Here is a 72089-nt window from a genome sequence, read left to right on the forward strand (position 1 = left end):
CAGTCCTAGAATGTGGTCAGCACGGCGGGCAGCACGGTGACCTAATGAGTCACGGCCGCAAAGATTTCGCTCTCGGAAAACTTGTGTATGGAACATCCTGCATTGGTGGGGGTTAAAATCCTACAGTTGCACGGTTTTTTTAATAATCAAGAAGCGTGCACCCGAGTGGAAACGCAACTACTGGAAGGACCCATTCTACGAAACTGCGTGCTTTGCATGTGATGCATGTCTGTGCTTCCATTTCAAAAAAAAGTTCTCAAGCCAGCAGCTATAGTCCCGCAAGAAACGTTTGAAGCATTAGATGGTTGACTACCTGATTGTTATGCACTAAATTTGCTTTTACACATCCTCTGTGCCCGCCAATGTATTACCCGTAAAAAGTGCATACCAAATAATATAGCTTAAGTTGTTCTTATTAACGCCTGAATAAAAAATGTGCTCGAACCATTTCCTTCAAGAGTGAATTTCAGTTTTAGACTCCAATGGCCATCCTTTTACAAAGATTAGCATATTAAGCGACCAATAGCCCAACATTAAAATTGATCGTAAAAACCATTCTTTCGGCGTAGAAATAAAATAGTAGCCCTTTACGACCCCTAATAAATCATTAATTTAATTTGTTAAAAGACCCAACTTCGCTCTCGGCACGATAAGAACGCTACTAGCTGGCACTGCGCACCCGGAAAGAGGTTCTATTTTGTTAATTCGCGTATTTTCCTTTTTTTATGTGTTACATATGGAAAGAAGTTTCTGTGGATTCAACAAGTGAATACTTCGAAACTTCTATAAAACCGTCGGAACTCGAACCCACACCACAGCCGAGGTACACATGCGAGCAACACGCTTTCTTGTGCAACAAACAGTCTTTACACATGCGAGCAATAGTCTTTCTTGGGGTACTTAAACCCAGAAATATTGGTCTGTCTGTAGTCTGTTTGTCTGTCTGTCTGTCTGTCTGTCTCTCTGTGACCCGATTCAGCCACCCGGCCAAAGTAAAACAAGGCCTGCGCAATAGTCTTTTATAGTCACAGCTAAATCTGCCCGTCTAAGTCCGGTGTAATGTTCATACTTGTCAACATTGTAGAATAAGAACAAGACATTATGCAAATATAAGACAACAAAATAATACAGAAGTGATATTTGCAGTGTTCCTTTATAAAAAAATCAAACATGCTTGAATTTCCGAAATTAAATACTTCATCAACTGCAGAAAAAGAATTCACTCCGCCGTCGCCTGCTGTCGCCCGCGCCACTATAGCTTCTGGGGCCATTTTAAGAAATCAACCGGCAACAGTACGCAAGGTTCCACTAGGTAGGTTCCACGTTCTGCTTGCAACGCACGTGGAGTAGGGAAACGCGGTTCTATAAACGCTGAAGTAGGGCGCCTCGATTAACGCGCGTCTTCGCCGTACGGCAGCGTTCGCATCGAGACACCCGGTTTGGAGAAGTGGAACGTGGGAAATTTAAAATGATTTAAGCAAACCTTTGGCGTCTTTACCTTGGGAGGAGCGCGACGCAAACGGAACAACATGAGACGTGAGCGGGAAAGCGAAGGGAGGCATTTACTTCGCAAAAGCCGATAAAGACTATCGTCTTTTGTCGACATTTGCAACGAAAGGAGCAGATACGCGGCCAATTTTTAATTATAACGCTAGGTATCGTAAAACGGACCATTGCAGTAACGTTAAGTACATGAATAGGGCGGGCCTGTGCTTTGGTTCCGCCAGCGGCAACTTTTGTTTTACTGTGGAGCACGTTTGACTTACCTTCAATTTAATTTTCAGCTATATACGTCGGATGCCAACGCAATTTCTGGCTTTGGATTACGCCAGACGTACTCAAAATATTTGGTTAAAGTAGAGTAGGATGTAGCTTTAATTACAAAAATCACACGCCTCGGTCCGAGTCACCTGAGCAGACCTGGGTACGTTATTTCGGGAAGGTGCTAAATGGGAAAATACGAAACGGGAAGGTCGTCGTTTTGTGCCGGGTTGAAATGTTAGGCTGAAATGAGAATGGGTTAAATGGGAACCGGCGAAATTGGAAAGGACTAAACAGGAGGGTCGTTTTGGTCAGGGTTGAAATGGGAAGGAACAAGCGGGAAGGTTGAAATGGAAACGGGGTCATACGGGAACCGCCAGATGGGCAAGGCGGCCTCGCACTACTTTTTGCAATAAACATTGTGGGTGTCGGGAAGAGGTAATGAACACAGCTCCACGTGATGCGGTTATGTTCAGGTCTGGCAGGGGCATAAATTACGAGCCGAGTAGGGATAAAAAAATGGGCGCAACCGAGGGAACGATGGCCTGGGCCGACGAGTGAAAGAACACGAAAGAAGTACAAACGACATCAAACCACCACGCCGGAACGCACGCCGACCAACGAACGCCCGCGCAGCTCCCCTGCCGTGGTTTGAACCGTGGCGACACCGACCGGAGCGGGCGGAAGCTATAATGGTAAACTGTACGCATCGCGACGTAGTGAAACATCCCCCTCGCGAGGGGCACGATCAAATGCAGAGCATTTTCGGGGGCGCACGACGTTAAGTAGTTTGCGTTACGTTAATCTTGTTGCACTTGTGGCAACTGCTTACGAGAGAGCGCTCGTCAGCAGTAATTTTAATGAGTCAAGGATATAAGGCGCGTTCGTAGCCTCCCATTCTGTGTCGGCTTTGTGGCGCAGTGGGTAGAGCACCATGTACATTGCGTTCCGCCCGCAGGGTCGAGGGATCGAAACCAGGCGCCGGATAGTATTTTTTTATATAGTGTAGGGGGAGGGGTGCGGACTACGACTGCGGACGCCTACGGACGTCAACGCGGGTGACATCGTGGGTTACTGAAATGCTCTGCATTTAAAAGCTGGGTGAATGAGGTAACGACACGTGGTAGTGGGAACCGTGTGAGTATGAAGCTGGCGCGACAAAATCAGGCGCCACCGAGGGGTTTCCAAGTGGGCTTGTGGTTATACAAGGCGACCGAGGTGGTAGCGGTGACATATGTCATATGTCACCGCTACCACCGCTACCACCGCTTCAACCAGTGGGCGGGAGGAGGCACTCCCGCCCACTGAGCGGAGCCACGTGGTCGGAGGCGGAGTCAAAGGTCCGCACCGCGAAAGTGAAACTTTGCGCGGAGCATGCCGCCTCGTTACCAGTTACGCTCGTGTTTAAGGGGGAATTGAAAGAAGGGTGATAGAGTGAGCTGGAAAGTGTTTTACGAGGAGGGAAAGGGTTGGACAGCATATCCTACCCGCGCCTCAACTGCGGATGGCTGATTTTGAGTCACTTTCAATGGGGGGGGGGGGGGGGGGGGTGATCAGAGCAATAGCGCCGGCCGCGTCCTCGGCCTCTTCCGAAAAGATCCCATTTGGAGTGAAGATTTGGTAGGGGCACAGCGGAGTTTTATGGTGGCGGCATGTGCCACAGCCACTTCGGGGTACCACTGATGTGACCATCGGAGCCTGTGGTTACCCAGAGGGAGATATCACCCACGCCAAGTGACAAATTTATTAAAAGGGATAGATCACAGGGAAAAATGAAAGGGAAGCGCAGCCAGATTGAAAAGTAAGCGAGGAAGGACGGAGCCTTGGGGAGTGCCAAAACGTCCCATGATGTATGAGGGGGAATGTTTAGAACCAAAGACGAGGGTATCGTTGCCCAACCAAAGGCTTCTTCAAAGCAATTCGATTCTCCATGGCTTTTCATTTTTTACATTTGATTCGTGGTTAGAAGTTCAACCATTTTCACAATCCGACTCAAGATTCGTGTCATGCACGAATGCATTGACGCCCATACAAAATAGCGAACTAACACAAGTGAACCCCATAGGTCGTTTTCTGTTACCCGTACGAACTGTCTCCACCTGACTGGCGTTGCAAGCTAAACCTTGTACCCTCTTTGAGGTTCATGCTGCAGGTAACAAGGGATCGGAGTCGTGACCGTTCGCACTCCGTGGGTAGCCACTGCGCGACATTCACGCCAAGAATGGAGACAACTCGCAGTGCCGCGACGGCAGTGCCTCGTAAAAAGAAGTAAGGCCAGCATAGCCGGCTGTTTTACGGGGCTGCTTTGTTTTCGTTTCTACGCCATCCTTTTTACCTACTAGACAGCGCAGTCGGCAGTGGCCGTTCCGAAGACAACGAGCGCTACCGCGAGGCAGGTTTGTTTGCAAGACGCGGAGGAGCGTCCATTACGGATCGTAGCTGCGAGTTGGCCGTCCTTCCCGAGTGCTGTGCGTGCTCGAATTGGGGCGACAGAAGGTTGCAGCCTGATTTGCTTTTATTGCCATGGATACAAGGCTCCCCTTGTAGGCGGGAAGTACGGTCTTGCGGGAACGGCGATAAAGAAACACGGCAACAATGAAAAGCGTTGAAGCAGCCTCGCATCCGGAGAGTCCGGTCCGCCGTTAAGAATCTGGGACGAGCGGCGCGATGTTCAGTAAAGTAAAGGGAAAAGGAAAGAGAAGGAATGGGCGTTCCGATTGTGCAGGAAGCACCGTTTGTTGTCAGTGACGTCACCGTTGTCGGTGGGCCACCGACAGCTGCACGGACAAACGGCAGACCTACTGCATGGCTCGCAAACGGTGTGTGACGACACCCCTATAATGCTAGGTTTTATGCCACGCGAAACAAATCCAACGGCTCGCGAGGGGCAAGAGAATTGGGGTGTCTATCTCCTTTTATGGCTCCCTTTGCCATCAAGCCCGTCCCCTCCTCCCTCACTCTTTTTTCCGTAAATTGTTTCTTTCTCGGAGGCTGCTATGCAAATGCGCCTTCCCTTCGAGGTGGCACTTTGCGGTTCTAAGAAATAAATTAGGCCGCGAGGGACGGGGAAACTGTGTGAACAAAGGAAGTAACTGTTTCTTCTGTCTGTTACAGTCGTCGTATTTCACAAGAACTATTTGTCTACTGTTGCGTAAGGTGGTCTCCGTGAACCAACTTTATTGTGCATATTTCTCGATAAAAAGCAAGCCCTGTCCAAGTGGAATAACTTAGAATTCAATGTTGCTTATATAAATGCAATGGCGTCGTAATTTAAACTGTGCCCATATCTCCGGCAGAGGGTACACAAACCCCATCCTAATTTCTGATGCATGCTCCACAACAGATTCCTGATCGTAAAGTTCTGTCCGCAAGAGATCATTTGCACTCAATTGCAATCAGCCCAAATAATGTTTTCCGCACACGTTGCTTCAAAATATATACCACCACGGTGGAAGAATACCGCAGTTAAGCGCGAAATCGGTAGTTCAAAGGAATTTCTTTGAACTACTGATTGAACTTTGAACCACTCTTCCTTTTTGCTTAAGCGCTAAGGGAAAACGCCGTGCTTTTAATTATTCCGCAGCTCCCCACCCCACTGCGCCTACACTTTAAATTAAATTGTAATTCTTGGATAAAGTGGCATAATTGAAGCCATGGCGGAGGAACCACATAATCTCAAATTGTCCAGAGACTCGAACATGAATTGAATGCGGAATGCGCTAAAATTAAGATGATGGAGATAAAAGACGAGTAGCAACAATATTGCCGGTCTTTATTTTGTTCTTTGCGTTTAATCCTTGTTTAATATAGGCAAGTGTGCAAGAAAGTAGACATCTTGACCCGCTTATTTTTAAACCACCAGCTTTTAATGGAAAAGAGTCAGGAGCTTGCCGTGTTTAAGATAGAATATACCTCTTGCTTTCGTATCTTAGGAATAAAAGAGGTGTGGTGGAGTGCCAATCCAAAGTTTCTCTCAAGTATTTTAACCTAGAAAGTGAGCTAACCTAAGTTAACCGTATATCGCTTTGTGTTACACATATTGCCATCACCATTGCGGGCATTGTAAGTTAACTTCGTTTTGCGGCTCAAGCTGCACTTTTAAGAGGGCACTAATCGCGTCCGTTAACACCACACAGGCATTCAACGGTCGCACGTGACAGTCACACGATACGAAAAGCAAAAAGGCTCGTGTGTACGAGATTTCGGCGCACCTCCCCCAGGTGGTCAAAATTAATCCGGAGCCCTCCACTACGGCGCGCCTCATCGTCTGCGCTGCATCGGTGCGTTAAACCCTACAATCAATCAATCAATCAATCAATCAATCAATCAATCAATCAATCAATCAATCAATCAATCAATCAATCAATCAATCAATCAATCAATCAATCAATCAATCAATCAATCAATCAATCAGTCAGTCAGTCACACGTTGAATGGAAAAGGCAAAAAAGTTCATAAAATGAACAAGCTCGGGACGTGCCAAGGTTTGCAACAATGCGATGAGGCTGCGGTTGGATCAAGTGCTTACACACTACAGTGTGAGTACTCGTGCGCGGAGAAAATGTCAAGGAAAACAAAAAATAACGACACAGGAAGAAGAAGGCGCGCTTAATAATCAACCTCAAAATATTAGGGGGATGCCTAAAACTTTCCAAGAATGTGAAGGCGAAGGCCTAGTCTGGTGTTCTATTGATCTGCTGTTGAATTTTCTGCGGAATTTTGCGGCCGCGCCCGTGGCCTCTTCACCAGCCAATGGCGCTAGCGGACAGCACCAGCTCCGAAGCTCGTTCCGCTAGCGCCATCGCCAGGAGCCAACTGGTCGTCCCGTGGGTACCTTTACCTCTGAAGGCAGCTGGTTTTGCGCGTGCGGCGGCGGCCTAGCCTCCTCAGGAGGGCGCTTCGTGGCCCTTTCTCGGAACCCTCCTCCGGCCTTCCTCCGACACCTCTGTTTCTTGACGTGTGATCACCGGCAAGCGCCTTGCGCTCTGATTTTTTTACGGCTCCGTGTACCTTGCAACGATTTCAACCGCGGTGCTATGTACGGACGACCGCATGTGCTTCGACTCTTTCGTCCGCCGTCATGCTCTACGCTGGGATCCAGATTTAAAAACACCGATTCCTTGTATCGAAAAATTTCAAAAAGAATAAAAAAAGGTCTGAGGGTCTTTATATTTTCATATAATACAAGACAGCTTGATATAAGCGAAGGAAATGGGCATGGGCGGGTCTCGTCATGCGCATGGCGGCAACAGATGGACCATCTGCTCAACGGAGCGGCTGCCAGACCGTAAACGCCATTGAGGGGACCAATGACTCGGTGAAGGGATGAGCTGCAATAATTTGCTGGGAAAGCGTGGGCTCAGGCAGCACTCGATAGGCATGGCTGGAGATCTTTGGGAGAGGCCTTAGTCCTGCAGTTGGCACAAACAGGCTTCATGACGATAATACTGTCCATAAAAAATGTCTTCCCAACAATGCATTTGTGTTTTAAGATGAAGCGAACTTTAAGGAGATGGGCGTTAGCTTCGTCTTTGTATGCCGGCTTTTCCACATTGCCTACTGCACAGTGAACCATGGCCATCTAGAGAGAAAGTATGCGAACAGAAAACCGCTGGAACTGCGGTTTTACCTGAACTGTCCGGAAACCAATTATGTGAATATTAGCCGCTAAGACGACTCTCATATTACGCACAACAGACGCTAAACAGAATATTCGAAACAACCAACATTGGCGCTGTTTAGCAGATTTCACACTGGGGGGAACTAAATGTATTGTTTGCATCATCTCTTTCGTTCTATGAAGAAAAAAAAAAAAACCTAAGGCGTTCGCCTGAATACAGCACGAGCATTTGACTAAGCGGTCGTGCTACGGGAAGAAAAACCACCGGTGTCCGACATTTTGGTGCCACGTCTCACCGATCCCCGTCTACGCCAATGGCTAATTTGTTTCCCTTTGAAGTGCTCGAAGTCTTGGCACCCCTGTTGCTCTGGGTAACGAAGCTCGAGTGAGTGTCGGAATCCCGTGCATCAAATGCCTCCCTCACTTCGCACTCGGCATAAGCCGTAAAGTGGCGCTTCGCCAGCCTATAATTACGTGCGCAGCGGACCCCGCCTACACGCGCTAGCTACAGTAAGTACATACCCCGGACAAGCACAGAGTCACTGGCCACCACCGAGCTCAAAGGGTCGGAGTTCCGGCCGTAGTGCTGCAGTCGCTCATCAAAAGATGCTTGGAAAGAGAAAGGGAGAACAATTTTATTAAGTGTATCGATCGGAGGATCACGTGAATTGGCTCCTTGCTCACAGAAATCCACGTGCTTTTCTGTCTTTACCGCGCGGATGAACTGTCGACAATGGCGAGCCGGTCCGAGCAAGAGGAGCTGTACAATCTAGTTTCCCGATGTTCTTCTGGGTTAGAGTTAAGGGGAGGGTAGAGTGTGCAATGATGTTTTAAGTTTGTATTCTCTGAATATGTGCATGAGTGTCTCTGGTTGCTGGAAGAACTTGCGTTTGGCTTAATATTGGCGTGGGAACAAGGTAAAGTCGGACGGTGGGATGGTGGTACTTGATTGAAGATATCGGTGGAGCTCGTCCCAAAACACGGTCGAAGTATTGCATTGAACGGGGGAAGTTCCTGGCGTCTCACATCTACCGGAAGAGAGTCAAACCCCGCCTCCCTGGAGAAAGTATATCCCCATTCGTCTAAAGTTTCTTCCGTGGGCAAAACTCCCGTGTGTAGGCGGAGCAGAATTCTTTGAACCAAGTGGGAGAGGAAATTTTCTGAGGGCTTTAAAACGTCAACTGCTGATTGGAGTTTTCAGACGAAGGGGAGAGAAACTTCACTTGATCGAGGCCTTGTTCATTATTTATAGGAAGCAAGGGAATCACCATGCATGGGGAATAAACCCCACTCCACAGACTCGCATGCGGCCCTGATGCGTGGGTGGTTGGCGTTTATGTAAGCAGCCCGTGAAAATAAAAAAATCTGATGTGGCTGACCACACCGCTTAGGGCCTACTTGAGTAGGCGTGTGACGATTGTGGCAATCTTCGAATAGTTGTCAGAGGTCTATTCTGCCCGTAATAGACGACGTCGGTTGTTTCATCAATAGGTGCTTAGTGGGGATAAGATGGATCGCGTGGGCATGGAAGGCTGTAGGGATTTGTGCTGGCGCATGCTATTAAATACTGTGAAAGATTAGTACTAAGTTCCGTTCTGAAAGTGCAAAAAAAGCATACAACAGGCATTTTTAATTAGATCAGGCTTCGGATATTAATGTGAAAACCCTATATGTCTCACCAAACGCGAAAAGTGACGGTCGTCGTCCATCAGCAGGAATAGCGATAGAGTCTCCGCGCTGTAAAGACAAAATCAACTCAGATCGTGTGGGATTTGAACCCGGGTATCTGAGTGCATAGAGGGAACAAGAATTAGTCAGGTGCGTGCATGGTGACAAGGGAACGTGACGGCGCAGGGGTAGAACAAGTGCCCGAGGAAAGCTCTGACTGTGGGGAAGCTACTATGCGAATTTCCGACTGTCTGCTTGCCGGAGCAATTCACGTAAAAAGACGAAAAAAAAAAAACAAAGCGAAGAGAGGCAAACATGTTGTAGCAGCAAAGAAGTCTGTGATAACTTACTTCAACCAAGTTATCTTCCTCTAACAGCGAACCGTCCCGAGCTTGTTTAGAACACCATTCATTAAATCCTACCTTGCTGTTTAAATTATTATTCTTCAGTGCATTGAAGGCGGAACTGAGTTGTGCTAGCTCTTTTGAGGTACTCCTTAGTTTTCAAACCAAAAAAGAAGACGTGGTGAAGTTTACGTAGTTAGAAGTAAGTCGTCTAAAATTTCTTTCAGAGAACTCCGTAGCGTGTACTCTTTTCTTTCTCCTCGAGAAGCGCAACTCCAGTTACTACAGCGGCCTCCTGCAGTTACCATACAAAATACATTCAGTGTTCTTGAAGCCGCCCGCTTTGTTTCAAGCCTCACAGGCCGATGTTGAGAGTAGGGTCCCGCGAGCAGCGGCTGAACGCGTCTACAGTTAAACGAATTACACCAAACCATCACACTGTCATCTTCAATCATTGCCTCTGCGAAGTGCTTTGTGTTGACAAGTAGCTATGACAAAAAATAAGCCGGTTGGGAACCATGTGTCGAGGGAACGTGATAACGTCTGAAATATTTATTATGAGCCCGTGCGAGGCCTATCCAATCAAGGAAACAGGGACTGCGCAAATTAGTTCGGACAGTAATTGCGAGAATTTCCGGAAAGGCTACATGTAACCTCATAATCACACTTACAACGTATCGTGAGTACATTGTTGTTTTAACGCTGCTCTTACTTCTAGCGCCTGCAGCCTTACGCTGTGCCTACCAGGGGATGATAATTATGCTACGAGGGTAGATATACTGAACTGGTCACCAGACGCTCGAGCTTCATTACTTAATCAGCCAGTCTGCACCCTGGTCGAAGTTTTTATGCGATTTGTCAGAATCTAACCAAACTTGACCAAAATTAAAACTGCAGGGCTAGTGCAAAACTGAAACCTGGTTTTCCGCGGCCCCATTCTATATTGGGATGTGTGTCCTGGCACAACCGGGAGGTCGTGGTCCATGAGATGGCTGTCAAACGACGTGAAGATAAACATACACGCTTCCACTCGGAGATTTTTTTGTTGAAAATGACAAGCCCTCAAGTTTCCCAAACTGAAAATAAGGAGACATTTCCTTTAAGCGAGCAGGACACGAGTGCTAAACCAGTTACCCTAAGTGGATCGGATATGCGTGTGTCAGAGTTGAGGGTGTAAACGTCGTATTTGTGCGTACAAAAGTATCCATATGCAAATGAATAAATGCGTAAATAAAACTGTGAATGCATGTCGAAACATGTTTTCACGTGTGGTCTTCAAATTGGAATTTTTTTCTGTGGGTGGCGACATGCCTCGCCAGCAAATAGGATTTAGGAAAATCTGGAACGATCGTAGTCGCGCACACTAAGCTTTCATTATTAGCATCGGGTGGGCTTTCTCTCTGACATGGTTAATTTCAGATTCGACGAATCGACGGGACAAGTTAAATACGCTGAGAGAGCCATAGGGTTTGGACGGGCAAGCTGGTGGCAAGAAAGTTATATTCGAGGAACAGCTCAAATACGCCATGCCTCGCACGATCATTCATCGCGTCGCAATGACCTTGAGATGCCGGAGCACATGCGCGGAAGGTGTGACGTATTGACACGTGATATAATGCGGAGAGACCTCGCAAGTTTGCTCGTTCGAAGCCTCCCCACTGCGTAGCACGTTACTAGGCTGGGCTTTTAGGGTTGCTTGGCCGGCGCTTGGTCGCTCAGACTCCCAATAGATGGCGCACCTGGGCAAGTGTTGCAGGCGTGGCCTAATTTCATAAAACGCTGTGTGCACATTCTTTACAAAATCAAGCAAAACATCTTTGGCTCGTTATAGCTACGCTTACAAGTGTCGAGTCTCACACATGCTTATAAACAATTCCACCTCAGGCAGTGTTTAAAGTTGGCCATGAAGGAAAACTGGTATTAAGATGTACTCACGTAGCCCTCGTACTTTTATGAAACGAAGAACTACAAGAAGCACATTTCTTTCAAGTGCATCTTTATAAACTCTGGCGTTTCAGAATGGTACAAACCAGATGGCGGCAATGGAGGAACTTTGTCCTCAGATAGAGCCGGCCGCTTCGAGGCTGGTCAACGCTTCCATACAGCAGGAGATGGCGCTGCCTGCTCATTCTGCTAAACTAAGGAAATGGATGTCTAAATGCCTATGAAGAACCCTTTAGAGGGGCCACAAAGACTAAAGTTAAGTTCGGTTCATTCGAAAGACGTCTTTGTCCTGATTACAATGATACTAATTTTGTCGCAAACTTCAAACAAATAATCGAGTCGAATAAGGTTCGATATAGGGATAGTTGGTCGATCATAGTTAAGGGGATGTACAGCGCAACAAAAAAAACGAGGACTGTAAGGACACACAAGGACAAAGCGCTATGTCCAGGTAGTGCTTTTTTCTTGTGAATCCTTACTATCCCTCGTCTTTTGTAGGGCCGTGCATCCCCTTAAATAATCGTGATAATGAGGGAAACACATGCAGCAGTGGCGACTCCCCAGGCACTTACTGGCAACTTTTCTATGACGCCACAGAATCTTGATTTTGGGATTCGCGCCCTGGGACAAAAGCCAGTGGCTAAAAAAAAAAGGACTGGGCGATTGTGGTGGAGCCTCCACTTCCGTTCGATCGTATCACTTAAATGCTAACCTGCAGATGACAATATTACGTCACTTCTGTCCATAATAAGTCACTGTAGCCCGAAATGTGAAGTGAGGCTTTTATTATTTCTTACGTTTTTCTCGTTAAAAAATGAAGGAAACTCACACCAACGTGCAAGACTTGGAGGTGGCGCAGCTGTACGCAACCTTCACGGCCACCACGAAGGTTTAAGTCCACGATTGCAGCCGATTTGCTTATTCTTTGCTGCCGCTACGATGTTTACTCCATCATTGTTGCTACAAGCTGTGGTACCGGGGTTCTTACACCCGGCCGCGGTTCCACAGAAAGACACTGCGCCCCCTGAACCACACCTTTTTTGGGAGTCCCGTTCCGCCCAGGTCTACTCCTCTGCCGATCCGGCTGCGCACACCTCGTCCAGCCCAGTCCCCCATGTTCTAATCTCGGTCATGTCACGCCACATCCTTCTCTTCACCTGGAACATGCCCATCCATTGAAGTTGTCCCCCACCACTGTTGCCCGGTTACCACAAAGTGTGAGCTAGTTTCATTTTTTTGGAAGTGATAATCATTGGACATCACCTTGGAGGGGCGTATGCCGTGATGTGTCTTTCTCGTTCCGAGCAAGTGCTGCCACGCTTACGGCGAACGCTCGAGTTTTTCTTGGCCAATGTTGGCCCATCTCCCTAAGTGGGGCTTGGTTAGACAAACGTGCGCCGGGGACGTTGGGCGGTCGTCGAAAGGCACGCACACACGAGTGCTAGGCAATTTGTTGGTTTTGTTCACTGTCGGGTGGTCGCCACGAGGTCCGCTCTCACGTGCCCGCGCTCGCTAATTTCTTGGTATTTTTAACTGCGGACACAAAAAATTACGATTTCCTACAAGCTTTGCTGTTAAAACTTTTTTATGTGTGTGGATGAAATGGGGCTGAGTTACCACAGCTGGTTCTTTCATATTGAACAGACGTATTTTGTCTTGGTGTCTCCTTTAATATGGAAGAAAGGCAAAACGCTGGAATAACAAAACAGGTTGCTTTGGGGTTACAATAAATTTCAGACAGTACAAGAAAAGGAAAGTCCACCTTCTTGCAGCACTGGGATGCCCTTTGAAGGAAAGCATTAACTGTTGTGCAGTGGATATTCGGACAAGGCAGTGAAAGTATTGGTGTAGGAAAAGCATGGAAAGCACCAATTGAGGGCCGTCATGACGACAGCAAAATTCAGAGCATAACCTGAAAGGAAATATTCATCATAGCCAAAACATGGGTAGCCGTAGGTTTTAAAACATCTCTCCAGGTGAGGTGACATTTCGTATCACCGACACCTTCCGCTGCCACTACCACATTTTTCGGTGTCCACCGTAGAAGAACTTCTGGTGGAAAAGGAGAACCCCGGTCGCGCCACGCGTGTTCTACTTCCACCATGTGGAATTGACTTCCCCACTGAGGTCGCTCGATGGGAGGAGGTCTTCTGTTAGGATGGCCGTATTCCCAGCGGGGACTAACGCTTGCCCTGCCCGCTATTACGCGCCGTTTGCGGACACTTGTCCCTTTTGTACGCTCCCTGCGTCGGAACCTGACGATGACCACCGGTTATGCACCTGATGAGCACTTGGAAACGCACGCATTCAGCATATTCGAGGCACGTGGCACCATACTAGGTGACTCCGACATCTTCAGCGGCAGATATGGGGACCCCAGCACCGGTCTCTTCCGGCGTTTTTCGCACGCAACGCGTGGAATGTTGTACGTTTGAGGAATTTATTTTATGCCGTAGATCAATCTCTCTAAATAAAGGGGAAAACATTGCTCGTCTTGATCATCATAATCATTACGTTCATTACAGGCAGATATGGTCGTCCGCTCCCAAGCGAGGCAGCTTAGTTATTCCTGAAACCGCGCTCCCGGTCTGCTATGTAGTTACACTACAATTTCCCCTAGCGCCACGCCAGTCAGTCAGCTTAGCTAAGACACCGACAAAGTAATCCAAAGTAAACACACTCCCAGCTTTTCGCACCTGAAAATAACTTAGGGTCCTTCCACTGAAGACGGAAGGCCAGCAAGGCTGTATTGGTGAATAACTACACTGAGTTATCTAAGGTGACTTGCCATATTGATACAAGAAAAACATACATACCACTTCATTACAATTATTTCTGAATTAATTGCCATATAATTTGTTTCGGGATAGCGTCTCTGAAATGGTAGTTACAGCTTTGTTCTCACACTCCTTAAGTGGTCGGCCATGCGTTGACAGCAGACGGGAATTCTGTAACGTTGATGACTTCTCTGAGAACTAATTACGGCAAGTAAAGGAAACTCGGCGTAACGATAGAGTAGTCTTAGCGGACAATTTCAATGTGATTATTATCAAGATATCTGTATTAGACTGCGAACTAAAAACTGCATTTCCCTGTATCTCTGGAGCGAGCAGACGTTATTCTTAGTCGATGTGACCCGAAAGACGCACGTAGTTTTGGTCAAAACTAAGCGCAAGACAGCTTTGCTCTAAAAGGGCCGCGAACAGTTCGTTCAACTGTAGCCATCCTATCAAGCTTGCTATGCCAGACCCAAAATGCTTCTGTTGCCATTGTCACGAAAGTCTAGACAGAGGGAGAGAGAGAGAGAGAATTATTTTTAATGCGGGGGCACGACTCACGCGTCACTCGGCTCACTTGGCGAGATCCGTGTAGCCAAACAGCATGGCCGGAAGCTGTCCGCGAAATTTTGCTTTGCGGGAGATTTACCAGATGGCGCTGCGCTCGGCCACTCCCTCGAGGACGATGCACTGCAGGGTTATTCAACAGATGACGCAGACTCGCCTAAGGCGGCCAGTTCCTACCTGAGGTATGGAAACGCCGTAACATTAAAAGAAGCGTCCATATCATAGTCTGCACGTACACCCTCCGCCAAAATTTTCTAGCCCACTCCTAAGCCTACTAGACTACGAAGAACTCAAAGAATCAGCTTTGCCTTTAAATGTGACTAAATTATTTTATGACAGTAAGAAAGAAGGGTGTTTTCTCTAGCTTTCCGGGATAAAACATCTCAGCCTCGCTAGAGACGTGAACTTTTTCCTTGAATTATTTACGGTTTGCGCACTTTCGGCTTGGCCAAGAAAATTTTGAGAAAGACAGTACGTCATCTAGTAACAAATCTATATTAGCCACAGTGTCAACCGTTGCCCGCAGCCGTTTCAAGAGCTTGCTACAAGTTGTCAGCGCACTGGCGCACCAATTTCACTAAATTTCAGTACTACGCTCGTACTACCTCCCGTCTGCTTAATCAGGAGTACGACGGCACTGTAGGAAATTTGTCCACATTGAGCCAACTTCACTTTTTCACAGTCTGACTACCTAATGGCCTCGCTCTATTTTACAGCGAAGCTGTGTAGGACTCTGATAGTAGGATCTCAGGGCATCGCACCGGAGGCGACAATTTACTCCGCTACGTGTGCTCAGCGTATGGAAAACTACAAAAAATCAAAAAACCGATTTTAAGGCCCCATGCTTTGATATGATGTGGCTTATATTGCACCTAAAAATGTCTTCCCTGCAATGCACTTGTGTTTAGAGGTAACGCCGGCTTTACGTGGTTTATAAGTGTAAGTTTGGCCTTTGTAAGCAGGCCTTCCCACACTGCATCTTGCACAGTGAAGCACAGCCATCTACAGCGGTAGCATAGTTACAACCCCACTTTATGCAAATCTTTACCGCCGCCGCATCTTTACCGAGTCGTGCACACTCCTCACCACGCGGCATCTCTCTCTTCCGCTGGCGTCGCGTAATTCTGAGCGCTTTTCGGCGGCCACCTGTGCGGCGCGCTAGAGCCTGCAATGTGATTGGCGTTGCCTCGCCGTCATAGAACGTCATTGTCTCTGCCCACCAATCATGCGCGTCCTTCGTCTGTGACGTAAGGATCGGGTAGCTCCTCTTACAATTCAGTATTGCGAATCGCCAATATACCTAAACCCCAACACAGCAAATCCAACCACGAGGCCAGCTTCGCTGGACTTCTCTCTTCACATGGTGGAAGGGCTCTGACCTTTGTTTTCCCGGGCGTACTATCGGTAGTAGTTAGCGGGGCTTGCAGGTGAGGCCGCTAACCTTGAACGAGGCCATTCAATCCAGTACACGCGACACTGCTGCAGTCTTCAAAATATTTACCATTCTAAACAGTTGTTTACGCGTGCAACTCTGGGTTCATCCAACAGAGTTCTTGTGTAATCGTCCTTTACTTCGTAAGGACGCTCGGAGTCAGCGCCGATGCTGCACCCAAAGCAACATTGCACTCAAGCATGTGACTCTGTTAGGGCGCTGGACGCGAGCACTGTCGGACCTAAAACGTTTCGGTGAGGATAAACAACATCCGACCTGCCGTTAGTGGATAGCTGTTGACGATGACCCGAGTGGTAAACGAAACAGCTGAAAAGCACAAGAGCTAAGACAGACCGCGCAAAGCACATTGGCCCCAACCCCTTTCTTGCTGTAGTTCGCCAGAACACCAATCTAACTGGCATTCGTCCCGTTCTGCTTGTGGGCTTTTAGACGAGAGCTTGATGAAGCTTCGTGTCTTAGTTTACTGCGTGTCACCGAGCTGTCCAACGTGGGTTGACCCCGCACTTCGCTAGCGGATGCTATAAACATATAGTGGTCAGTAAATTTGCTCGGCGACGTTGACGTGGTTGTAGCGGACAGGGATTTGGTACAAGCGCCCGAGTGGGATGCTAGTGCGAGCAGTCTGTAAATGGGACCGCAGTGGGAGACGTCCCCGCACCGCGTGAATTTGTTGGTGGTGCGTGAGCTGAAGGTGCTAAGCCACATGCGTTCGTTAGGCAACAAAATAAGTTGCAAGGCTGCAAAGTAAGAATTCTAGTTAGGCACCGACAGCTGGCGTAAGATGCACTCAATGATTACCTTTAATTTAATCATTTCGCACAAGCATGCAGCGTCATCGATAAGAGCGTACATTCTGCAACGATGTCAGTTTGAAGTAAACTTATGCTAAGTGGCCAGCTATGCTCGCTTATACAGTTAGAAGCCATGCCCGATGCAAGACAGGCAGCAGCGAACTTCGTGTTTTAAGGCTACTGCAATATTGCACTCTTCAAATTACTTGAACCAGTCCGCTGACGAGGCAGCACAGGAGTGTTTGAACTTTACGCCTCCACTTGTTCCCTTTCAGCCTCTTGACCCGTTTTTCCTGTCATCTTACTCCTCAGACTAGTGAAAAGTAAATAACAACGCTACCAACAAGTTTCACCCTCTGCGTATCTTGCCAACATTGTCTCGTGCAGCAGATCCGAGGAAGTCGTCATCAACAAACTATGCGCAGATTCCGCCTACCGTCCTCCCATCACCTATAAATGAGCAACGTCCCAACACACACCCGCGATGCCACTACTGCAACACTGCCGCGTTATCACATCTCCACCACCTAGTTCGGACGTTCCCACACTTGGCCAAACATCACCCAGAGAACCTAACAAACATTAATCCCAGCACTCTACAACATGAAGCACATGGTAGATTAGACGCATCTTTATTACGAACAATTGCCGCTTTTGCGGTTACGAGTGGTCTGGCGCGAGTAGTCAAACTGGGGCCGACCCCGGCAAAGACTTTCAGGCCCCCATAACAAGAATCCCCTCTTTGAATACGGTTAGTAATCCCCTTCCTTCCATCCCTCTCCTTACTGTATGGCACACGTCCTCCTTGCTCCAATAAAAGATTCAATCAATCAATCAATCAATCAATCAATCAATCAATCAATCAATCAATCAATCTATGAAATCACTTGAAGAGTGTCCGTCTGTCTGTCTGTCTGTCTGTCTGTCTGTCTGTCTGTCTGTCCGTCCGTCCGTCTGTCTGTCTGGCTGTCCTCCCCGGCCAAGAAATTGAGTTCGTATATGCTTGCTTCGCTCCAAATGAAGGGCCGCAAGCGCTTATTTAACGATTATTCAGTGCAAAGGAAACCTCAAGCCAATCCGAGGCAACATATCAATGCGTAACTGAGATCAGCACGCTATTTCAATCAAGAAGCCAGCAGTCAAACGCAGGAAACAAGTGAATTAAACAAACAAGAAATCTCCACTGCATTATTCAGGGGAGAAGCGGGAGGGGAGAGGACGAGAGAGAGAGAGAGAGAGAGAGAGAGAGAGAGAGAGAGAGAGAGAGAGAGAGAGAGAGAGAGAGAGAGAGAGAGAGAGAGAGAGAGAGAGAGAGAGAGAGAGAGAGAGAGAGAGAGAGAGAGAGAGAAATAACTTTATTATGTTTGTTGGGGTAGTTGGACGTAGTGAGTGAGCCCTAGTCCAGGGCTCCAGTCTCCAGGGCGCCGGTGGCTGCTCTGGCGATCGTTCGGCAGTGCTCGTCGTATAGTCGGCGCTAGACAGTGCCTCACTCCACTGCTCCTCTGTTAGAGGGTGTTTGTGAATTTTGTGGCACCCTGCTGCCGTATAGTAGAGGGTGGCTACTTGGGGCACAGCTTCGGGTATTGGGCTGGATACAGTTTGTGTAGACGGGAGAGGTGAGGGAAGGTGTTCGTTTGGATTGAGCGGAGTGCTGCTTGATCCGGTCTTTGCAACTTGGGACGAGGGTGTGGGAATTTAATTCGGGTTGCTTTGTAGTAGTTTAGAATTTCGGAATATATGGGCGTAACAGGAACAGGAAACTCTGCTTGGGGGCGCGTGAAGGGTTATACCGGATGTGAGAAGACGGAGTTACGTGAGACGGGCAGGAGGGGACTATCGTCTTTCAATGTCATTTGCACGGAAGCAGGCCCATTCGCGGCATATTATTTCTTAACAATACGACACTGTGCTTTGTTGCGTGTAACCTATCCAGACAGAGCAATATTAGACGTTTTAATTGTGATACGTTTCGTGGACAGGACGCTGCAAAATCCCGTAAATGACCGCATTGTTTTCTTCATTGTGGCGTGGTAGAGCATTCTCTTGCGCGTATTCGCCGTTCCCATCTAATACCTCACGAAATAAGCCACCTCATCACCTAGCATACAAAGGACATATCGTTTGTTGTTTACCATATCAGCTGAACGGGCCCCGGGGAACAATCTTCGGCTGTCGGAAGTAGTCGTTGGGCAATCAATAACGTGCGTGTCATCACTGGGAGCAACACGAGCCAGGGTTCTAATCCCTGCGGAACTGCACGGTAATGCACATCTACCATTTTGTTTATTTTTAGTACCTGGAAATTCCCACTGGCATACCCAACTGTGCTAACGATCGTTTCTACTCTCCGTATTCAAACACCTTTTTCTCTGTCATGTTACTTTGTGGCAAGCTTTGTGCCTGTATTCATTTGCAAACAAATACGTTAAACGGCTCTTGTGATACGAATGTCTTTCCTATACCCAAGACTGCTTAGAAAAGAAACTGCTGCTTCCAGAGTGTTCCACAAAGCCATCGTTACGATAGCGTTCAATATGTAACTGATTCCAAAGGGTCAAATAAATGGGAAAGCAATGTAGTCCACCGGTGAAATGTATTCCAGTAATGCGCATCCCCAGCTTCTTTCTGTAAAGGGCAACCACTCAGGAACCTAGCGAAAGACGTCATTGCAGAAAAGGGATATTCCGCACAGAGCAGGGATTCGGATTAGACCTGAACACCGTACAACCCATTGCAGAACCCTAAACAGTTCTCGCGCAATTCGTTGTCAAATGTTATTGCCTATGCATTTAAAACTGGTCGTTTCCCCGGCGCTGGAACCCGGTAGAACAACGTGCTTACTCCAAACTGCACACAAGACAAACATTCTCCCTAAATATCAAGTCTGGGAAAGTACTTTGCATCACACTGAATAACTTCAGAGCATTCGCTTCTGAAACAATGGCGATAACCAGGAAAGCTTCACCTGTGTACAGTCGAACCTCCGTATAGCGAAGTAGTATTGGGGCAGTAAACAAGTTCGTTACATCCAATATTTGTTGTGACAGTATAGGTAAATATGAGATCTAAGGAATCCGCAGTCTGGCTCGGGCGAAAATCCCAGATACTAAAACGCATTATTCTAGGCTTCGAACCCGCTATAAACCAGGTGATCCTTACCGGTCTTTTTGTGGCATTTCAAACAAAATCGACCGGAACACGGCAACGTGAAGTTTTCACAGAAAAAAGTTTGTTTGACAAAACAGGCCTGTACTCTTATATATTTGAAGAAGGAGAGGATCTTTGCATGGCGGCTTTTCACAGCACTGCAAAATGAAGTTTTACAGAGCGTCTACGCACGAAAGGGCCTTTACTACATTTGTAGTTTTACAACTGTTATCTTCTAACTCTTTTTGTTTTGTTTTTTTCTTTTTAAGCTAGCTTTCGAGTTTCGACCCTCGGGCGAACCAAATATTTCTTCGTTATAGCCCATATCCCGCACGGCTCTGGTGGTTGCGGTTTCGTTACAAAAGAAATAAGTGTAACTGATGGTGGTGGTGGTGGTCGTCATGTTTATTGACGAGTGGACCTAGCCTGGCGTGATATGCCGGCAATTGCTCACCCGATCAGCACCTTTTTACCGCTATGCGCGGGAATTCACCATGACTCGCTGAGGCTTGTGACACGTAAAAATTGCAGGATCAAACGAAAGATGTCCCTCATCGTGGTCCAATGGCCTTCCGGGAAAATTAAATCGTTCAAAGAGGCATGATATTAAGCGTGACCACCCAGAGTTCATATTTCGTTCGCTATAGCCCACATTTCGCTGTATAAGTGTTCGTTAAAACGAGGTTCGACTGTATTACATTTATTCATACCAGTATTGTGGGCATCACACTCTTCTACAGTGCCGAGCGGAACAAAATCGGCCACAGCGCCGGTAGGGTGTGTGCGGTGGTGCGCCCTACAAAGTGCCCTTGCTCGTTTGTGACTGCTGCGCCTTTGGGTGAGGCGGCGGTTTAATTAAAGGGGCCATTAAAAAAATATCCACAAGCTTGGTTCATTCGAAAGACTGCTTTGTCCCGACATCAATGCTGCCAATTTTGCCACAAACATCAAACAAATAATCAGATGTTAGGGAAACAGATGAAGCAGTGGCGATCCCCCTGCCACTTTCCGGCGATTTCTTTATGACGTCACAAGATCTTGCTTGCGTGATCGGCGGCAACCGACCTAAGCCACCGGCAAGAGACACGATTAGGCGACTGCAGCGAGGCCCTAAGTGTCGTTTGATCGTATTGTTTGTACCCTAACGTGCAGTTACCACAGTAATGACAACGATGTGTCTAGTGCTGGCCCATAATACGTTTCTTTTGCCCACACTACGTCACTGTAGCGGGAAATTTAAAAAATTTCTAGTATATGCTGTGTTGGTTCCTCGGTTTGAAAGCTTATTTCGAGGCTGGATTGGAGCTGGGTGAGTTACCAAAGCACGGTTCTTCTAAATTGACAATGTAAGTCGTCCTGATGACACCATTGAGCGAAGCTTGGATGGAGGAGCCGCAGGCCGTGGACGGGCATTCTCTACTGCGCAGGCGCGCAAATCCCGTGCCATTTTAAATGAAGAGCATTTCTTTAACTCACGATGTCACCCGGCGTTGTCGGCGTGCCTCGGCGTCCGCAACAGCCGTTCCAGGCGCACCCTCTCCCCCACTCCTCTTCTCCCGCATCACGCTACCCTCCTCGCTCTTAACAACAGGTCCGCACCCCTCGCCCTACACTATATAAAAAAAACAATACTTACCGGCGCCTGGTTTCGATCCCTCGACCCTGCGGGCGGAACGCAATGTACATGGTGCTCTACCCACTGCGCCATAAAGCCGACACAGAATGGGAGGCTACGAACGCGCCTTATATCCTTGACTCATTCAAACTACGTCAAGAAGCTGCTGATATAACGCATTCACTACCACCAACTCCCCAAACACTAAACGTTAACGCAATACACCCACCCCCTATGCGACGCATTTACTCGAGTCCCCCTCGCGGGGAGATGGGCCCTTTTTTCTTCTCCCCTTTACTACCTCTCGTTCCCCCCGTTCGGCGCTGGCGTGACGTATTTTTATAACCATCTCTCGCTCACGCAGCCACCGACGATTCCGCCATTTCTCGCAATGAGACGTGCAAGGCGTTGACTTAAAAATAAGTAGTGCCACAACTGCTAGGATTTATTAAACCTTGCTTGCAAGCTCTCGGCGAGGATGAATGTCCCGCAAACAAGCAGCCCCAATTATTAACTCTAGGATTTAATAGCCGGCACGTTTTCGATCGTCTGCGGATCCAAGTTTCTCGTAATCGGATATTAAACCCGCGGTAAAGTCCCTACGCCCAAATCCCCGAACATCGGATTCCGAGACGCGAACACCTCGTTTTGCGAGGTACAGAGAGAGAGAGAGAGAGAGAGAGAATAAAACACGCGAATTGATTGCGGGGAAATGCAAGCAATTACCCGTGGCGGAAAAGGCGTTCTGGTAGATGATATCCAACAAACATTTCTCCTTGACCGGCGCCATCCCTGAAGGCAGAGAAAGGCTCTGATGCGCCAGCTTTGGTAATTTATTCCAACATGGAGAAGGTTGGCACTGTTCGCCCCCCATCCCGCGGGAACTGCAGCTCCGGCTTTGTGAGGACGCATCTACTGAACTCACCGCATGCATGCTCCAATCTGCACGCGCGGAATCTAACTCACTTAGCGAGAATATTGTTCTCCGAGTGCAATACAAAGCCTGCTAAACTTCGGGGCCGCCTCCACTTGCATATCAATGCGTGCAGTTTCGCGATGACTGTCGAGAAGTCAGCTCTAACTGTTCCCTTCTTCAGTTCGCCCTTTCGTGTTGAAATGAGCATCCGAACTGTGCGAAAGTACCAGGTCAGCTCCACTACGTTTATTCCAAACGACATTATCTGGATCCTGGGGGGATAAGCGTGTTAGTTGTGAATGCTGTACTTTCCAAGCCGACCTTTTCCGAATAGCAGTCGGCTTTTGAACCCGCTTTCTGACCTTTCTTAATGAGCAATTCCAGTTAACCTAGCTTTTCAGCTAAAAAAAAAAATTTCTCCGAGCAGTTAAGTCTGCGTTTGTGCTTTGAAGAAGATAGGATTATGTCTTCCCCTGGTGATTCTTCTCAAAATCTTTTTTTCTGCTGCGTTATATTTTCGTCTATGCCTGCCCTTTTACTTCTTCGTCGTCTGTAGCGAATCACCGTGACAGATGGACTGAGCACTCCTGACGGCACAGCTTCCCGGAGTCAGAGTTCTGCGTCGCTGGAGGGTGCCTGTTATACTCACGTGCTGTCAAGATTAACTACCACGCTATGTGACGTCAGCACCGCACGCACTGGGTCAACTCTTGCTCCGCCGCTGCTAAAGTGCTGAGGTAGCGCGCTGAAACGCACTCGGCTTCTACCCTGGAGACCTCGGTCCAATTCCAATACACACTAACATGTGTTTCGTACCCTTCGCCGCCATGGCCATTTTATCCAGCGGACAACAGCAAAAAACGCCGGTTTTTCACACAGTTTGTGACTTGGGGCTTTCGCCTTGATAAATTTAATTCTGGTGCTGAATTAGCTAAAATTTTTAAGTAACAATAAGACATTACCGATGACATCAGGGACATAAAACAAAGGTCACTAACTGACATAGGAAAAAATTGGACACCTTGGCAAACCTGGAGAGAAAAATTGTTGCTTGCCAAACTGAAGTACTTCCAATAAGTACCCTGATTAAGCAAGTTGAAATGAAAATTGGTCAACTAGAAAACCATAGTAGGAGATCCAGCCTGACAGTCTGCGGCTTACGCGAAAATTAAAACGAAACCAGTGACGCAATTCAACGTGTCGCCAACAAAAAAGAATACAAGACATACTGGAACTTAGTCTGGTTAAGATTGAGCACATATCCCGAATAGGTAGGCCAGCGCCCAACAAATTTAGACTAGTCATTTTCAAGCCTTAAGACGGAAAGGACAAGATCTCAATTCTTAAAAAGTTTCTAAGCTGACAGATTCGGAGTTTTCTATTGGTGAAGATTTTTCTCGGAAATTACGAGATGTCAGAAGTAATCTAAGGGCAAGTTCGAAAGCAAACCGAGCCAAAATAAAAAACTTCTGTTACAGAAAAACATGAGGCAATATTTCTACGAAAAAACGACGAACGAAAGTCAAAGCTTCCCATGATGATAGAGCAGGCACAGGCACAAAACCAGACATTCTGAACAAAAATATTCCCACAAAGCCAATCAATCAAATAAGGAGGAGTACCCGTAGCAGTAATGCGAACCTAATCAAAGAAAGGCAGCCGCGCCTGCTAAACCTGAACTCTTGTAATCTGAAAAATAAAACTGGCCAGCTTGGAATAATCGTTCTCCAGAATGAGCCGAACATTGCCGTAGTCACTGAAACTTCGCTTCGAAGAGATATAACAGATGATAGCGTCTTCCCTACGTCGTATCCGATAATACGGAAGGACAGGACTTCCAGAGGTGGGGGCGTAACCATTCTTCGGAAGGGCAACATACAGCCCCATTGGTTGCCTGACATTGCCGAGGTAGAATATTTATGCTCAAACGTTTCGTGTCGCTGCAACTCTTGTATTTTTCATGCGCTGTGCGGGCCTCCTGAATCCACGTCTAAATATTAAACCATATTTTAAGAGCACAGGTTGAAGTTTCCAAACATTAAAATTCTATTTGGGAATTTTAAGCTTTCAGGGATTGAATTTAAACGTTTTATGGGTAATTCAGAAATTACAAAACAGATGAATATATTATTTCATATTTTGCTTGCACATAAGTTAATACAAATGGTAGTTCTTGTAGTTCTTTTTGGATGTTGTGTTAATTCCCCGCGATTTTAACCAATATTCTGTTACAATAGAGCCAGTAATTTCTTATCCCCACTTAGCATATGTTACCGTACACCTTTCTAAGTATCCAAACAAGAAAAGTTTACGCCACGGTGCTTTAAATAATACTCTCGAGCTAACGACAAATCTCAACTTAAATATATTTCTAATATTGCCTTGCTAATTTTGAAGCCGAGGACGTTTGTCCCGCAGGAGATTGTTTTAAGGACATGTGCCATTATTTTCTCGACAACTTCATACCAAGCAACCGCAAAAAATGTCACAAGCGAACATCCTGGGTAGCACGCAAAGTCATTCATCTTAAGAGCAAATTCAAAAGAATAAAAAAGAACCATGCACAGCCTGACGTCTTCACAGAGCTGCAAAAACCTTGCAAAAAAACAGTATGCTGCTCAAATGTTTGCTACTTTCAAACGCTCCTGCCAAGTTTCATAAAACGATCCTGAAAATTTTTGGATTTACATTAACGTAATAAAAAGCAACCTCAAAAGACAATGGAAGTCGATGGCGACCTAATTACTGAGCCTGTAATCATTGCTCAACATTTGAATTACTATTTTGACAGTGTGTTCCTCCTGTGAAAACGTATCCACTGATCGTAGCAGATTCTGGTATTTACAATGCTGATTTTGGTTCTTATCATGGGGAACTATCCATGCTGTCGGATTTGAAAACCAAATCTTCATGTGGTGCTGACAATATTCTGAATGTCTATCTACGCATGTTTGCTGAACTACTTGCTAAGTTTTTGGTTATATTAATTCGTGCTCCCCTGTCAACTCGGAAGCTACCGAGTGACTGGAGGGGTACGACTCTGATCCTGTTAAAAAAAAAGTGATCGCCCTAAATTTCTAAATTACAGTCCGATATCTTTAACGTCTCAATGATGCTAGATCATCTAAAAGATTATTTCTAATCAAATTCTTGAGTTCCTAGAGGAGTATGCAATTCAAAAATTGTCGACACAGTTTTAGAAAAGGTTTTTCAACGGTGATTCAATTGGTAACAATAATTAATTATTAATTATATTTCTGCGGGTCTTGATAATAATGTATGAATTGATGCTATATTTTTAGATTTCAGAAAGGTGACCAGTTAATAACAAAACTTAAAAATATTCACATTCCTGACATTTTTGTTTCCCGAATCTATGAAACCTATCAAAACATTTTTGTTTCCGGAGTCTACTACCTATTTAACCACCAACAGCTTGTCGAAATTAACGAAGAACCATCTCTGTGTCCTCCTGTCACCTAGGGAGAGCCCCAAGGTAGTGTTGTGGGTCCATTGCTTTTTTTGTATATTAACAATTGACCATATTGTTCGAATTCGATTGTTTTGAGACGACTATGTATTGTTTCGTGAAGTCACATGTATTATTGATCAGAAGGAACTCAACAAAAATATCGATAACGTGCAAAAGGGATGTTCAGAATTGGGAATGGAACTAATCTTGGAAAAGAGTATTTATCTTTGTGTGACACAAAAGCAAAACCGCTGCGAACACGTGTACAAACTTGGATGGTCTTCACTTTAGGCAGTTTCACAGCTATAAATACTTAGGCGTTACACTCACAAACAACTCATCGTGGAACTTGCACATAGATAATACTTTCTGGTCCGCTTTCTGAAAATTATATTTTTTCATGATGCAAACTCCGAAATTCATCTGGAAACGTTAAGCCTCTTAGTTAAATTTCCCTTCATTAGGCCTAAGTTGTAATGTCCAAGTACCATGTGGGACCACTATGCTAAACAAAACATTAAAAAGTTGAGAGGATTCAACGCAAGGCGATTTGGTTTAACTATTCGAAGTTTTTACGAACATACTCCCCTCCGACCTAATACAAGCTAATAATGTTTCTTCCTTTGAGGAAAACAAACAAGTGCCGCCTTTTTTTACCTGTCTCTCTTATGTGACCGCCGACTTGTCCTTGATCCAACCCCATTTCTCGCCCTCTAATGACAAGAGCCGCCAGACATCACGAACCAAACGCACTAACTGCGTACTTTGCGAGAACAGACACATTCAAATTTTAGATGTGACTCCATCTCATTCACTCGCCTTGTCCCTCCATACGGCGTTGTCCACACCCCTCCCCCTACACTATAAAAAAAATAGTTAGCGGCGCCCGGTTTCGATCCCACGACCCTGTGGGCGGAACGCGAGGTACATGGTGCTCTTCCCACTGCGCCACAAAACCGAGACGCAATCAAATGCTACGAACGCGCCTTATATCCTTGACTCATTCAAACTACGTCAAGATGCTACTGATACAACGCATGATGGGGCAAGGATTAACACTTGCAATAAAAGAAAAGAAGCTCCCACTTACAGCAACAATGATGGAGTAAAGGTCGTTGCGACAGCGAAGCCCCAAGCATACCACTTAGAGAGATTGACCAAGATTGGCCAATAAAACAGAATAATAATCATAAAACATAATAATCATACGCATTCCCGACACGTTTGACGCGATTTCAGAATCAATCCAACGGAAACAACAAGTGAACCCCACGATGCGTCGCATCTACACAGGGTTCCCCTCGCGGGGAGGTGGGCGAAATTTTTGTTTTTCAGTGCATTATTTCAGACTGAAACAAAAGAACTGAATCACAGCCTTCCGATAGTGAGTAGAGAGAGAGAGAGAGAGAGAGAAGTAACTTTATTGGGAGAAGCTGGTGATCCTAGGTGTCTGCCAAGAGCCCTTCCGCTCTAGCAGCGTCGTCAGCCAGCTGGAAGGCGCAGACTTGATGAGCTGGTCGGAACTGAGCAACACGGTCTCCTATTTCTGCGCCCCAGTGATTCTGCGCGCCGGTGTAGCCGCCTGCGGGCAAGCCCATAGCATATGTGCTAGGTCTGGCCTTTCGTTATATTTGTGGCATTTGTCTGAACGTTGCCCTGGGTAGCAGTAGCTGTAGCAGTAGCAGAACCAGTAACCGCGTTCGGATACGAATTCGTCTGCAGTAGTCGTTATACGACTACGACGGATTGCCTCCTGTTGCGCGACGGCTGAGCGGGGGGGTGGGGGGGAGGGAAACGGGCCCGTTCCAGTCGGTAGTGATTTGTTATGTCCCTGTAGGACACGATCCGACCCCTGCCCGGCCATCGGAGAGAATGCGCGAATGGGGTGTTAGGGTCGATGTAAGCCCGGTCGGTGAATCCTCGAGCACCATCGTGCGTATACTCGTTCCCGGCCACGCCGGAGTGGGCAGGTGCCCAGATCAGGTAGATTTTTCCGGTCCGCTCATCGCGACGGAAGCCACATTTAAGGATTGCAGATGCTCCTGGTGAGATTCGCCCTCTCAAAAAAATTTATTGGTAGATTTAAAAGCACTGATTACGTATTCGATTTTTGCCGAAGCCGTCATTGCCAGTGCTATGGCCGCCTCTTCGCCCCCTTCCGGTTCATCCATGCGAATCTAGCCGGAAGCTATGAAATTAACCCTGAAGATCGACTACCACGAACGCCATGGAGTTTTGCGGCCTTCGTAATGGGCTGTGTCCACGTATGCCACGTTCTCTGATTTTTCGTACTGATTGTGTAGGGCTTTGGCCCGCGCGTGTCAGCGCTCTAGATTGTGCACGGAATGCATGTTTTTTGGGATAGGTGGAATGTGTATATGTCTGGAGGTAGTGGGACTTTGGTTGGGGCAGTACTCGGATAGGTGATGCCAAGAGAGTCGAGGATGTGCCTTCTAGTCGCGCTGTAGGTTAGCCGTTCTCCTTGCGCTAAGCGTTGAGCCCCAATGAGTTTGCTTAAGGTACCGTGTAGCCCGAGTCCCTCGAAGCGTTCGGTCGATGCGGTAAGCGGTATTCCGATAGCTTGTTTGTAAGCACGCCTAATCAGAGCGTCGCTGTTGTGTTTTTCAACATTTCTAATGTCTAAGAACGGAGTGACATACGTTATCCTGCTTAGAACGAAAGCTTGAAGTAATCTTACGAGATTTTGTTCCTTTATGCCGTGATGGGGGTTTGCAATACGCGAGATGAGTCCGGTAATTTGATAGACCTTTTTGAGAGCGAGGACGCTTTCGGAATTTTGCCCGTTTGCCTGTATGCGAAGGTCAAGCTCCCGTATGTTTGTTACTCTGGGGATGTGTTGTGTTCCAACGCCAGCGAAGAGTTAGATTTCCGAAGGTGTCTTATCTGTGCGCCACGCTCGACTGGTGGGTCAATTAGTAAAAGCTCAAATTTTTGCGGAGCGCAGCTGAGACCGCGAGGGCCGACGTAATCTTGGACTGCTTCGGTTGCCTCTTGTAGCGTGTCGTGAATGTAACCGTCACTGCCTCCGGGGAGCGAGAGAGTAGTATTGTCTGCGTAAAGGCTATGTTGGAGGGCTTCAACTCGGCTTGAAATTTTGGGAAGACCAATCATGACGACGTTGAACAGACAAGGGCAGAGGACAGAGCTTTGCGACGTCCCCCTTTTCCCTAGCTTTATCGCATCCGATTCCATTTCGCCTACAGCAAGGGTAGCTGTGCGGTCTGAGAGAAAGTTGCTGGTGTAGTCGTATACTCTTTTCTCGATACCGAGTTCGCTCAGGTTAGCGAGGGTAGCAGAGCGTTCGACGTTGTCAAAGGCCTTGTGAGGTCAACACCTAAAATGGCTCTAGTGTCGAGTGGGGAGCAGTGCGCCCCGTCCATGACGTCGTATTTGAGGCGAATCATCACGTCTTGCGCACAGAGTTTTGGTTGAAAGCCGATCATCGTGTGTGGAAAGAGACCATTGTCCTCCATGTAGCTGTTGAGCCTATTGAGTATGACGTGCTCCGTTAACTTACCTACACAAGATGTGAGCGAAATCTGTTTGAGATTTTCGAACTGTAGTTTCTTTACTGGTTTGGGGATCATAGTCACTTTTCCCGTTTTCCGCATGTCGGGTATTTGGCCCCTTCCCAGCACACGTTCACATATCGGCTGAGGGCTTCAACTGAGTCATCGTCCAGGTTTCGGAGCAGTTTATTCGTGATGCCATCCGGGCCTGGTGACGAGAGAGTTCGCGTGGTCAAGATGGCCCCTCGGACTTCGCTTACCGTGATGGGTCGATCAAGGAGGTTGTTTTCCTGTCCCTTGTAGCGAGGAAGGGCCTCACGTACGTAGTCTCCGAAGCATCTATCTCTAATTGTCTTGATTAGCTCGGTGTCCGTGCATTATTTGTTTTGTATGTGTTAAGGTATTGTTCTTTGCATTGCACCCTGCCCTCCTGCTTGGACCGAATTCTGGTTCAGTGTAATAAATAAATAAATAAATAAATAAATAAATAAATAAATAAATAAATAAATAAATAAATGAGCACGACGCAGTTGAAAGGTACAGCAGCGAGGATTCTTCTGGGGGCGCTCTATCACAAGAATACGTTGCCGCGACTGGGACCTGTATCATTGCTGAGCATTTCACTGTCATTAGGGCGCATCTGTGTCAGCGCACGCCCAACTGACATTATGTTCGCCTAACAAACCAAATCGCCAACAACTTGCCGACGTTGAACAGTTCGGTTATATGGTTTCCTCGCGCTATAAAGGTTCCCAGTAGCCCTTATCTATCTAATTTTAGACGCTAACTTGCGCAGTCTCACTGATGAGGTCGCCAAAGGGCCCATAGGTTCGTCCGGGGGGGAAGAGGGGGAATCATTGCTTCGAACGCGGTTTCTGTTCCCATTCAAATATTATCCATGCACACATAGACACTGTTAGCTATGAAGCTTACTTCATGAAACTCTTAGCCCTGAAACCCTGGTAACATTGCAGCCTGTAGAGAAAAACAGCCTGGGTGCTGTCCCAAATTGCAGCCGCTTCTTTCGCCACGTTGCTATCCTCGGTGACGGCTCGTTTCGCAAAGCACCATGTCGAGCCACGGTTCGTGCGATAGTTTTTTGTGTCGCGTTCCCAATGACAGCATTAATTGTAACCCTGCCTTTTGAACGCCTACCACCGGTGCTTCGCGGTTCTAGCAAAACTTTAGTAGCAGGCATAATAAGTCTGAATTGTGGTTGGACCAACTGTTGAGACTGCCGTTTAAGGAGAAAAAGAAAGATATCAGTGGAAGCTTGTTGGTTCTGCGTACCAGTGAGTTCTCAAAATTTTCTATAACACGCCGAATATACGCCTTTGCTATGCGGCGCGGTGTAGTGGGGGGCTCCGAATTAATTTTGACAACCTGTGCATCGAACCGAGCCGATCACGTCGAGGAAACATCTGTGCACTTCTCGCGCGCTGGGATGGGGAGGGACCGCATGGTCTCTTACAGATACATAATTCATCATTACAGATTATTCATCATTACACAATACCACGTTCACTGTATGGACCTCTGAATCGAGCGGACGTGGTAGCGCGGTCCTCCCTAATGGGTGCACGTTGAGGCGTGTAACACACGGGACCTTCGCTGTTGTTAAAAGGCACACGGTCAATCATGCCGTGTCTGGAGTATTGGGGGTGCGCACTGAAACGGTCGGGACTTCGTTACGGGCTTCAAACAAGTTGGGTCAAGCACCGTTTAGTGTTTGCGTTGTTGTCATCGAGCAGGGCGTATCGCTTTTAGGGAAAGTGAACCACCATCCCGCTGCGGTAAAATTTGGATGAATTGCGCCGGTGTGGGATATCCGAACTAATTCAGGGTAGCCGACACTGATTGACCTTCACATCCTCGAACGAACGTGATATTAAAAAAGTTCACAGAACCGTTTTAGGGATTTGACGGTGGGAGTAACAGATTTCATAACTGCGATTTTTTGGACAATGTGCAAGCATTGGTGTCTCAGCCCAACCAAACTCCCACACAAACGCCTAACCAAAAACTTTTTCGACGGCGTTGAGGCAGTTTCTAAGTATCATTGTTCGACCTCTAACGAATTCCCGATAATGTTTGGTGTCGAGGAAGAAGTTGAAAAAAAAAATACATTGGCGTGGATCGCTAATGCGGAAAGTGTGTGTTGCAATGTTCGGGTAACGCGTCCAGGACAGTTGGTAGGAATTGAAATACGCCTCCCACAAACGTTCCCTGTTACAAATGCTTGTGAACTCCAATTAAGGCGTACTTGAAAGGACCATGATGGTTCGTCTTATAAGAAGCCCTCCGCCCCCCCCCCCCCCCAAAAAAAAAAAAAAAAAAACACGAATCGACAACACGTCCAGGTGCATGCAAATATCTTGCATAAAGACGGTGAATGAAGTAGACTTACAGCGGAGGAAAAGGACAAAAAAGCATTTATTTGAGTTCAGAACTTGATAGGAGACTGTCTTCAAGTGTTCTTGCCTGGTTTTATCCAGTCCAAGCGGCAACGCAGCCGAGAGAGACAGAGGAAACTTCTCGCTTTTTCAGCGGTGACGCAGTGGAACTCGCGACGTGAACCTACGCGAACTCGCATGCTCCCGCTAAGAAACGGCATTGTTTAGGAGCTGGTACGTTCGCGAACAAGAAGACTCCGCCATCGCTTTTCTTTTTTACTTTTTTTATCCTCCTAGCTTTGTACCTGTCTCCTCCAGAGCAGAGTGGCCACCAAACTCGCTCTTGCTCTTTGTTTTTCCTTGATTTTCCGCGGGCTCAAGGGTGGGAGAAGTGGTAGCGTTATCCGCCTATCTATTTTTCTCGCTCCCTTCCTTCCTCCATGGCGCGAATTCGCTTCACACTGTGGCTTCCTATTACTTTTTTCCCCTCTGGTCGCGTGAATGCCCAGCCGCACCACGCCAAATCGGCCGTGTTCGCTATCCAGAATCTTCATCAGTGGTGGTCACCCCGAAAGTTGTTCGTCTTAACCGAAGAGTAGGTACGAGGCTGTTCGTCTTAAGCGGATTGATTTTTCATTGGGTCTATGAAAAACCAAACATTCCCCCGTTGTTCGGCATAAGCGAGAATTCGTCTTAACCGAGTTCGTCTTAACGGGAGTTGACTTTATTTTAAAAGGTGGGTCCCCCTGCTTTGATCGTAATTTGTTTCCTCCTTATTGGAAAGATAACGGAGAACCCCATTTTTCTTCCTCACTCATTCACCCGCGGGTGAGTGAGTGAGTGAGTGAGTGAGTGAGTGAGTGAGTGAGTGAGTGAGTGAGTGAGTGAGTGAGTGAGTGAGTGAGTGAGTGAGTGAGTGAGTGAGTGAGTGAGTGAGTGAGTGAGCGCAACTTAATAGAAAGCTCTTCCCAGTCAACCCAATCGCATGGCACATAGCCAGAAGTATTAAAATTTGTTGATCCGCTCGGTGGCTCAGTGGCTATGGAGTTGTGCTGTTGAGCACAAGTATGCACGTTCGATTCCCGGCCGCCGCGGCCGCTTTTCTGAGGTGGGCGAAAAGCAAAACACCAGTGTGTTCGAGATTTCGGCGCATGTTAAAGATCCCCAGGTTGTCAAAATTAATTCGGAGCCCTCCGCTGTAGCCCGCCTCATCGCCTGCGTTGCGTCGGCGCGGTAAACCCTACAATCAATCAATCAATCAATCAATCAATCAATCAATCAATCAATCAATCAATCAATCAATCAATCAATCAATAAACCAACTAACCAACCAACCAATCAATGAATCAATCAACCAACCAATCAATCAATCAATCAATCAATCAATCCATCAATCAATCAATCAAGCAAGCAAGCAATCAATCAATCAATACATTTGTTCCTTTTACCTGTGTAACAAAATCCCAGCTATCATTTCTTCCTTCTTCGAAACCGCTTACACGACGACAGATCGAACATAAACATGACTACGGCTGGTCAAGAGTAGCTTGTAACCTTTAAGCTTGAGAACTGGCGTTCATCTCGAGCTGCTACATTGTTGAAGCAAGCCGGTGGTGTGTGCGTGAACGTGTGCGTGTTTTCATGCGTTGGCGAGTGTATGCTCGCGCACGCGTCATGAAAAAAAAATGGTAGGAGTAACTGTCACAGATACGAAAGCCAGCGTATTGTGTTAGTGAGAAAACTCGGTTGAAAAACAACCCAGCTCGCATTTTAAGCAAATGTGTGGACGCATTATCTGGGATAACTGACAACCGCTGGACCACCAGTTCCTGTCAGTTGGTCAACGGAATGGCAACCGAGGATCGCGAATGGAAACAGGAGAGCGCCAGTCGCTCGATGGGTGGATGGTATAAAGAAATTTGGTGCCCAAGAATGGATTCGAAGTCTCCAGGACAGAAGCATTTGGAAGTCAAAGGGAGGGGCCTGCCTTCGGGCACAAGTAGATGATGGTGGTAGTGATGTTGACGACGACCACCACGACGACGATGATGATGATGATAATGACCTGCACGCCTACGCCCTGCACCATGGGCACTCCCTGCCACCGTTGCGGCCTAGGCATCACCGGCCCATTTGTTCCTCTTGGCTTTATCCCTGATGCCTACTTGGAACCAACACGTTTTCGTTTATCACGACGCAAAATACTGGCCAGCAAGACATTCAAGTCAACATGGAAGCATATAGTTACCCGCTGAAAGGAAAATATACTTTTCTGACCATCAATGCGGCCACAGTACCGGACTGACTGCTGCTGACGTGGGACCACGTGTGCTTGCAGCTGGCACTGACTACTTCCACAGGTACACCCCCCGCCTTCATCTTTCTTTGATACCAGAATGACGCGTTTTATGCCACGCGCTTGCTCAATTGTTTCCCATCGGGCTGAGTTGTTTCAGAGTCTTTCAATGAAAAGCATTGAAGGACTCTGGTTGTTTCTTCTGCTCCTCCTGTTGGCGGTGCTGCAGCGCCCTCAAGCGGATGCTCGCTCGCTGGCTTAGTTGCTTGTTCCCCCTTCTTATCGCTTTAACCACGCCTATGCTATGCACCCATGACTCACTTAACATGATTTGCTGCATAATCGCTGTTTATTATCACACGCGACTGGTACCTTCGCCGCGGACTAACACTGGCTTCCGGTTCAGTCGACCCCCTTCGCACCACCACGTGCCGTGTCCCTACAGCTCGCCAAACCACCCTACATCCTTCTTCATTTGGGCACGCAGCCTGGAATCGGAGGCTCGGCCGACCAGTCTAAATCGAATTATCCGAACCCCAGGGCCGGCGACCGGCCGTGTTTACGGGTCCGAGGCCCTATGCCGCAATTCTCTTTCTCGCGGCAATCGCGCCCCCACGCGGCGAAGGCTGTGCGCTGGCCGCGTATGCACGCCGGACCGACTACGAGAGCAGGCGAGGCGCGGTGGCGATGGGACGGGGGGCCAGCGACACAGAACGAACGATGTTCTCGTCCGCGTAACAAAAACAAGCGCCGCCGGGCCGTTCGGAGGCACGGAGGAAACCAATCTAAGTTCGTCAAGGGCCCGAATACGAGATCGCCCGCACCGTTCCTTTCCCGCCCACTTTAGCTGGGCTTGCGGGCGGTCCTCGCAGTATCGAGAACGGCAGCGGCGACTGTTCGCGAAATGGATGTGTTGTGTCTGGCTCGCGCGGCCGGGGGTGGTTTCGGTTTTCAACGCTCCGCGTCTTACTTTTACCGGCTAAGTGCTTTATACGAGCAAGCGGTTAAACTTGCCGTGGCGCCGCCATCAAACTGGGCGTATGGACTGGAAGAAAGAAACAGTCGCGAGCAGGGTGCATTGCCCCCACAAACGGGCAATACACGGAGTAGTGTTTTCAAGTATTTAGTTCCAGCGTCGATGCTAGCGTTTATACGAACTCGACGGCGCTTTCGATATACGCATTGCAACGAAGGTAAAAATGGAAATTTGGTTGTGCTGCAGTCGTGGAGGCTACAGTTCAGCTTTAAAAATAACAGTTATCGTAGCAAATAACCGGGCTGTTTTTTTTTTTCTCTATTGCGGAAAAGTGTAATGGAAAAAGTATTGAAAGTAAATTATTTTTTCTTCAGTTTTGAATAAACATCACTGAACGTCAACGGGCAGCCAGCTCCGGAACCGTAAAAAACTTAAAAGACAAATAATCTTGCTGGCCGGCCCTTCAAAAAGCACCGGGGGGTGCGCGAAGTGGGACTTCAAAACAAAATTTTTGTTTTCTTTCTTAGTGTACACTAGGCGGGCTTTCTGTGGCCTAGTTTTCCTCTTTTTGCTTCTTTTGTTGTAAGCCTCGTAATGTTGGGCGCTCGGAACAGCGGGTGGGAAAACTGTATTTTTGTTATCAGCGTCATTTCGAGCGTTTTAATGGAGAAAGCAGGACGTTTCTCACTCCACAAAGGCGCCCTAAGTTCCTTGCCCCCCGAATTCTTTTGTACAGCATTCCCTATTTTCCTTTGCATCAACTTGCGCAATCATGGCTCCTTCCATTTCGGCAGATTCTCTTACGCCACTAGCTCCCATTGTCCAACCCCCCCACCCCCCCCCCTACCCCACCCCCTGCTGGCGGGCTTAGAATAATCTAAAAAAACATGGTTGATTACTCTGTCATTGGAAGCGCTAAAACACGAAAGTGAAATGTGCAGCGAAATCTGCAGCTCAGCATGATTTGCGGGTCGGCGGCTGTCTTGTGGGTGTGCTGGGCAAGTGACCTCATGTTGGCGGGTCGCTTCGGCAAAGGCGTATGGCACCATTTCCGTGACGGATATGACGTCAGTGAAATCTTCGTGCATCCTGGCCTAAAACACTTTCGTGTTAAAATATAAACCCCCAAAACGAACAACCCTGAGAATAACGTACTCTTTAGTACTAAAAGTGGCTTCCCCGCAAGAAGGCCCGGTGTGCATGAGTGCACCCTTTACAGGCCGCTGACTTCGTTCTACTGGCGTCACTTCAGTGACGGATATGACGTGATTGAAATATTTGTGTATCCCGGAATAAAACACTTTCGGGTTAAAAAATCTATTTATGTAAGTGCGTTCTATCACTTTTTAAAGAGAAGCTTTTTATGCGTCACTGATGGCGACGTTGCCAAAAACGCACTGCAGGAAAGCCAACTTTTTCTGACGATGATAATAATAGTGGGTGAAGTGAGAGATGGTTGAAAGCCAATGTCTTCGAAGTCCAAAGTCAACGTCCTAAATTCAAATCGTTGCGCCAAATACCCACTGCAGGAAAGCCAACTTACACAACAAGTTTCACCGAAGGCACTGCAAGTGTTTCAAAAAAGAAAAGAACGTTTCCTGTGGTAGGAATCGAACCTGGGTCTCTCACGTTATGAAGCCGACATGTATCCGAATGCGCCATTCGGACAAGCTCGAAGCAGTTTGGATTTTGGACTTTCACTCTGGTTTCACGGGAGAAAGCTTCGCTTTTTAGCCATGTTTCTCTTAAGAGGGAGCTTTGGTTTTTCCCAATCACGTATTATCTGTGCACGTTGCATGAATTTCTGGGAATACAGGTTCAGTGAATTTGTTTATTCTTTAGCTAGCTTGGCTTTTGGTTACCTTGCAGTGCATGTTTGCCCAAATCTAATATCCGTAACTGTGGCACGCACTCTTTGTTCTTTATTCAAAAAAAAAACTTACAGGCCCCAGGACAGGGCATTGGGTAAGGGGGGAAATCGGGAAAGTGCAGGACAGATAACATACAGTTTACAGGCAGGGTCAGTGCAACAACAAAAAATATAAATGAAATCACATATATCGGGGTACAGGGTGAGGTAAATTTGAAGATACACCATTTGCTGACATGAACATGGCGAAAGAAGGATACATTTTCAACAAATAAAGGACAAGAAAAATGTAAATCGCCGTAATACGCAATGCACTCAGAATTCAGGAACATGGTCACATGGTGAAGAGAGTGAGGAGCTGACGGAGAAATGTATCGGGATTAGATATGGAGGCTACGCAATCAGGGAGGTCATTCCAAAGACGAACGGCCCGAGGCAGGGGTGATGAATTGAATGCATTAGTTGTACCGTATATGCGCATGAAGCTGAACTGATTATGCAATCTGCGTGAAAAGGAGTGAGGTGTTTGAGGCTGAAGCCGCGTTCGTTTATTAGAGGTAATATATTTCTGGAACAGACAGATAAGAGCAATATCGCGGCGGTTATCTAATGGCGGCAGTTGAAGGTCTAATTTAATTTGTGTTATGCTTGAGCTGATGTCGTAGTTACGGGATATGAAGCGGGCAGCTCTATTTTGAATTTTTTCTGCCATTATGATTAAGTAGTTTTGATGAGGGGACCGAATTGCTGAGGCGAATTCCAGTATTGGCAGAATAAAGGTAAGGAAGGCTAGTTTTCGAATGTTAGTAGGAGAGTTTCGCATGTTGCGGCGTAGGTAGCCCAGTGAACGTGATGCTTTCGCACAGGTAGACACGATGTGTGAGGCCCATGAAAGATTCTCTGTGAGAAAAACACCAAGGTATTTGTAGGAAGAAGTGTGGAAAAGCATAGTGTTGTTCAAGTAATAGGAAAATTCAGAGTTTACGTGTTTACGGCTGAAGGACATTACCTCGCATTTTGTAACGTTCAATTTCATGAGCCATTTGTCACACCAGTTACAAATATGATTAAGATCTGCTTGAATGGTACAGTGGTCATTACTGGAGTTTATAGAACGGTATATTATACAATCGTCGGCAAAAAGACGCATGCGAGAAGTAATCTCGGAGGGTAAGTCATTAATGTAGATTAAAAAGAGTAAGGGCCCAAGGACGCTGCCTTGCGGTACGCCTGAACTAACAGAAGAAAGAGGAGACGCTAAATTGTTAACAACAGTGAACTGTTGTCGAAAAAAAATGAAGTTACGAATCCAGAATAATGTTAAGGAGTCAAGTCGTAGAGCAGATAACTTAGCGATTAGTCGGCAGTGGGGCACGCGATCGAAGGCTTTAGAAAAATCAAGAAAGATACAGTCCGTTTGAAGGTTGCTGTTCATGTTAAAGTGTAAATCGGTGGTTAATTCAAACAATTGTGTGTCATACGAAAATCCCTTTCTGAAACCATGCTGATTAGGAAAAAAGAAATTGTTCGACTCGAGGTGATTGTACTCGTGTGAACTGATTATGTGCTCAAGCATTTTGCAGCATAATCAAGTTAAAGATATGGGTCGATAGTTGTCGGGCGAGTGAATATCTCCAGTTTTGTGAATTGGTTTTATCTTTCCTATTAACCAGTCGTCGGGTAGCATGCCAGATGTTAGAGATTGTTCAAAAATTTGGCTTAATATTTTGCTTGATATGGGGAGGGTGTTCTTAAGTATCTTGGAATTAATGTTATCGATACCGGCTGATGTGGATAATTTTAGGTTACTAATGAGCGGTTCAATGCCTCCAACCGTGATACTAATGGATTCCATATAGGCGGCGTCAAGTTCAGGAAAAGTAGGCACATTGGAATAATCCTCCTGGGTGAAAACAGATGAGAAGAACCTGTTAAAAACAGAGGGGCAATAACCGCTAGGAATGGGTTTGTTGTCAGTTCCATGTAAAGTGATAGTGTTAATACCTCTGGCTGGTGATATAGTTTGCCAAAATTTTTTGGGATTAGACTGAAGCAGGGATGGTAGGTCTTGCGAATATTTATCTTTAGCTGAGTTTATTGCTGAGCAGTAGGTTTTCAAACAGTGTTTGTATGCCTGCCAGGCGTCATCCGTGCCCAGGCGTTTAGCCCTATTGTACAAACGTTTCTTTTTATTTCGTAATTTGCCAAGGGACTTGTTGAACCAGGGGCTTAATTTATCGTTGGTTATGGACAGCAAGGGAACATGCTGATCGACAAGCGCAGTTAATTTATCCCTATAAAGTACCCAGTTTTCATTTACGGATGGACAACTGAATGTAGGTAGTAACACTTTAAAAAAATTGTTCTAGTTCTGTGTTAATGGCAGCGTAATTTCCTCTATTGTAATCGCGAATTCGCTTTGTTGTTTTACCAGACACGGGCTTCGGAATGCTTAAAGTAAGTTGAAGGAGGTTATGGTAACTAAAACCGCTCACATTTGAAATTGAAAGTATTGTGTCAGGAGCGTTAGTGAATACCAAGTCACGGATATTGGAAGCACGGGTGGGTGACATCTTTAACCCTGTGGCCAATCGAACGCTATCCCAGATAAATCAGAGGGCGTGTGCTCGCTAGATGTTCCAATGGAATTCATTGTTCTGTCTTTCCTGCCAGTGTGGAGTCTCTCACGGCCCAGAGGTGTCAGCTTCCAAAATTAAGCTTGCATATGAACAGGTACAGATTGGCATCAACCGACAATTGGGTCCGTGGGACATTATTTCTTTGAATGTCGCTTCTTCTCCCAACAGAGAAAGATTTGCCTTACCAACCCCGTTGAACGCCTCCCTCCCAAGCATAAAACTACCGTACTCCTCTCAGTCGGCGCTAGCAGTTTCAACTGTGCAAAGTAATTTACTCCCCCCTAACCCACTTCTTGCCCAGCCTGTTCTCGCATATGCGGCCCGACAACCTACGCCGCTTTTGGCAGGTGCTGCGGCTGCACTCGGCTGCTGTTCGCTATCGACTTCAAGGTACAGAATGAAGAGGCATGAGTGGGTCCGAATCTGCATCCGAGTCGCCAATCAACAGAACTTGCTGTACTATCGGCGTCAAATGAAACGCGAACACGAAAATATGAACCTGAACGCACAATCAGCACGATTTATTTCCATGCAGGCCAAACTGACGCGTCGTTTAGTTACAATAAAAAAGTTGGTAAAGGTGGATTGCCAAATATACCAAGAGCGTGCAATTATATGAAATCTACGAACAGTAGTTTTCAATTTTGCATGTTCTCGTTCATATTTTCGTGTTCGCGTTTCATTTGACGCCGACAGTACATCATCAGCATCATGAGCTACCAGCAGCTCTTCGAGCCCTGTGTTCCAGCGGTGAAAAAGTGGTTCTTGTACAGCGTCCCCATCGTTGTACTCTTGCTTCTGGCCGGGAGTGTTTCCGTCGACCGCGAAAGCGGCCGCAGCGGCCGCCAGGCCGTCAACGCTAAGCTACGCGACGTCAGCCAGGGCAACTTCCCCGCGTTAGTATTTTCTAAGTGAACAAGGAACGCGAAACTCAGGACGCATCCCTTCAAGAAGGAAGCTTTCGACATGGCTGTTAACTGCCAGGTGGCGATAATCCCCGTGATCTTCCCGCGGTACTCAAATTTCTTCGATTCCGTGAAAGAGATGTTTGAGGACGGAGGGGTCACGACGACCGTATCGCCACTGTGATCACGCCCGTCTTGTACACCGACAAGTTCACAGAGATCGCCCGGGAGGGGCAGAACATCATGCAATGGCGTATCGATAGAGAGATGGCCTCCGCCGAGCCGAGTGAGAGTTGGTGACAACGAAAAGCTGTCGGGATAGCAAGAGCCACGGTGGCACAGGCTGACGTATGAAGAAATCCCTGTGACGCAGTTTTCAACTCCTGAATGCTCCCCAATTACTGCGTGCGCTCTCGTGCAGCCTACACCGTTCAACTTGAGTTCTCTATATATCCAAGCACACCTGCTAAGTGCACCGAATCGTCGGATCTATCTGAACACACTTTGAAAAAGTTGAAAAACTATCATTCTTTACGTTTATGTATTTGACACGGGACTGGGCTAAGAGCGATTGTATTTCACGCTGATTATTTTTTTATAGTTTTCTTCTCTCGCACCGTCTCTTTGACGAGAGAGCTCAAAAGAATTCCCTTAATGGCAAAAGTCCGCAAAATTGCTATAAAATGCACCAGTAGTGTTTGTTTTAGTTTGCGTGTGAACCCATTTTTGTGACTGCGAAATCGCTGTTTTGTGCATTGTACCCTTGGTTTTATTGAAATGTATCCGGCTCTGATATCGCAACGCGCTTGTGCTACCAGTATTTGTTAAATAAACAAACATGCATCTTTGAACTTCGCGGGCATTGTATAATCAGCCCTCTTGAAGGCAGTTCCATTGCCGCAACTGTTGACGAAAAAACCAATGTAACTGAAGGGCAGCAAGCTAGTCTACAAAGGGAACGGAGTAGACGACGAAAAAAGGAAGTTATTGCAGGTGATTCTAGGGAAGAAGAAAGCGGATATACTTGTCTGCAAGTTCATTGCGCTTCAGGTGCTTGAGCAAAAAATGCTACAAATGTTTGTTCCCACCTTAGAGTGGCTGTTGAGCGGCAAAGAAACCATATGTTTGCTTCGGGGGCGGACATTACGAGAATAGGATCGTAGGCAGATGTGAACCGACGACCTCAATTCACTGACTTCATGGCCACCACAAACTGCAATCGGCGTTCTTCATTTCAACTCAGCATGAACGTTAAAGTGCGCTGCGGCAAAGTTCGAACACCTCAAACTGTAACGCCAACCTTAATTCAAGCTGACGCGCGTAAAACAGCGGTATTTCTTCATTCCGACGGAGTTCAAAGTTTCATTCGAAGTCAAAGCGTAGCGAGACCCTCTCCCATTTCGCCGTCATATGTTTTTGGGCAAGCATTTCTGATTCGTCACTGTCCACCTCAGGAGCTCGAAAAACAATGCCAAAACATGCAAGATCCTCGCCAACACGTGCAAAAGCGATACGTAGCCGATCTCAAGAAAGCGTAAATGAGTACGTGGCGTTACAGAATCGTGTACGCATAGTTTTAGGCAAATAAGTAATTACATTCGTTGCCGATACTCGTTGCAAACCCTCTCACACAGATTGAGGGCACGTACGTTTGTGTCAGGAATGTACTCAGCCGCGTCGAGATTACTCGGTGCAATAAAAACTGGCTTTAAATAATTATTCCACACCCATGAGTGAACGCGTTGACTGCTTTCTCCAAAAAAGATTTTAGAAACCGGTGGATTTAAAACGTAAGGTCACACTTTGCATCAATATCAAACCATCAGCGCTTTAAGCATGGCTTCCGGATGCTGACATCACACTACCGACATAATGGCGTCAGAGTTCTGCAATTTCCAGAAAATAGTGTTTACCAGAAACATGGCAGGCATTTTAGCTTCCTCAAGTTTGTCTAGCTTTTGAAACCCTGGTGAATAAGAAAGACAGACTTTAACTACATAATTACGTATCGCGTATCCTTCTGCGCGCAAGTTCCTAAGCAAATGTTTAGTCGTGTAACATCGCAGACAAACACTGCACTGCGATGTAGCGACGACAAGCGAAAAGGCAGCAAACTTGAGCTAGGCAGAACAATTCGAAACAGGCTACGCGCGACATTTAGCGAAAAATGCTTTCTGCAAATTTGGTGCAGGAATAAGTTTTCTTTTCTCCGTGGGATGTGTTTTAAGTGAATTAAGGTGGCACTAGAACAGCTTGTTTGCCACACTCACTCTGGATCCCCCCCCCCCCCCAAAAAAAAAAAAAAACACAACGCTGAGTTGCTAAATTTATATGCTGCCTCGTAACTTTCTTGAGGGTAACAACAAAGGTTCCCTCCAACTAAAGATCAATACATTGCTATTCATTTTCCTGGAAAGAACGCAGTTGCAGGGTTCGTGATGTTTGCCAATTTGAGAGAAGGGTAACAACAGCAAGATGGCGCAATAAGAATGACAAACATGGCAGCAGGTGTATGTTTACCTTGTTTATTGCGCCGCCCTCGCGCTGGCGGGAACTAGTTTTGCTGGCAAAGGGTGCGTATTTCCACAGTGCCACTCTGTGTACCTGAGGCGAAAGTAACCGGTGGCGGCCGTGATTATTTAAAGGAAGCATCTACGTACAATAGCTAAATGGAAGCCCAGACGCTGCATTTGAATGTTTAGGTAAAATAACTGAGGGCTTTCTTGCATATACCTTACTGAAAAATAACTTCCGCGCGTGTTGTTTTTTCCACTGGTCGGTTGAAGGTGTGACGACCGATGGTGCGTGTTTCCAAACTGTCCCCCCGCCCTGTACGCACACACGCGCGTGTACTCACTCATTTACTCACTCACTCAGTCACTCATTCCTTCACTCACTCACGCGCACGTACTCACTCACTCCCGCGCGCCCTAACAGACGCACACATGCGCGCGCGAGCACGCACGCACTCACTCACTCACTCACTCACTCACTCACTCACTCACTCACTCACTCACTCACTCACTCACTCACTCACTCACTCACTCACTCACTCTTACTCACTCGCTCACTCAATCACGCACACAAGAATGCACTCACTCACTAACTCACGCGCGCACTCACGCACACGCGCACTCACGCACTTCCGAACTCACCACGCACACCCGCGCGCACTCACGCGCGCTCGCATTCACTTACGTACGCACGCCCGCAAGTACTCACTCACGCGCGCGCGCACACACAAACACACACACATAGACGCACGCACGCACGCATTCAACCACACAAGCATGCCCGCATCCACTCACTCACTCACTCCCTCATGCCCTCACAAACACACTCGTACACGCGCGCACTCCCTCCATACTGGCCGATCTTTGGCCCTAGCTAAACATGAACCTGGTGAATGCGTTATGCCTTTCGATTTGGACACGTGTGTTAAAATCTCGTACTGAGGCTGCAGGTGTAGTTTGGGTGTACTAATTACGCGAGCGGCAAAGCACTCTCACTGTAATGGAGTAGGTAAGGGCCGAGAAGATGAAGCAAACAAAGAAAAGAAAAAAGGGAAGAGGATCATAGCAATGAACCATGAAAGCGAAGCATGCCAATCTCACTATTGCGCACGTGTGTGTATGTCTGTGCTGTTGCAACTGCCATGCACTATGAAGCGTCCGCTTCAGCAGTAGCTGTAAAATGTGGTCGTCCACGGGACTACGCCTCAGAAGAAGGTGCAAGAGAATGCAAAAACTAATGCCCCATCGTCCAACGACATCCATGGTTGAAATGCTCAGCTTTCTCGTGAGGAATTTGTTCGCTGTCGTTAGGGTTGTAGGGGTTCACAGACTTTTGGTGACGGAGCGGTCGCCATCAGGGAGACCAAGAAAGCTTCGCTTTAAATCCAAACTGTTTGGACCTTGTCGGAATAGCGATAGGGGAAAGACGTGGGCTTCATAACGCCAGGGGCCCATGCTCAATTCCTATTGCGGGAAGCGTTTTTTACAGCAAAGCTGTATACCTCTAACCTCCAATGGTTTAATCTCCGTGGGCAAAAACCGCCAAAGCTCCGAGGCCTAAGACGCCGACCGCATACGTCAGGCTAATGAGGCATACAGCATAGAGCTGAGAGTTTATTTAAGGAGACCACAAAACAAGCACACAAACCACATTATGAAGGAGAAGGCGCCTGTAAACAATAGGACCCCCCCCCCCCCCCATCATTGCTTCCTGGTAAAGATAATGTCTGCAGATTATCTTTGAAGGCTGGGCAGGACTGGTATCTCTAAATAGAGCAGTTCTTGTTCAAGACTCCGACAGCATGCGTCACGCTAGGCGGGACCCAGCATTTGCCGCCACAGAAGCCCAATAGATGAGGTATTAGAGTAAAGCCACTGAGGCGCGCAAGGCAGCAAGGGCTGCCATTTTGGCGTTTCATGATGTTGCGAGATTTCCGCATCTACGGCCTCGCAGCTATCTTCGACCGGGTCGTTTGTTAACAACACTACCGAAGATGCAGCACAATGGCATCTTTGGACACCATTCTGCTGCTTAAATGCTGTTATACGCGTTACCTTTGACTCGCATTCGGAACGGCGTCAGTCGCGCGCAGCCGCAGAGGAGGGAGGACAAGCTAAGCCTACCAGTGTTGACTGACTAAAACACATAAACAACAAAAAGGTGGGACCCAGAACCGTAGCAGTATAAACAAATGCCACGTAATGCTAACCGACCACTGATCATAGCGGCGCGGCGCCGAACAACAGGAGTGTCGATACTCTGAATGCCGATAAAGAGTGCCGGCACTCTGTACACTTATCTAGTGACACTAGCCGAGCACAAGCGAAAAACCCATCGAGATCACGAGAAACGTTTCATATCCTCCTCCATCACCATTTGTAATGGTTTACAACAGCTTTGCTGGACGTTTACTTTTGCAGGGCGGAATAGCGACTAATTTTCGTTTCCCGAATTTCATGTGCCCTCGCGTATCACCATCGTCGTTTCGTGAAATCCATTGCATAACTTTGACTTTCGTGGAGTGTGTTTTCATGGCGGGACGGGCGCCATCAGTGATGCTTTAAATCATCGTTTTAAAATGGCGGATGGCGAACAAAGAGGCAGGCGCTCGCTGCAGTTACGACGAACATCAACCTGCACAAGGGCAACCATCACGACGTGAATATTACACCATAGACCCGAATCCCTCTGATAAAAAAAACATCATCGCAACATATGATGACAGAATCGCAACAGTAATCACACGATACCTACCTTTGGGGTAATAGAATTGCACTGATTGAAATAAAATGCAGTGCTTTCACAATTCCGCATATATACAGACTAATGCCATCAGGACAATATACAGCCTTGTTCAGTTTAGAAAACCTAAAGGGGTCCTCAAAGGCGTTTTGAGCACACTAAATGAACAAGCCCAATCGTTAGGTTGGGTGTTCAGCATCAACTGTGCCAAGTATAAAATTTTTACATGCAGTGGAAAGCTCACATTTTCATTGCGGACTTTGTTGCCACGTTCCCACCCTTTCCTTTGTGTTCTTGGGCTCCGCCATCTTCCCGCATGTGCGTCATCGACTCTCCTATGTGAGTCACGAAGCATAAATCTTGCAATCAGGCGGCTTTTTCTCTCACTTCCGGCGAAAAGCAGCGTCGTCTGCTCAGCGTCGACGGGTCGCCGCGATGCCTTTGGTTAATTAGCGCAACCTGAAGCATGCTTAACGTTCAGTGACAGTGTCCGTTCATATTTAGCTTTTTTTGTTCTATTACCACGCTTCTCACTAAGCAGCGTTGGCTATGCCGACACGACGACGACACGGCAGCGACACTGACTTCGTGTTGGCCGACACTGACTTCGTGTTGTCACACGACGCCGACGGCGACATGAACATATCGTCCGATCAATAGTCCGCGTGGCGGGAATTTACGATGGAATTCTCGACGTACTCTAAAATGTCCCTGTGCCGTACCGTGCAACCCTTCGGCTGTTTTTTTGTTATGGTAATAAATGTTTACAGCCGATCGGAATATCGAAATGGAATACTACAAGTGCCTTTGTACGCGAGTGCATGGCATCAACACAACACGACCAAGTTCGACATTGGCGTGAACGAGCGGCAAATTACGCAATGTATAAACCGACGTCGGTCAGAACGCATGTACGCGCTCACTCATTCAAAGTTTAAGGCGATTCTTTAGTCATTCGTTCACATATTTTAGATCTCCATATGTTCCAAGACATGTCGTCGCCGCGAAGGTGCGGTGACAGGGGCGTGCTCTTTTCGCGTGTTCTTTCGATATGGTGTGGGATATCTAGCGTAAAACTCCGTCCCATTCCTTCCATCCTCTTTTCCAGCCGTAGCAGCAGACGACGCGCGCCACCGGATGTTCTTGCAGACGTCACCGAGAAGCTAGGCGTCGTGTGCTGTCGTGCTCGCGCGGTGCGAGGAGGAGGACGAAACGAGCGATAGTGGATACGCGGGCGAAAATGCAATTTTTGATTTGCAGCAACTCCACTAATACTCGTCGCTTTAAAAAAACTCTTGAACGAGGTGATTACTAGGAAATTCACTTACCTGAAAATATGAACACCCATGTATAAAAAAACCTCTTTCAGGGCCCCTTTAAGAAAATATTTCGACGAAATCTGACACTGTCGAGTGGTATTTAGACTGTTCAAACTCAGTTTTACTTGCTCGCTTGTTAAATGAATAATTTCGTACCTCGAACTACGCCAATAATATATGATTATTACTTTGATACCCTCCTCGTTTATTTCCAGCGTCCCCGGAGGAGGCGTACTCGGGCCGCTACTGTTCCCCATTTGAAACACCTTGTATTCACCAGGACGTAAATATGCTCCTATTTGTACATCACAGCTTGCTATTCCAATGTATTAAGAGTGCTAACGATCATGTCTCCCTAAATGAAACTCTCGACGGCGTGCTTACATGGTGCAATCTGTAGGGCACGACACTTCACACTGATAAAACCATGTTCATGCGTATAACAAACGAAAAGAATCCTACTGAAGACCAGCACAAAAATAACAACACCTCTGTTATTTTAACAAATAGCTTTACTGTCAACCTGTCCTGGTCGCCTCATATTGCGGAGCCTTATATTGATAACATTTGCGCTTCGGGTAGAAGGAAACTACGACTATTAAAACATGAACTTAAGCACTTGCCGCCTAACATCACACTGCTGGTTTATAGCACCCTGATTAGAATGCGCCTTGAGCACGCTTCAGTTATTTGGGACCCGCATACAAAAAAAGAGATTGGCAAACTCGAGCCAATTCAAAGACAAGCTTATCTGTAAATGCTATCAAAGACTCTACGCCGCCCCCCCCCCCCCCCCAACTCATGCAGAATAACCGAGCTGCAACGCTGAAATTCCAAAAAGTAACATTAAAATTCCTAGCTGGTTTTTGGAAACGCAAATAAGCCTAGCAGCCCCACTCCCCACCTCCACAACTCGCTGCCCCAGCCGACCGTTCCGGCGCGGTCCGAGGAAGCGGGCTTCTCGCGTAACTTCGCCCGCTCTCCATGAATCTCTTACTGGGCCTCGCGGGCGTGGTTATCGGAAGCTAGCTAGCCATAAATCCCAGCGGCGCACCATGCCATAAAGCAGTAATAGCAGCACCAGCACCAGCACCAGCGGCAGCCTCCTCCAAATCTGACTGAAGAGCCAAAGAAAGCTTTGTTTCAAAAACGAATACATGGCGGAAACGTTCAAATGGAATCAATAAATAGAATAAAGTCAAGCAAGGTTGTGGTCTTCAATCCGACAACAATGTTCGAAACCTTCGTAAGCTGTTGAATGTTAACGCACGCAAGCGTTCGCTCGCCTTGGCGCCCTTACTGACATCACGAAACTACGCAACAGAAAGAGCATTGCACGCTGTTCCGGTGGAAACCAATTACGTCCTCTCGTGTGCGGGGCATTCGCGTTTAACCCCTCTTGTCGTTCAAGTAAGAGCGTATTTACGAGGTGGATCATGTCCACACAACGTGCAATAAGGATCAACTTGCTCAACACGTCGAAAGGAATATGCGCGGCGCTGGTTGTCAGATAAGCACCGAACGGTCAGCCGTGTCATACGTACATGCTGCGGTGACAAATAGTCCAGCTTGAGTGTTCCAATGCAGGGTGGTGGCGGTAGCGCTAGGCCTACTTCTGAATTGCGAAATGCATCACCCTACACCAGCTGCCGCGTTTTTCGGAATCCTCTTTCGGGATTTGATGCGGGAAGAACGATGAACAGAAGTTCTCACATATGAGGAGCTCATATGAGGAGCTTTATCTTTCTGGTTCCCCCAAGGGGTTCGCCGAGAAATAATAACCACCGCGGCTTGCTGACACTGCCTTAGGCTGACAAATGGAGCGCGTGTGAATTTAGATGAAAAACGAGCGCCCGTGACATTTTCATTTCGCTTTTCTTACGGAGACTTCTTCAGGAAGCGTCACGCAGCTAGCTGAACGATGCGTATCGTTTTCCACTCTGCCGGTTTTGCCTTTTACAAATAGTTTCCCTTGATGCGTGGGAAATACTCTACGACACCGCGTGCCCACCGCAGAACAAATACGTACGCCCCCATACAACGCCCGAGAATAGCTCGATCAATCATCTCGTATTAACGTGGCAAGCCATGGGAGTACCGGAGCTGTTGCACACAGCGGTCTTCTTTTTGCTTGCACGGCCTGCCTCGGGTCGTCGCGTTTCCAAATGGAAACTTTCCGGCCTAAAAAGTGAAAACGGGACATCATTCCTTGGCAATTTGGCTACGCCCTATTCTTGTTCGCTGCCTCGGTGCTACATTTTATTTTCGTCGGCGTCAGGAAGACAAGGGCTGGCAGGTCGTTATTCTGAGTGTTCGGCGTTGCGATACAGTCCCCATAGGGATTCTGTTAGAAGATTAGAAGAGGGGCAGGAAGCCAACGAGAAACCTACGTATTCCCGCATTTGGAATCTGAATGAACCGCCTAAATTAACTCGAAAAGTGGGAGGGGAAAATGCCGAAGTTCCGGTCACCCGGTTGCAAGTTCGGGAACCTCTCAGTCCTCGAGCGCCTTCAACGTCTGCATGACTTTCAGCATTAATTGCGTCTTGGCATTGCCGTCGCTGAAGTCCATGTCTATGGCCACGTCGTCTCCCGTCCGTAATTGGAGCAGCATAGGCGCGTGCTCGCCTCCCTTGGCGGCTGCCCTGAGGTTGCAGACGAGCAGTCCGAAGACCGCCAGCACGGTCGCCAAAAACACCGCCCGGAAGACCCAGATCTCGGCGGGCGCGGCACTCAGCTTGTCCCATGGGCGGACGAACTGCCGTCATCTGCGCGGTCGATGGCGTACTGCACGACGCGGAGAACGTTGTTCATGCCGCTGGGCACCCGCTTCACGACCGACTCGACCTGCAGCAGGTGGAGGACGCCCCGGCTCGTCCGGCTCGTCGACGGCGGCCATCGAAGGGGGGGGGGGGGAACAACATCTTTATTTGCCTGCTAAAATGTCACGGTGGCTCTCACTCCCTCGCTAGGAGGGGGGTGCCGGCCGCGACTGCTGGCGTGTGATCGGCGCCAGCGCAAACTGCGCGGCGGCTTTCTGTGCGTCCTTGTCCGTCTCGCGCACCGCACGCGCGAGATGGGGCGGCAGTATGTTCGTTTCCGCGTCCGCGTCGTTGCACTCCCACATCATGTGGGTCATGGTCGCCCTCGCGGCCCTGCACACCGCGCACTGGTCCGTGATAAATTGTTCGGGCGTGACATGCACGGCCCACACCGGGGTCCACGTCGCTCCCACTTGGAGTTGTCGGAGGAGCGCCGCCTCCTGCCGGGTGAGGTCCGGGTGCGGCGCAGGGTAGCGTTTCCGTTGCTCCCTGTGCCACTCCAGGACCCCTCCATACGTTGTAATCGGTGCGGGCTCCTGTTCTTCCAACCCCTCGTCTTCTTCGTTGTCGTTGTCGTTGTCTCTGGCGTCATTGTTTTCCTTGGCCGCACGAGGTGACCCGGCGCGCGGGCCGACGGGGCGTCCGGTCGGTTAGCGCCCTCGCCGCCCTGTCCGCGTCCTCGTTGCGGTTGCGAACGGGTCCCACGCTGCCCATGTGGGCCGGGAACCATCGTAAGGTTATCGGCGTCCGCGAGTCCAGGGCTCCGCACACCCTCACTGCGTTCGCACACACTTGGTTACTTGCGAAATTTGCTATTGCCTCCCTCGAGTCACTTAGCACCGTCGTGCATCCTCTGGCGGTTGCCGCCAGCGCTATGGCCGTTTCCTCCGCCTCCGTGGCCATCTCGACGCGCACGCTGCACGCCGCGACGACTCTGCCGGTGGTTGCTTGCACGACCGCCGCCGTGTAGGCACGTCGGCGGTTGTCGGGGTATCGGGCCACGTCGACGTACATGGCGCCGGCGTCGTCGTCGTACGTCTCTGCCAGGGTGCGAGCCCTAGCCAGGCGACGCTCATGGTTCTCTGTTGGATCCATGTGCCGTGGGATCGGGGTGACGCGGATGCTGTCACGGGCCTCGCGCGCCAGCGGCAGCCGTCTCTTGCTCTCCCGCAGCCTCGTTTCGTGCCCTACCGCGACAAGGATGGCCCTGCCCGTGCGCGTGGTTTCCAGTCTGGCTATCTGCGCCGTTGCTTGCGCCTCTATGATCTCGCTCAGCGTGTTGTGCAAGACTAAGTCGAGCATGTTCTGTGTGTTTGTGTGGGTGTATAAGCCCAGCGCAGCTTTGTATGCCCGGCGTATGAGAGCGTCGAACTTATTGCGTTCGGCCGCGGTCCAGTTGTGAAAGGCGGCCACGTACGCCAGGTGGTTTATGACGAACGGCTGGACCAGCCTGAGCGTGCTGCGTTCCTTCATGCCGGCGTGCCTGTTGGTAATCTTCTTGACAAGGCCGAGAGCTCGGCTTGCTTTGATTTGCAGTTTCTTGTCCGAGGACTCTGATGGTTTCTACCTCGGGTATGGCCGAGCCGTCGCCCGTGCGCACTTGGATGTTTGCCGCCTTCCCGTTCGTGGGGCTTCGCGGGGCCTTCAGGATTAGTAGTTCCGACTTGGCGGGGTAGCATTGCAGCCCCGTTCCCTCGAGCTGGTCTTCGACCGCTTTCACCGCGCACTGGAGCTAGTCTTCGATCTCTCCGTCGCTGCCGCCCGGCCTCCAGATGGTGATGTCGTCGGCGTAGATTGTGTGGTTGACGTTGGGGGCGGTGCCGAGGCGTTCCGCAACTCCGATCATCCCCAGGTTGAACAGCGTTGGAGAGATCACCGCTCCTTCCTGCGTGCCCACGCTGCCCAATGTTTTCGTAGGTAGTTCTAAGTCTCCGGCCACGATGGTCGTTGTGCGTGCCGTGAGGAAGTCTCTGATGTAGGCAAACGTCCTCCTTCCCATGTTGAGGCGGGACACCTGCCGTAGTATGGCGTCGTGGCGAACGTTGTCGAGGGCGCCTTTTAGGTCCAGGCCCAGGACGGCGGCGTTGTCGACGGATCTCTTATTATCAATAATATCGTGCTTGAGAAGCAGCATGGCGTCTTGCGTGCTGAGGCCCGCACGGAAGTCGAGCATCGTGTTGGGATAGTGCTCGCCGTCCTCGAGATACCTTTGCCATCGGTTGAGTAGTACGTGCTCCAGCACCTTACCCACGCACGACGTGAGCGAGATGGGACGCAGGTTCTCGATGTCTGGCGGCTTGCCCGGCTTGGGTATTAGCACCGTGCGAGCCTCCTTCCACTTGGGCGGTAGGGTGCCGCTCCGCCAGCACGCGTTGTAGAACGTCGTGAGCGCGGTGATGGCCCCGTCGCTCAGGTTTCGTAGTTCCTTGTTGGACACGCCGTCCGGGCCGGCCGCCGACTTGCCGTTGAGCTTTTGCAAGACCGCACGCACCTCCCACTCTTCGATGTCGGCGTCGAGCGCATCGTTGGGCTCGCCCTCGTAGTCCGGTAGCGGAGACGGCGGCGTGGCCGGCACGTACTTAGCGTCCAGTCTGCGCCGCACCTCGTCGTCCCCTAGCTCCCTGCGAGCCTTGAGGAGAATGCGGGCCAGGACGTGCTGCTGCTCCCCTTTGGTATTACTCTCGTCGAGGAGGTGACGCAGCAGCTTCCAAGTCCTACTCTTGTGTAACTGTCCGTCGGCCTCTTGGCATACGGCGTGCCAACGTTGGCGGTTGAGCGCTGCGCAGTGCTTTTCGATTTCCTTGTTAAGGAGCGCCACGCGCTTGCGAAGCGTTCGCAAGCCGGACGCGCTGCGCGGGAGCGCCGGGCATTCTGGTGACGGTGACGACGGCTGCAGCGGTAATGATGATGATTGTGAGTCACATGATTATGACAATCACCGAGGGATTGACTAATAAACAGTTTCTTTTTTTACAGTATTGAAGAACGTGAAAGTCCATTACAATTTTAACTGTTAGCAAGACAGACTCAATTTGAGACCTTAACGAACCATCATCCGCCTATCTCGGCACGTAAGAACTGAATCCCTTACTTGCTGTCGTCTGCTGAACAACATGGAGGACATGGCTTTTATCTATACTCTAAGATTCAGACTACGAGGAACTTTGGCTCAGACTACGATTCAGACTACGAGGAACAGATTCAGACTACGAGGAACTCCAGACAGGTTTGCGTAAACTTGTCTGGAAGTCCCTCTACGACCGTGGGACCTCTGTCTCAATACGCCTTCCTCCCGCCTTCCTCGAAATATGGCCGAAAACGCGAAATCCCGCTGCGACGACTTTACGCAACGCCACATTTAGTTCCTTCGCTATCGGCGCTAGTTCAAACGTACCCTTTTGACCGTGACAAATCCACTGCTGAGCTTAGCTTAGCCTTGCGCGACGTCAATGATCACTGATACGGCGCTGAAGACCACTATTTCCTGATTTTTCGCAGAGCGGAATTGTATGCGATTCTCCACAGCCTCCATTGTATTCAACCTGCCAATTTGACCATATCTTGCAGTACTGGGGTGTACACAGTCAGCCAAATACACGTGTGGAGTCTTCGGCCCCCGTTTCCATCTTCGCCACTCGTTTATGAGGTAGACACATAATGGGCAGCATTCTTCACGCAAACAACAGAAAGCCATGTTTTCGTCTACTGAACAGCAGCCCACAGCGGAATACCTAGTAATGGGAGCTCTTACAGATTCTGCGAGAGTTATACTTCTATCCGCGCAACCTATAGCCTGGGTCCTTCACCCTCACAATCATTTTTGTAAGTTTCGCTTACGGTGCTCATAAAGCCCGCCAGAAGTCCAATAGTCACAAGCGCAGTTATTTGGCCAGTCGGGCTAACCCCCTGGATAGAGTGAACTAGTTCACCGTACCGTCGCTCTCCCGTACCTCTCGAAACATTTTTCTTCGCCAGCTATCCCATCTCTTTCCTCCATGGAGTTAAGTTAGGCCCATTTAAGAAGATATACCCACAGAACTCATTGGGGGTAATTCCTTTCCCTGCTGCACACCAGGAACCTTCCAGCCTTTCTTGTGGGACCACCCTCATTACTGCACAGCCCGTATTAGTGCGCCTCCTACCCTGTCGCTTCCTCTCACTACTCAAAACTTCCCTCGGCCCTCCAGTGCCTGAAATATCTCGAGGAGCCACCAACTGGGTCTTGCCTACGTGGACTACATGGGCCTCTTATCACAGCTCGTTGCTGTGATCCTTCCTGTAACAAAGCGCACAGCTGAAGCGAAGCAAGCCGGAACCACAAGGCTTCAAAGGCGCTAACTCATTCGGTTTCCGAGTAAATAAAGACGCCTCCTCTCTTTTCATTGCCCTCTTTCTCCCTAATATCACTCCCCCCTCGCGTCCTATAGAGGATATCATTCTTACAATTTCACACCTACCTTTGCACGCACTAAAACCTTTAAGCACTCTTTTTTCCCTCGCACAATAACAGACTGGGACAAACTACTTTGAGTCCGGAAATGTACTAAAATATCTTGAAACTTACTTTGAAGTGCGATTTATGCTACTTGTGAATATTTTGCATACCTGTCTGTTGCCTTTTGTTCACCTGTACGACTATATAATTTTTCATATTCTTCTCGTTGTAACACCTCCCACTCCGGCTTGGGCAATTTTTTGTGGCCTGCAGCACTTTAGAAATAAATAAATAAATAAATAAATAAATAAATAAATAAATAAATAAATAAATAAATAAATAAAATATTGCCTCGGGAGGCCGCTTAACAAATGTACTCTCTCTCTCTCCTTCCTTCTCTCTCTCACCCCACCGTTGTATGATGGAAGAGTCCGCTTAGTTTGTTTGGTTTGATCGACAGTGGAGATCTTGGAGTATTAGTCCTGGACTCACCACTAATTGTCGTTTGTGTCGGATGGTGCATCTCACCATAAGAACATAAGAGACAAACGAATGCCTGATTGCTTCTCGGACAGTCCGCCGTGATTCCGGTATTGACACTGAAACAGCCAAAATATTGGACTTTTGGGTTTTACTATTCAAAGCCATGCCGAACGTGTTCACCGCACTAACGTACTGCTCTTGGCTGCATACTCAAGTACGTCAAAGCGTCCTTTGTGCGCTGCATGGGGGAAAAGAGCGGGTCATTTGAATGTTTCCCTTTTAAACGCAAGTTTTTTGGTGATGACAGCCAGTCTTCTGGTAGAACAAAGCTGTAGTTAATTCGGTGTGAACGAACCAATCTCCTGAATAAATCGAAGTGACATCTTGTCTTCATCGTGGCTTTAAGAGAAGCCTTGGTTCTCTAGTAGGCATAACACATGAAAACATAACGGCGATGATACACCTGACCTAACTGGATAAAAAGTCTTTGCAACTTTGCCGAACTCTTCTTTATTTACATCTGTCCTTCTTTCATGACGTTCATTAATTATTTCATCGCGCCCTGGCGCTTGAAGTCGTGCGAAAGCCGAAATGAGCGGCCCGCCGACATCGCCAAAAGCTTGAGGCTTGCTCGTTAACACACCTTACGAGATTACGCGTGAAACTCTGTCCTTAGAAGCGTGCAACCATAAATCCTGATCAACCTGGCACCCACGGTAGTTGTCCGTTCTTATCACGAGTTGCTGGCCTCACCTCAGCGGCGCTCCCCTAAGTTCCCAGAGAGGTTAACCTACTTTCCGTCTTGAGACAGCAACGTCGTCTGCCGAAGCGCCTCGTGTCATAATTGTGTTAGCGTCTCGTGAAATCCGGTCATGGCTGCAATGTTTTTATTTTCCCTCGTTTATTCTTCCCACTTTATTTTCACTCCATAAATAAATATAGAGATCCTCGCTGTCAACAGGGCAAGTGCGCAAGTTCGTGCGATGAATGGCATGTTAGAAAGGGTACTATGCTTGGGTAATAAAAACAAAAGCAACAACATGTGGGTCAGGAAGATACGGGCAGATTCTTAATTAGCCCACGCTACGCACGGGTGCCCAACCACGGCGACATTCGAAAGAGAGCCGCTCCCAGCTCGCTACGTGCAACGAATAATTCAGAGTCCTCGCCCAAAGACGACACAACGGAGGAGCGTTGAAAAAGTAACGAGCCGTGCTGACGCAATACCTTGTTTTTCTGGAGGTGATGTTTCCCTTTGATTGTTTGCTTGTACCCGCCGCGGTGGCTCAGTGGCTAAGGCGTTGCGCTGTTGAGCGCGAGGTCGCGGGTTCGATTCCCGGCCGCGGCGGCCGCTTTTCCGATGGAGGCGAAAAGCAAAAACGCCCGTGTGTACGAGATTTCGGCGCACGATAAAGATCCCCAGGTGGTCAAAATTAATCCGGAGCCATCCACTACGGCGCGCCTCATCGCCTGCGTTACGTCGGCGCGTTAAACCCCACAATCAATCAAATCAATGAATTCTTTGCTTGTTTGTATTTGCGTGCCTGCGTTCTTGTGTGTTGCGCTTCTTACGTCAACAGCAGCTGTTACGGCGTATTCGGGTGCATTTGATGGGAAGCTAGGTAGTTCGGCCATTTAAACCTGTTTAAACCTGAAATAGTAGTCGTAAGATGCTTCACAGTATGTAATGACAAGAGCCGATGCAACTTCACGCACACACACAAAAAAAACAGCATGAAAGCGCATCTGAGAGTTCGGTCAAGATCCGGTCCTGTTGTGGAGGTAGAGAAACTCTAGCAGGGAGTCTAATGCAGCTTCGCAAATGATCTAGATCGGAGAAGGTGTGAACTCAAAAGAAGTGGAAATAACAAAGAACAGGTTGTGAAGGCTTTGTTTAAAAAAAAAAAAAACGTTGCTCACTCTTCCTAAAAAAAATGACAAAAGCACGAAAGCTTTCTGGCATGAAAACTTGGTCAAAAGGGCGCCAATACCTTCGCTAAAATTGCGTCTAACCTTCACTGAGAGTGCGTCCAATTGGATGTCGAAAACCTCCAAGTGCCCAAATCGGAGACGAAAAACGAACCCATGCGACGATTTTTCGCGCACTAAGTAAACGCATCTACGAACGATGCAACCGTATACCGATACGTGGTTTATGAGCTGAAGGTATACTATAATATCCCTCCTTCATGATCGATGCGTGTATTGTCTTATCTGGAACAAGTACCTTTTTCGCGATTTTCAATTAACCATTTTGACGCGACGGAAGCCTGATTTCACGTACGCGCCGTGTGTCCGGAAATGTTATCAGAACTTTTCGGTCGACCAACCGGTCTATGGGGAAATACGTCAGTTTTTTGACAGAACGCCACCGGTCCCACTAAGAAAGTTTTCGCTTTAAAGAGAACACGGTGCCCAAATCATTCTGACGAGCGCACTGCTGGTGCTGCTGCTCCCATTGTTTCTACGCAGGTGCCGTCGCCGCCCAAGCGTTCTACAATGCTGCTGAACAAACTGATGCAGCCGCTGCTGAAGGCATTCAAGGCGGAGCCCGAGGTCAGCTACAGCCCGCAGATGGAGCTCAGGCGCCGCGGGGAAGGCAAGATGTTCTGGCGCTGCTACTTCAACGCCGTCTCCTGCTTCCGACGCCGGAAATGAGCGGCTTCCGCTGGACACTCCACACGCTGGTCAGTCCCCCTCCCTCTCGCTTTCTTGTTCCTCTCGGCTGCCTTTCGCTGTGTTTTCTTCTTGTTCCTTGGAGGGAGTGGCAGCAGTGCGAAGGCGGGTAATTTGAATGGTCGACGCAAACGCGTGGGGGAGCCTTATGGTGAACTGCTCGACAGGGAATTGGACAGCAGTAGAGGTTAGTAAAGGAAGGTTAAAGTGTTGGTGGAAAAGAGAAGAGAACACTCTGGGAAGACATGAATGAATGAGTTCTTTATTTCCACTTATGTACATTTATATATACAGATATTTTCGCATAAAGTGGAGGGGCCAAGGAAAAAAGATTCATTGTGAAAAAACAGCGCAAGGAACACAGGGACAAAAGACGAGTGGACGAAGCACAGCGCTGAAGTCGCAACTGAAAGTTTATTAGAAATAAAACACGTATTTATACTCAAAAACCATACTATCGCGTGAACAGATAACACGGACAAAGCGTGTGAGCGAAAACTAATTGACAACTTTAAACAATGTGGCACGCGACGAAATTCGGCATCCAAGAGGTTACACAATCTGCTAGCGGATAAGAAATTGAAATTCCTTGTCAAGTAATGACTAGTGTCACTAGATAAGCTACAGAGTACCGTCACTGAGGCACGCAAGTGAGCAACGGCGGCCATTTTGGTGCTTATCAGTGTTGCCAGACTGCCACTTCTGCGGCCTCACCGCTCACTTTGACGAGGTCATTTGTAAACAGCCTTGCAGAAGACGCCGCAACACCGCATCTTCGGACACACTTCTGCAGCCGAAATGCTGCGAAGCGCGTTATCTTTGAATCACGTTCGGAACGACGGCAGGCGTGCGCAGCCGCAGAGCAGGACTGAGATGCTGAGAATACCACAGTTGACCGACATAAAACGCATAAGCAACAAAATGGCGGTGCCCATGAACCGTCACAGTGTAAACAAATGTCACGTGATGCGAACTGACCAATGATCACGGCGGCGGCACAGAACAATAGGAGAAAAGAGTGCCGATACTCTGTAACCTTATCTAGTGACACTAGTAATGACATAGAAGGAACACTAACGCACGTCGCACGTGCCCTCGTTTCTTCTAATATGGAAAGCCTCTATTATCTCTCGGGCATGCTGGTTTTTATGTTTGGCTACTACTTTTGTGTCCTTAAAAACAGGAAAACAACCTTTACATTTTTTGCAGTCTTGTGCGACGTGTGAATAGTCATCATCCTCCAAAGAACGTATGTTCTCTATTAGTCGAATGTTAAGGCATCTGCCCGTTTGGCCGACATAAACTTGACCGCAGACAAACGGAATCACATACACCACAGCAACACTACAAGGCAAAAAACTTGACACATGTTTTACTTCACAGCTTCCACGTGCAGCCATACCTGCCAACTCTCTATCTACCGCGCTACATATCTTTCCTTATTTGTCGGATGCCGAGAAAAGGACGTTTACACCATAACGGCCTGCTACATTTTTTAAGCCATGGGGCAACACGTGCACATATGGCATGACCAAAAAGTATCTTTTCTTTGACTCTGTATCTCTACCCGCTACGGAATCAGATTTCACCCACATTTTTACTTTGTCAACAGCAAGACGCATCACATGCTTGCTGTACCCAGCCGACGTCAGCCTGGCTACCTGTTCATCAAAGCTGTTGGCATACCGATGGACACGTGATTTGGCGAAAACGCAGCGTAAAGAAGAAACAGCTATGCCAGTCTTAACAATCTTGGAACGCCCTGAATTGAAATTGAGCACCGGCTTCCTGGACCTAGGGCTATACTCCCAACAAACATGTCTTCTTTCTATAAACAACTTCAGGTCCAAGAACTGAATCTGCTTTTCTTTTGGGAGCTCGAATGTAAATTTGAGGCCTAAGCCGCACTTCTTAAATATTTTCATCACGTCAGGCCCCCTGCGGACGAGATGACAAGTTTCCGTAAAAACTAGAAAATCAACAACATACCTGAACACTCTAGTAAACATGCCGCTTAAGTTTTTTTTCCAGAGTTCTGTCAACTTTGGCTGTATAAATCTGCACAAACTAGCCCAAATTGCCACCTTACTTCTTATTCCAAAAAAAAAGCTGTACTAGACAGCTTGACTAGCCCTTGGCCCCGTCATGCGAACAAAGAAGTCAGACTAGCACGAAAATTCAGTAAAAGGTGTTTTTTACTTGCGAGGTGATTGCACGGCTACGACTAAGGTCACTGTGTAACGTCACCCCGTTACAATAAAGAAGCAACTGAGCATCATCATCATCATCATTCCTCATCTTCCTGGAGTGTATTTCAATCACATCCTGATGCGGATGCGTTTAGTTGGGGCTGGGGGTTCATTTTTCCCCTTCTTTTCCGTGCGGCGTATTAGAGAAGGGTTAAGACAGGAACGTAGAAGAAAGCAGAAAAGTAAGGGGAAGATGAAATTTGAAAGCCGCAGATGGTGAGGACAGCAAGAAGAGTGATCGGGCAGGAAAGCAGGTCTAGAGAAAGGTATGTGGTTCAGTTTCATGCAAAAAGTTCGGTTGTGGGCAAAACTTTCACACTACACGTGCTTCAAGGTAAACGAGTGCGCTTACGACCACTTAGCTGTAACTTTAGTGTGAACTTACCCCTTTGCGACACGCATTAGAATGCAGCCGTCAGAAAAATTTGTAACTGCCTGTGTATGCTTCTGATAACCAAAATTTCACATAAAACCATAAACAAGTCGATCTCACAAGTAGTTAATAAATTAGGTCATGTCCTTATATGGACAAACCTGACCACTCTTTCCTAACCATTGCTATAAGAGAAAGCGTATACACATTATGGTCATCAGTAGCCTTTATATATTAAGGAAACAGCTTCATTTTTGCTTTAATAAACGTTTTACTACACATAAAAGTTAAAACCAAAAACACCTACTTGATGCGCCGTTGAGCGCCGAGGCGTCCATCTTCCTCTCTTGTTTGGTAAAGCATTTTGCGCGGAATTGACAAGATGTCAGCGGGAAATACAAACGACGTTCCGTAGACGGGAATTGCGAATGCTGGCTTAGCGGTTCAAGCGGAGATGACGACTATTGTAACTCACAAAAATCCTTCAAATCCCGTGCACAGTTGTACATACTGTGTCACAAAGGATTACATTCGGCGTACTTAATTTGCCGTCTCACTCGCCTATTACAAACCGAAACTCGTTTGTTGTGACGATACTTTAGGAGCGCTTACTACGAAGAACTCGCCATTGTGGTTAAAAGGGCCATGAAGACAAAATACATCTTTGTCTAATTTGAAAGATCTAGGTTTTGGTAACTTGCTCAGCTCCGTTACAGTCATGAAAGGCGGTTTATTTTACCTGAGAAAACACAAAAAATACTAAACATTCAAATTTCTTGCTACAGCGACCTGTATATGGGCAGGAATGCCGTAATATGGGTCAGTACTATAGTTCATACCACAAGCTACATGCAGCACTGTGGAGGCTACATTGTTGTCAATAGAGCGTCCACTGAGGGCGCCTAATTCACCGCGAAGGGGGTTTTGAAAGGACCTTTCAGTCTCCCCTCTTGGCAGGCGGAATCTCAAGGCCCCGGCGCCTATTCTAGCTTTCCGTCGCGGTGAGTTAGGCCCCCTCAGTGGGCGCTTTATTAACAACAATGTAGCTTCCACAGTGCTGCATGCAGCTTGTGGAATGAACTGTAGAAGCAAACCTATAAAAGTGTTAACCGCAAGTTAGCATTGCAGTAATACGATCAAATGAAACTAGAAGCCCAACTGAAATCGCCTACTGTCATGTTTTTTCGCGGTGGCTTGTGATGGCAGCCGCCAACCGCCCGAACAGGATTTTCTGACGTCATAGAGAAATTACCGCGAAGTGGCTGTAGAGTCGCTAAGGCTGCATCTGTTTCCCCTAATATCTCCATTGTTTAATTACATTTTCGGATAAAATTTTGTTTCATTCTTATCAGGACAAAACAGTCTTTTTAAAGAACCGAGCCTGTATTTTATCTCCATTGCTTCTTTGAAGGAACTCTGCGACACTTCCGATCAAAGGTTTCACTCTTTCCTTGGCCTCTGGAAGCATAGTGAAAGCTATAGGTATCGCCAGAACAAAGCGGCACGGCGTGATTTGCTCGACGCAGCAGATACGCCTTCCGTTTCTGCTTTGCTTTTGTGATTTTTTTTACGTGGCTGTCGAAAGCGTTTATTGCAGCAACTGAAAGAAAGCCATCCAATAGTGGCTACACCGCTGTAATGACGTAATTCGAGCGCTCGAGAAACGTCAAGACCGGGAAGCGTGTAAAATCTTTTTGCGGAAGTGTCCAAGTTATCTGATAGGCATAGAGCAGTAATTTTTGGCTGAGGTACTTTGTGACCCCCTGTTCTAAGTATGCATGGGCTTGTTGACTATGTTCTAAAATCATCTCAGATTTAGAAGAAAAGTTTGAAAAGGTGTTGCAGGGTCTCTTTATGGCAAGCATGCGTGAACACTCTAAAACACTCTAAAACAAAATTAGCCGCAAACAAACAGCCACACAGCCATCTTATGGGGATCACGATAAAAACAGTATTGCCGTTTCAAATCGGTATGAAGTTTCCTAAATGAAGTGTGCTCTGTACCTGTGGTAAAAGCTGTCACATAGCTAGCCATGCATTGTACCTATTGTCACAACTGCATATGCCAGGAAGACGAGATACTATTCCGAACTCACAAAACCCTATCCACCATGATCATCTCTTACAGCCTCTGCCCCTCCCCTACAATCAATACCCAGCCTAAAACCTAACGGAAATTCGTGAGGGGTAAGGATGATCTAGCTGTGGTTAGTGGTTCTTGCCCGTTCGACTCTCACACCATTGTACTTCTATGCCGGCACGCGACGCCCTGAGACGATATTCCGTTACCAGATAGGTAACGCCCTGAACTTCCCGCGTGATGCACAACGCTCATTAAATGTGCTGACGTGTTGTAAACCACCCACAAGCCGCCCTACAAGATGCGAAACCAAGCTTATTTGTAAAAACAACGCGTAGAAGTGGCCAAGGAGATCATTCTGCGGTAAAAAATGCACTGATCTTGGCAAATTTCATTTCATTTCATATTTATTGGAAACTTTTCCGCATTCCAAATATGCAACAAGATGTTGGGCCAATAGGCGTAGCTAGGTTAGGCCAACATGAAGATACACAGCAGGGAAAATGTGAACTTAATAAACAAGCCAGTGAAACAAGTACAATACTTAGTGTACGCAGATTGTGTAAATCCATCATGTAAAGTCACTCATAAGCTGCGAGGGGAGAAAATAAAAAACGAATATCAATCAATACTAGTGAAAACAAAATATACACTTTTACACATTTGAGTATTACACTCGAGATTGAGTGCTTAATAAAAAAGTAGCTTTACAACCCTCTTTTCTTCAAATAAATACATTCAGCGTCTATATATACACGTATACACAGCTACATGTCCAGACCTAAAAGCCACAAAAACTGAGTGATAAGCAACACAAACCTCGATGCATTTCGGCAAGTGCTTAACAGATCGGGGCCATACAATTGAAAGTTAACATAAAACTTTTCCAAGAATATATTTTCACGCACTAACCTAGTGCCTGTCCACGATGCCTTCTTGCTATTTATATTGGTTTTCCTTCAGCCTAGCTTCGAACGATAGAACCTTTTTAGAGAAAAAATGAAATTGTTAGCCATATTTATTTCAAGGGGTACGCTGTTCCAGATTTTGTCACCAAATTTTTGGATTAATCATTCGCCATAGGTATTACGAGTTATCGCCACGTTAAAGTTTACATTATTGGCATGCCTAGTATTCCTGGTTGGAATAACAAATAAATTTAGTGACAACGCGTGATTATTATGCATGCTCTTATTCACAGTATTTGCAATTTTCATTTCGGAAAGAATCTTTAGAGGCAAGATCTGAAGGTCACGAAAAAACATTTCAGTGGGAGTGTGGAACTGGGAAAAGTTGATAATATGGAAGGCTCTTTTCTGCCGTTTAAACATAGGATCGAGGTACGTTTTGAATGTAAAAGCCGAAGACTCACAGCAATATGTCAGGTGGAAGTGAAACAGAGAACAATATATTTTTAACGTGGACAGGTCAAAGTGCATGCTAGTTCTTAGCAATACATAACACCCATAAGCTAGTTTTGAGCACACGTTATTTATGTGGGTGTTCCAGTTCAAATGACAATCAAGGGTAACACCCAAGTACTTGATTGTATTAGCTTGTTCCAATTCAGTTATCTATAAAGGCTTTCAAACTTGCTTCGCCTTAGTTTTTACTTCGTGAAATGAAAAGAATATATTTACTTTTTCCACCATTGATAGTCAGTTTATTTGCTTTGAACCAAGATGAGATTCTTGGTTTGTATTGTATTTGCATCGTAGTTGTTTGTATTGTATTTGCACTGCTTTTTCTTCAACCAAGGCCACTCCCGCCAAACCTGGGATTGTACCTCTAGTCTATACTGAGGCAGGGCAATGTAGTTATAGCAGTGGGCAAAAAATATTGGCGAGTATTCAAAGCAAACCAGTAGACGGCGCTGCCTGTATATAGGAAGTAGCGGGCTTGTACCTATCCCGAAACGGAAAGTCACCTCCTTGAGTTCCCTTCTTTTACGGAAGTAACAAAGTGCTGCTCATTTAGTAATGCTTGTTTGCTGCATCAACACCAACTACACGCACGCCATGGTAAACCTCCCGTCTGCACCTCGTAGGTCTTGGATTTCACGGATCTCGGGCTCGGAGAGGCGAGGCGGCAGAAAAAGCGACGAGGAAGCTTACAGGCCGGACGAAATGAAGCTTCCATTTTTTTCTAGAGACCCCACCAACATCCCCTTCGACCGGTTCCTGATAGCGGCGAACTGGCCACGCTACGGTTGGTTGCGGTGCTTCAAGTGCATGTGACCCAGCGTGCACCGCGGTACCACCAACGCCTCGAGAACAGTGAAACCTCGTGACCCGACGTATATGGAACCGCGAAGTGAGCAAATTTGGCCTGGACGATTTCCCGCTCTCCGACGTCGAAAGCGGACACTGCTCTTCTTGTACAAACCCACCTAAATAACCCGCTTACAAGGCATGCTGTGTCGTAAAAATGTGCGAGGCATGTATAGACCTGGTAGCGTTACGCCCCTGTCTGCTGGTCATGTGTAACTTTTCATGGCCTAAGAACAACCCGGAAACAAATCACAACCTGGAAATGTGGCATGAACCTGGCGCAGCGCATGTTAAATTGGCGCTCATCGCGGTTTGTCTGAGCGCTGTTTGTCGGAAAATATGAAGCCGCGCCAAATGTTTCTATACCACAAAGAAATAAAAGCAGTAGACGCTTGGCTCTCTGGCGGACAATCGAGATACTTTGCACCATGAAGCTGGGGAAAACATTTTTGTTAGTTATTAAGGTAAAACAGTTTGTTTGCAGCGGAGTTTATCTTTTGTTTTGAATTCGTTGGGGCGTAAGAACGTTTGACATGGCCTAGATTTTTTTGAGGCTCTGCATCGTCTGCTAACTTGCACAAGTTCTTCACGTTGGTGGCCGCATGAAAGAAAAGCGTTCAAGCATCCACAAATGTCCACGAAACGTGAGGATGACGAGATGACAACGTCCTTATCATGAGGGGCAGTCGCAGCTGCTCAACATAATTGAAAGGCCATTCAACCAGAACACAAAATCGAGTGCAAATGCACATCGTCTGCTGCAGTGGCTCTCGAGTGGAAGTCTGCAAGGTCCTTTCAGGGGCTTTTCCTCAAACATTTGCTTCCTCAAACTCTTTCCTCTCTGCTCCACCCCCTTAATTTCAACTTTTTGCAAACCTTGCTGCCATTGAAAAAATGTGGCTTATGCTGCGTGACACCTACGTACATTTCTTTTTTCTCCACTTTGCACATCTTAGAATGTCGGCGTTTTGCAGAACACGGCAGCTATGCAAAAAATCCAGACACACAAAAGGCAACATATAACGGTTTCGATGACTGTTAGCTGCAAGAGCAAATCATTTGACAATATAGCGGGCATTAGAATAGAAACCAGCTCAAAGACGGTCATTTAGGTTGTGTGGACGTTTTTAGATGCATGGAGAAATTGCTTGATTATGACCTGAATCAATATGGTACATTGTGGGGCTCTCAACCATTTGTGTGCGGTTACAATGTGTCCCCGGCGAAATCATAGTTGAGAACCACAGGTCTACTGGACTGCAAAATCTTACAGTAATTAATGTCAATGGCCCACACTCCACTCGTGCAAGCTGCCATGAGTGCCTATTCGTTCTCGTGTGTTCGAAAAGCCTCACAGTTTCGACGGAAGTGCTACCAGTTTGTATTGTTGTCGAGATTAACAAAGAAATTCCGTTTTCGCAATGGTTAACTCACTATTATTGGATTCCATCACGCCAACGTGCAGTAAAATCTTTTTTGAGCATTCTGAAAGGCGGTGGCAGCGAAAAATCAGGAAGTCGAGCCGTAAACAGTACGTATTCGACCTTGGCAGCACGGACTAATCACCCAGTGTGTTTAACCATTGCGTGGCCGCTGCTGGCTTATAGAGGTAAAATGAGTATTGAGCCCACAATGCGAGTGCACGTTTACTAGACGCACTACTTCGCAAACGCCTGGAACAGACGTTGCTTCCATATGTTCAACCACTGTAGCGCGGATTGCAGCATGCAAAGAACAAATCATACCCTGTCTTCGCGCAAACTGTATGTGGATTCCGCATCACTCGTCAGTTGTTGGTGTCATGAACAAAAACCCAAGTTGAGTTTTCTTTCGGTGTATGTTTATTAAGTTCTTGTGACAGTATTGTGACACGAAGCAGGTACTTCAAAGAAAGTCAACCAAAACCTCAAACCCCTTTCTGTGTGTGTGTTTACATCTCAGTCGGACTTCCGTGCACAACAATCTCACTATACCCAATTAAAGCTGCAATTAAGGAAAGTTTACTCACAAAGAGTAGTTCACTGTTTTCGACCACCGGGTGCTCGGATCGATTGATGCCTGCCCTAAACCTGTCAAAAATGTTCCTTTGAACGCTGTTACAATGTGGCTACTATATGTTTAGTTTGCATGACACACATGTCATCTGTATCATTCTCTGCAAATAAATGTTCATCTTTTCTGGTTAATGTACGCTAAGCGCTTTATCCGCCACGCAATTTTTTGCGACGCCGCAATACAGAACAAGCCCTCACCAATCCGGTACCTCAGGCCTTTGTGTCATTCTTGTCAGCACTCTTTTATTCCCTGCTACCAATGTTTGCATCCCTTGTTTCAGGACAGAAGGAAAAAAATGCAAATTCGGCGGAAACGTCTTGGAGCGTGTGATTACTCACTGAATGAGCGACACGACAATGAATACCAAATAAAGCGAAGAGAAAAAGTGCGGACAAGTTTGTTTTTCTAGTTCTTTTAAAGCATGTTTAGGGTGCTGTATGCAAACGCAGTGAATTTCCAGTGTTATCCTAGTGCAAGCATTGGGTCTTGGCTACTTATCAAGCCAGCATAGCGGGAAAAATGCATACTGCATAACCGCTATAATTGCGCAGGGATCACCGGGCAGACAGAGAGATGACGAGGGTGATTATTCTTTAATTTGACGCAGGGTGGTCTGGGGAAAATGGGTAAAGGAGGAGGGAGAAGTTTACCTGCCTGACTGTCCAACGGGAAAAAAAGGCGTGTTCCACCACAAGAGCGCGGCGGCACTCCATGTAGGCATGCCCGCATACTTCACTGTGCATGAGTGGTAGTTCTTAGAAGTTTACGCCAAGATATTCTGTTTTCGGGATGGAGTTTTCCAACAGCTGGTTCGATGTCACGTGCACAAGCGTGTATATGCTTTATACTTCTATGATGACCTTTTAGCGTTCGTTTTGGGCGTCTTTAATTTAGGTAGTCGGCGTAGCAATATGGCAGTTAAAATGTGGAGGTCATCTTATAAACTGGCTTTGTGAATAAAAACAGTCCTTTAAAGGGACACTGAAGTGATTTGTAAACATTGCGGGATTACTAGCGCAAATTGTAGTTCGGAGTCCGTAGGCATTGTTTCGACCACTCTGGCCGCGTTTACGCGAATTTATTTAGTAGAAAAATCAATTCGAAAATTCTGTCGTCCTCTCTTTACGCTCGCCCATTTTCTGTGGCGTTTTCGTGTGACGTCAGCAGGAGATGAGCTGGAAAATGGCTGCGCTACTGCACGGTTCGCCGACCAGCCGACCTACCGATCGAGTCAGTCGGCCCAGCGTTTCGTCCGCCGGCCGCCGACGGGTCGTCGCTATTCGCTCGCTCAATTGAAACTAAGCCACAACACCTTTGTGAATGACAGAATGTGCCTTTCCTTACTTTGTTAGTTTGTACACTGTGTCAAACTCAGAGTCCGGGTCGCTCCACACAAGTGCACATGCGACGCTTCGCTGACTTTACGCTAGTAGGAAATTCTAAGGACAATTGAAGGCGGGAGAAGAGTCAGGGAAGTCAATATAGGTACTAAGAAAATAAAATCACCTGAAACTTTTACCGTACAGCGCAAAACTAGGGAGCAGGAAGCACTTTTTGCGCTGGGTAAACAAGCACAGCGGTCAGCAGCACGACCGCACATCTGCGAACGGTTTTCCGTCAAAGAAATTCAATTGCTAGACGTGAGATATTGTGGAAGTTTGGGGGACACTCACTGCAGGAGTGATATACAACAAATAGTCACATAAAGTACTTAAAATGCTTGAAATAAATAAAAGTGTAAACTGGTCATACATTATAAACCTTATATATCCAAACCGGCCAGCGCCGGCTCGTGGCCTAGCGGTCTGAGGCGCTGGGATTTGTTTTGAAAGTCGCAGGTTCGAATCCCCGAGGGTGTATGTATTTTCTTTTTGTAAGTTGATTTTTTTCGTGTGCGGCCGGTGTTTTCTGAACTGAGTTCACCATTTTTGGGCCGTAACGTTCACAGCTCCACGAGCGAGATCGCAGAACGCGCGCATACTGACAATGATGCGCCAGCGAGTTCTCGTTGGCGTGCTGTTGCCACAAGCACCGACTGCTTGCGGGCAGTGGGCCCAGGCCTGAATCAGCACACCCTTGGCCTGGTGAGAACTAGCTTTTTACGAACAGACATGAGTAAGGCAAGCCCCGAATATGCGGGAAAAGCGCATGGCATTTGAGAGTCTGCGGTGACGCGGAGGGCGTTCATCCACTGCGTAGGCCTCGTCTAGTGATTTCTACGATTCCAAGCCGCCCTGGGAGGTTTATCTTAGACATTTGACAGCCGACAACATGGCAGAAGCGCGGTATGGCGATAATTGAGAAATCGAGAATGCTCATCCAACAACGCCATCAGATGTCAAGCATGTTGTTTTACAGAACCGAAACCGAAACCGAAACTTTTGATTGCTAACCTTGGGCATCGTCCAATCACGGTGCCCCCCCTCCTGACGTCACAGCCTTTAGTTGGTGCGGCCGCAGCAAACCCCGCATAGTAGTTTTTCTTCTTTCGCGCTTTGTAAAATAATTACCGATTTGTCAACCGGATAAACGATGAATAGTGTGTTAATTTGAGCCAGTCTACACAGTGCAAGCAAAAACGGGAGCTTGACAAATTCACTTCAGTGTCCCTTTAAGAAATAAAAGTCATAGTGATGCCACTTCTTTAACGTGGGTTAATCGCAAATGTTCTGTTGTTTTATAAATTTATTGATTACTCTGTTTGGTGGTGCCAACCCCAGAATATTTTTCAAATCCAGCTTACAGCCTTCTTCATAAAATGTTAACCAATACGCCGCATGTGTTACCATGGGGATGTGCCACTCCTCTCGGTGATATTCGGTTTAGAACTATGTACAATCCCTACAACCCGGCACTTTCAGTGCGATGCAGGACAATGATTAAAAGTGTTGATGTGCGGCACCCAGCTTCTAACCCAACTTAAAAGACACCAAACCACCCTTATTTACGAAAATAATTATGCGAAGAACTCAATTAAGAGTACATTTCTAAGTAAAGAAATCCTTGACCTTGTTGGAGAAGAAAGCATTTTTGGGGCTCGAAACCGGGCCGTCCGCTCTAAATCCCGCCATTCTACCTCTATTCTGCAGAGAATTTGTTTCTTTATTGATCTGTACGCTACTCAGGCCGACCAGGGGTGGCTTCAGCAGTTGTTGAAAAAAATAGAACGAGTGTTCCAAGTGAACCAGTAGATGGCGCTGGGTGCGCACAGGAAGTGCTTGGCTTGTACCCACAGCAGAACGGAATGTCGCCTTCTCTAGACTTCCGTGTACGCATACAGGATTGAGACCACGTGCTCAAATTTCTTGTGGTCTACCCTCCTATGGCTTGCGCTGTACGTAACTGGTTGATAGATGCGTTCATTGGTTGCTTGGTTCATGCCTCAGCAGCGTCTGTAGCAGCGCTCGTCGCAGCTGCATACATCCTTGTATAAAAAAGTGTTCTTAATTTATTAACCTACCGCGGTAAGTCAAAATATAATTTTGCTACATTAACAGTGATCAGCAACTATCACCCAACGCATCGAACGCTCACATCTTTGATGCATCGTACTAAAAGATTTGCTTAATTGCGGGGTTTAGAGCGCCGAAGCTACGCATGAACAATCAGGCGCGCAGTAGTGGAGGGCTCCGGAATAATTTTGCGTCATACAAAAGGGATGAAACGACCAATAACCGCGTTTTTTGGCTAAACCGGCATAGAATATATCGAAATATATATTTTTTCGACAAAATGCACACTGGTGACCTAAGAGAACAAGTTGCAGCGAAAGGAATGGCGATCTTACAGAAAAAATCAGAACCAGTGGGGTTCAAACCAAGGTCTTCAGCGTGAGAATACACGACTCTACCCCTTGGTCACTGAGGCATTACGAGGACACTACATAGTCAAGCAAACAACAGAATACACTAATGATACTAAAAGCAAATATTTCAAAATTCAGGTAAACACACACAAGCGTTCAAAAGAGGGCACCTGCCAGGCGGTCGGTCAAAAGAATACTACACATTATGTGCAGACGCCTCAGTTTCTCAGAAGAATGATTTGTTGATCTAAGCGCCCCAGCATGCCTCCCGCATAAGTAACATCGCCACAGACTGTAAAATCCAATTGAAAAAAGCATAACACACGGTGGCTCACCAGGATAGCCGAGTGGCCAAAATCGGATTGAGAAGCGTGACATCCATATATTTTGTGGACGTTCGCTGAAAAATGTCCCAAGAAAACACAACATCTTTGGAATCTACAAAACAGTGATCAATTGTCTCTGGTCGAGTACAGAGGTGGCAATCTGTGGATCAAGCTCTCAAGAGACCCCAGTCTTTCATCCAAGTTTTAACAGGGAGCGTACCAGTGTGTAATTTGAAGAAAAGGGCACGATCAAATGCAGAGCATTTCCGCGGGGGGCGCGCCTGCAAGTTGTATGGATTACGTATTGGTTGTTGTTGTTGTGATTGTTGTCTTCCAGCGTAGACATTGTCGATGAAGTCGATGGTGAAACGTGCCGTGAACCCCCTGCCGCGGCTATGACGCAACGTGGAGCGACTATGACGCAACGTGGCGCAGCTATGACGAAACACAATCCAACACAATCCACTTTAATCCAATCCAAATCCAAACCAATCCAAGCCAATCGAATCCAATCCAATGCCCCTCGCGAGAGAGTGTTATAGCGCCGAAATCGCGCCACCACACGAACGCGTGATGTTGACGTCACGGTCACGCCACAGATGTTAGCGACCGGAGTGCGCGCGAACGACATATGTGGTTTAAGCGCGAACCGACCGTGGCGAGAGAGCGCGATGCGAGCGCCCCCACCTGTTCTTGCGCGCGAACCGACTGTTGCTCCGCGCGAACCCAACGCGGCGAGAGAGGGTGTTGCGCACGTCCCCACCTGTTGTGCGCCCGAACCGAACGCGGCGAGAGAAGGTGTTGCGAGCGGAGAGAAGGCGAGGAGGACGCGGGGGAGAGGGTGCACCTGTGGCCGACGGTTGAATGAGTGGACCTAGCGATTCCCATACAATTAGGCCAAGTGATGTACATTCCTTCGGCACATATATCCATATGTTTGTGAATAATTACGTGAGGAAGTCTGGTGAGGTTTGCTTTGCTGTGAAGGTTGAGATTTTGAATCGAAGTTGAGGAACAACACAGAACAAGAAATTTAAATAAATTTCAAGTTTTCGTTTTTTGGGTCGTGGGATCGAAACCTGGCGCCAGTAAGTATTATTTTTTTATATAGTGTAGGGGGAGCGATGCGGACTACGGACGTCAACGCGGGTGACATCGTGAGTTACTGAAATGCTTTGCATTTAAAAGTGGACCTAGCGATTCCCATACAATTAGGCGAAGTGATGTACATTCCTTCGGCACCTATATCCATATGT

This window comes from Haemaphysalis longicornis, unplaced genomic scaffold, assembly GCF_048455015.1.
Source record: "Haemaphysalis longicornis isolate Haplotype H1 unplaced genomic scaffold, Haemaphysalis longicornis Haplotype H1 scaffold_7, whole genome shotgun sequence".
NCBI classification, from domain to species: Eukaryota; Metazoa; Arthropoda; class Arachnida; order Ixodida; family Ixodidae; genus Haemaphysalis; species Haemaphysalis longicornis.